Consider the following 72089-nt stretch of genomic DNA (forward strand, 5'->3'; position numbering starts at 1 on the left):
GCCAGTTAGAAAGCCAAAGCAAGAGAAGAAAGACCCCCGGTGGTAAGGGATAGCACCTTGATGTCCTGCTCACAGGACCAGTTGTTGGAATCACACCACAGAGACAGGATGGACCCTTCAACCCAAATTCGGTTTGGATGTCGAGACTGATAACACATACACCTAGAGAGTATGAAAAACCTTACTACATAAGGAGGCTTTCTGGGGAGAGCAGGGCAGGCTCTCAAGCAGGTTCAAGAATGGCTTGAGAGAGCAGAAGAAGGAGACTGGCTTGGCTTTTATGGTGGTGAGGGGATGACGCTGGAGTGTTCCCACACACAGGTCAGGTTTTGCACAGCCTGAACTTCCTCCTGGCCCACAGAAGAGAGAGTACCTGAGCTTTCTTATCCGATCTAGGGAAGCAGGGGAAGAGGCAGTGGTAGGGCTCTTTTATAGAATAATGTTGTGTAAATGCAAGGTGTTTAGCACAGTTTAGAATTCTCATAACCATTATAACCACACTTATATTGTTTTCAGTTAAACTACGTTTCACTAGATTAGTATTTCCCAAATTATGGTCCTTTAAATATTATTTAAGGTGGCTTAGAATTATCTTGGTTCATCACAGAGAAACTGTGTAGAAAGAGAAAAGACTGCTAGCCTCAGGAGGTCTGACACACTGGTCACAAAAGAGCAGACTTCATTGTACTATCTGCTGAATTATGAGGGGTTTCTAACATGTTTCCCATCCTGGGTGACTACTGTAGCACCCAAAGACTGTAATAATAATTACCGAAACTAACATTTATTGACTACTAACTCTATGTTGGAATTATGCTAAATACCCATATACATATTTAATCCTCGTCACAACCCTATTGAGATATGTGGCAAAAGAGTGGTTTCTGTCATTTCTGCCAGGACATCTCCATTCCAATTGCAGAAGCAGAAAAGAGCATATAGGAGGGCACATGGGAATATTTATGGGCCAGGCTCAAAAGGGGTATGCGTTACTCCTGCTCACATTTCCTTGGGAAAAACTCACATAGCCACATCTAACTACAAGAGAAAATGAGAAATGTAGTCTACCTGGTAGAAGAGGAGAACTTAAATGTTGGAGATAAGCTAGCAATCTCTGTCTCCACCATCTTGTTCATCACTCTCCCCAGTATTTACAGTAGAGCCTGGCACATAGTAGGTGGCCATGAATATTTCTGTTGAATGAATGGGTTTCAACGTTTTTGGTCAGTTATGGGGATCAAAAGCATATAGAACTTGGTTAAGCAATGGTTTCCTAGATATGACACAAAAAGCACAAGCAACAAAGAAAGAGTAAATTGGACTATATCAAAATTTTAAAATGTTTTCTTCTGCAAAAAAATACCATGAAGAAAGCAAAAAGGCACACCAAAGAGAGATCCTGGCAAATCATATATTTAATAAAAGTGTAGTATCCAGAATACAGAAAGAACTCTTACAACTCAACAACAAAAATACAAACAACCCAACTGAAAATCAGGTAAAGGACTTAAATAGACATTGTGCTAATGAAGATATACAAATAGCCAACAAACATATGAAAATATGCTCAATATCATTAGTCGTTAGGGAAATGCAAATCAAAACCACGATGAGATGCCACTTCAAACCCACTAGGAAGGCTATAACTTTTTTAAAAAGAAAATAACAAGTATTGACAAGGGTGTAGAGAAAGTGAAACACTCATACACGTCTGGTGGGAACATAAAATGATACAGGTTCTGTGGAAAACATTTTGGCAGTTACTCAACAAGTTAAACATAGACTTGCCATATTACCCAGTAACTCTACTCCTAGGTATATAATGAAAAGAGTTGAAAAGGAGGGAACAACAGCAACAACAACAACAAAAAAAAACAGGTGAATTGAGCAACACAAAAGCAAAGGGCAGATAAAGTTTCAAGAAGTAAAAAATGGTCAACTTTATTAAATACTTTTACAGGTAATATAGGGACAGACAAATGACGATTGAACTTGTTAGTAGAGAGGTCATTGGTACATTTGATAAGAAGGAAATTGAAAGAGTGGAAAATATTTTAATATAAACCTGGATGTGTATTAAGGAGAAAATGTGAGATCAGAAAGTGAGGGGCGGATAGACAATTTCTTTTGTGAGTTTTGGTGCTAAGGGGAGGAGAAATATGGGACTATAGCTGGAGGGGGATTTGGTATTAAGAGAGTGTATTTTTAAGAGGGTAGATTCTAGAATGCATCTAGCCAATATAAATGACTGAATGAAACTGATGACATAAAAATCCAAAGGGATAATTGCAGAAGAAAAAATATTGAGAAAGCAAGAGGGGTATTCAGAGCACTAGTAGATGGGATCGGTAGCAAATGTGGAAATCTTGGCTTTCCATGAGAATGAGTAATATTTACAGATTCTACAGTGGAGAAGGAAATGATTATGGTATGATTACAAATGCAGGTAAGATGGTAGACTTGGTGGGGAAGATATAAAAGAATTTTCTCTTGACTCTTCAGTTTTCTCAGTGAAGGATGAGCTAAGGGCATAAAATAACAAGAGTGAGGGTAGGGTTTTGAGAAATTGAGGGGAAGATAAAGTATTGGAGATTCATTTTGTATAATGGAAATGGGTGTATAATATGGAAGGATTGATCATTTAAGATATGTGGTCAAGAATTTAAGGTGAGATCAGTTAGCTTTGTCTTGTAAATTTCTACAGCATCATCCATCACTGGTATATAGGAACAAAGCAGGTAGATAGCTAAATTTAACAAGGGTTGTGGTTTTGCCAGGGAAGTACTAGGGTGGGAAAGTGAGTAGGGAGATGAAGGTTGATGAAAGTAAGTGATACTAATGATAAATTGGTAAGCAATGAGGAAATGCGAAAAGAGAAATGTGGCTGATGCTGAAAAGTAGTAGAATTCACAGATTGGAGTTCAAAATTGAAGAATTTTTAGAGTTGGGTGTGTGAAGGTGTGTATACCTGCACGTGAGGGAGGTATTTTGCTAGGAAGGATAATCAGTTGTAGCCCAAGAGATGTATGTTATAAAATCAGGATTTCAGAGTTGCTGTAATTTTTGAGAATGTCAATGTCTAGGGCATGAGCATTAGAGTGAGTGGCTTAAGTATGATGGAAGAAAAATACCGTTGGAATTGAGGGCATGAAAGTTTTGCAAAGCCAAAAATGCTGGATGAATATCCACATAGATGACAGATGTTGAAGTTGCCAAGATGGTGGCAGTACTAAAAGTGGAGAAGAAGACTCAGGAAAGTGTCTAATGAATGAAGGTAAAGAAATAGATGGCATAGCACATGATATTATCTAATAGCAAGAACTACAAATGAGCTCTGAATTTTGAAAGAGAAAGGAGCAGAAATGGTTTGAAAGTGACAGTGAGTCGACTCCTTGGGGTATGTGAGGAAAACTAACGTTTGCTCAAGAGGACTGCAGGGGAAGTGATTTCCTCAAGGCACAGCCATATTCCAGTCATAAAACAGAGATTAAGGGAACACGGAGAGAACAACTTGAAGCTACTGGGGAGTTTCTTAATGATAGACTATGAGTTACAGAGGGCAGGAAAGAAGCGCTCATGAAGTTGGGGAGAGGGTTGGGTCCAATTCCGTCAAGTGCAGAGCAATACGTGAATAAGGGTCTAGTTAATGATGGATAATCTGCAGGGTGGTGACTTAAGTAAAAGTGATAAGACAAGATGGACCTTGTGACTGCACGGCAGATTGGGAGGTGAGTAAAGCCCTCCAGACTACAGATTGCTTAATCTAGGCTGACCTAGAACTAAGAAGAATCCAGAAACACTACTGAAACCTGTTTCCTCTAAATATCATGTATCCTGTATGATGATCCAGCATTTCAAAGATAGACTAGTAAGGACATCGAGGAGGGTAGGCTTGAAAGGAAACTATTGTGTTTGCTCAAGAGTGTGAGTGTGTATGAAAAATATCAACAGCAAATTCTAATGTCAGAGGGTTGCTACTATAGGCTTATGGAGCCATGCACTATTCTTGGACAACCCAAGGTGCCTGCACAGATGTGGCCCAGATGCAAGCACCAACACTTACTGGGCACCTGCAAAGCCAAAGCTGGGGAAGATGGAAGGCCAAGTGGAAGTGGTATTTTCCCAAGACAGGAATGTATTTACTTAGGCTTCCTAAATGGCAGGTGAACAAAAAATGGAAGAAAGGAAATTAAGCTTCTTTTTGCCTAACATCTCTCCTCAGGAGGAAGTACTTGGAGTTGTATTTCCTACGTAAATTCCCCTGCTAAAACTCCAGGGAGCTCATCAGTGGGCAGATGTTCCCACCTAAGTATGGTTACCAGCAAACATTTATTCAAAATCATGGCTGCATCTGGCTCACATTAGAAGGGTTCTCTTTGTCATTGTCTTTTAAAAGAACAATTCCCCATGCTTATAAATCCAGACTCAGAACATCAATTCAACCAACCTCAGGAGCCCTGTGGCTACACCTTCCTGCTGGGAATCAGCATGGTCCCCAGACAATCAATTTCAGGAGTATTACCAAAGTGTTTTCATTTTCAGTGTTTATCCACTGGAATGTCTACGAGTGAAGAATAGACAGGGCAATACAATCCTAAGATTCAATTTCTTTCATCAAATACAAACTGTGTATATGAGCGTCAAGGCAAGAGGATGGAGGACTTTAACTGAAATTCCAATAGATATCTAAGTGCAAATCCTGGAACCATCCCATGCTAGCATTGTGAGTTAGGATAGGTACTTAACCACTCTGAGCCTGTTTTCTGATCTCTAAAAAAAAATAGAAGGATAATATCTCATACAGCTGTTGCAAAGATCAACTCAAATAAATCATGTACAGAATATAGCACAACAACCTACAGAATGGGAGAAAATATTTGTAAATCGTGTATCAGATAAGGGATTTTTATTCAGAATATATAAAGAACTCTTACATGCCTGTGATAAGAAGGTAAATAAACCAACTTTTAAAATGGGCAGAAGATCTAAATAGACATTTCTGCAAGGAAGATATACAAATGGCCAGCAAGCACATTAGAGACGCTTGACAACATTATTCATCAGGAAAACACAAATGAAAACCACAGAAAGATACCATTTCATACCCATTCGGATGGCTAGAATCCAAAAGTCAGATAATCATAACTGTTGGTGGGGATTTAGAGAAATCAAAACCATCATACACTGTTAGTGAGAATGTAAAATGGTATACCTGCTTTGGAAAAGTTTGGTAGTTTCTCAGAGGGTGAAACAGTGTTACTGTATGACCCACTTGTAGGTATATTCCCAAGATAAATGCAAATATATGTCCATACAAAAACTTGTACATAAATATTCATAGCAGCAATATTCATAATACCCAAAGATGGAAACAACCCAAAGGCCCATCAACTGACCAGTGGACAAACAAAATGAGGCAAATCCATACAACAGAATACTATTCAGACATCAAAAGGAATGAAGAACTAATATATGCTACAATATGGCTGAACCTTAAAAACATTATGCTAAGTGAAAGAAGTCAGTCACAAAAGACCACATATTATGTGATTCTATTCATATGAAATGCTCAGAACAGGCAAATCTATAGCTACAAAATAGATCAATAATTGCTTAAGGCTGAGGCAGAAGTTTTTGGGAGCATAGGGGATTCACAGCTACAAGATACGAGGGTTTCTTTTTGAGGTGTTGAAAACGTTCTAAAATAGACTGGAGGGAACTTCAAGACGTCGGAAGATTAAGACGTGGAAATCACCTTCCTCCCCACAGAAACATCAGAAATACATCTACACGTGGAACTGCTCCTATAGAACACCCACTGAACGCTGGCAGAAGACCTCAGACCTCCCAAAAGGCAAGAAACTCCCCACGTAGCTGGGTAGGGCAAAAGAAAAAAAGAAAAAGCAGAGACAAAAGAATAGGAACGGGACCTGCACCAGTGGGAGGGAGCCTGAAGGAGGAAAGCTTTCCACACACTAGAAGCCCCTTCACTGGCGGACACTACAGGTGTCGGACGGGGGCAGCTTCGGAGCCACGGAGGAGAGTGCAGCAACAGGGGTGCGGAGGGCAAAGTGGAGAGATTCCCGCACGGAGGATCGGTGCCGACTAGTACTCACCAGCCCGCGAGGCTTGTCTGCTCACCTGCCGGGACGGGTGGGGGCTGGGAGCTGAGGCTTGGGCTTCGGTCTGAGCGCAGGGAGAGGACTGGCAGTGTGAACACAGCCTGAAGGGGTTAGTACGCCACGTCTAGCCAGGAGGGAGTCCAGGAAAAGTCTGGAGCTGCCGCAAAGGCAAGAGACTTTTCCTTCCCTCTGTGTTTCCTGGTGCACGAGCAGAGGGGATTCAGAGCGCCGCCTAAAGGAGCTCCAGAGACGGGCGCGAGGCGCGGCTAGGAGCGCAGACCCCAGAGATGGGCATGAGATGCGAAGGCTGCTGCTGCCGCCACCAAGAAGCCTGTGTGCGAGCACAGGTCACTATCCACACCTCCGTTCAGGGAGCCTGTGCAGCCCGCCACTGCCAGTGTCCCGTGATCCAGGGACGACTTCCCCGGGAGAACGCACGGTGTGCCTCGGGCTGGTGCAACGTCACGCCGGCCTCTGTCACTGCAGGCTCACCCTGCCTCCGTACCCCTCCCTCCCCCCGGCCTGAGTGAGCCAGAGCCCCCAAAGCAGCGGCTCCTATAACCCCGTCCTGTCTGAGCGAAGAACAGACGCTCTCAGGAGACCTACACGCAGAGGCGGTGTCAAATCCAAAGCTGAACCCCGGGAGCTGTGCGAACAAAGAAGAGAAAGGGAAATCTCGCCCAGCAGCCTCAGGAGAAGCGGATTAAATCTCCACAATCAACTTGATGTACCCTGCATCGGTGGAACACCTGAATAGACAACGAATCATCCCAAATAGAGGAGGTGGACTTTGGGAGCAACGCTATTTATACATTTTTTCCCTTTTCCTCTTTTTGTGAGTGTGTATGCGTATGCTTCGGTGTGTGATTTTGTCTGTATAGTTTGGCAATTACCGTTTGTCCTAGGGTTCTGTCTGTCCGTATTTTTTTTTTTTTTTTAGTATAGTTTTCAGCGCTTGTTATCATTGGTGAATTTGTTTCTTCTTCTCGTTTTTCTCTTCTTTCTCGTTTTTTTAATTACTTAAAAAATTTTAATAATAAATTTTTGTCTTTATTTTAATAACTCTTTAATAATTTAATTTAATTTAATTTTACATTTTTCTTTCTTTCTTTCTTTCTTTATTTATTTATTTATTTATTTCTCCCTTTTATTCTGAGCCGTGTGCGTGACAGACTCTTGGTGCTCCAGCCAAGCATCAGGGCTGTTCCTCTGACGTGGCAGAGGCAAGTTCAGGATATTGGTCCACCAGAGACCTCCCAGCTCCACGTAATATCAAACGGTGAAAATCTCCCAGAGATCTCCATCTCAACACCAAGACCCAGCTCCACTAAATGACCAGCAAGCTACGGTGCTGGATACCTTATGCCAAACAACTACCAAGAAAGGAACACAACTCCACCCATTAGCAGAGAGGCTGCCTAAAGTCATAGTAAGGTCACAGACACCCCAAAACACACCACCAGACTTGGACCTGCCTACCAAAAAGAAAAGATCCAGCCTCATTGACCAGAACACAGGCACTAGTCCCCTCCACCAGGAAGCCTACACAACCCACTGAACCAACCTTAGCCACTGGGGACAGACACCAAAAACAACGGGAACTACGAACCTGCAGCCTGTGAAAAGGAGACCCCAAACACAGTAATATAAGCAAAATGAAAAGACAGAAAAACACACAGCAGATGAAGGAGCAAGGTAAAAACGCACCAGACCTAACAAATGAAGAGGAAATAGGCAGTCTATCTGAAAAATTATTCAGAATAATGATAGTAAAGATGATCCAAAATCTTGGCAATAGAATGGAGAAAATACAAGAAAAGTTTCACAAGGACCTAGAAGAACTAAAGAGCAAACAAACAATCATGAACAACACAATAAATGAAATTACATATCCTCTAGAAGGGATCAATAGCAGAATAAATGAGGCAGAAGAACGGATAAGTGACCTGGAAGATAAAATAGTGGGAATAACTACTGGAGAGCAGAATAAAGAAAAAAGAATGAAAAGAATTGAGGACAGTCTCAGAGACCTCTGGGACACGATTAAACGTACCAACATTCAAATTATAGGGGTTCCCAAAGAAAAAGAGAAAAAGAAAGGGACTGAGAAAATATTTGAAGAGATTATAGTTGAAAACTTCCCTAATATGGGAAAGGGAATAGTTAATCAAGTCCAGGAAGCACAGAGAGTCCCATACAGGATAAATCCAAGGAGAAACACGCCAAGACACATAGTAGTCAAACTATCAAAAAGTAAATACAAAGAAAAAATATTAAAAGCAGCAATGGAAAAACAACAAATAACATAGAAGGGAATCCCCATAAGGTTAACAACTGATCTTTGAGCAGAAATTCTGCAAACCAGAAGGGAGGGGCAGGACATATTTAACGTGATGAAAGGGAAAAACCTACAACCAAGATTACTCTACCCAGCAAGGATCTCATTCAGATTTGACAGAGAAATTAAAACCTTTACAGACAAGCAAAAGCTAAGAGAATTCAGCAGAACCAAACCAGCTTTACAGCAAATGCTAAACCAACTTCTCCAGGCAGGAAACACAAGAGAAGGAAAAGACTTACAATAACAAATGCAAAACAATTAAGAAAATGGTAATAGGAGCATACATATCGATAATTACCTTAAATGTAAATGGATTAAATGCTCCCACCAAAAGACACAGACTGGCTGAATGGATACAAAAACAAGACCCGTATATATGCTGTCAACAAGAGACCCACTTCAGACCTAGGGAAACATACAGACTGAAAGTGAGGGGATGGAAAAAGATATTCCATGCAAATGAAAATCAAAAGAAAGCTGGAGTAGCAATTCTCATATCAGACAAATTAGACTTTAAAATAATGACTTACAAGGGACAAAGCAGGACACTACATAATGATCAAGGGATCGATCCAAGAAGAAGATATAACACTTGTAAATATTTATGCACCCAACATAGGAGCACCTCAATACATAAGACAAATACTAACAGCCATAAAAGGGGAAATCGACAGTAACACAATCATAGTAGGCGACTTTAACACCCCACTTTCAACAATGGACAGATCATCCAAAATGAAAAAAAAATAAGGAAACACAAGCTTTAAATGATACATTAAACAAGATGGACTTAATTGATATTTATAGGACATTCCATCCAAAAACGTCCAGAGATAAACCCATGTACACGTGGTCACCTTATCTTGATAAAGGAGGCTAGAGTATACAATGGAGGAAAGACAGCCTCTTCAATAAGTGGTGCTGGGAAAACTGGACAGCTACATGGAAAAGAATGAAATTAGAACACTCCCTAATGCCATACACAAAAATAAACTCAAAATGGATTAAAGACCTTAATGTAAGGCCAGACACACTAAAACTCTTAGAGGAAATAAAAGAAGAACACTCTTTTGAGATAAATCACAGTAAGATCTTGTTTGACCCACCTCCTAAAGAAATGGAAACAAAACTAAAAATAAACAAATGGGACCGAGTGAAACTTAAAAGCTTTTGCACAGCAAAGGAAACCATAAACAAGATGAAAAGACAACCCTCAGAATGGGAGAAAATATTTGCAAACGAAGCAACTGACAAAGGATTAGTCTCCATAATTTACAAGCAGCTCATGCAGCTCAATATCAAAAACACAAACCATCCAATCCAAAAATGGGCAGAAGACCTAAATAGACATTTTTCCAAAGAAGATACACAGATTGCCAACAAACACATGAAAGAATGCTCAACGTCGTTAATCATTAGAGAAATGCAAATCAAAACTACAATGCGGTATCATCTCACACCGGTCAGAATGGCCATCATCAAAAAATCTACAAACAATAAATGGACAACCTGGAAGAAATGGACAAATTCTTAGAGAAGGTGTGGAGAAAAGGGAACCCTCATACACTGTTGATGGGAATGTAAATTGATACAGTCACTAAGGAGAACAGTATGGAGGTTCCCTAAAAAACTAAAAATAGAACTACCATACGACCCAGCAATCCCACTATGGGGCATATATCCTGAGAAAACCATAATTCAAAAAGAGTCATGTACCACAATGTTCATTGCAGCTCTATTTACAATAGCCAGGATTTGGAAGGAACCTAAGTGTCCATCAACAGATGAATGGATAAAGAAGATGTGACACATGTATACAATGGAATATTACTCAGCCATAAAAAGGAACGAAACTGAGTTATTTGTAGTGAGGTGGATGGACCCAGAGTCTGTCATACAGAGTGAAGTAAGTCAGAAAGAGAAAAACAAATACCGTATCCTAACACATATATATGGAATCTTTAAAAAAATATGGTCATGAGGAACCTAGGGGCAAGACGGGAAAAAAGACGCAGACCTGGGCTTCCCTGGTGCTCTACTGGTTGAGAATCCACCTGCCGATGCAGGGGACACGGGTTCGTGCCCCGGTCTGGGAGGATCCCACATGCCACGGAGAGGCTGGGCCCGTGAGCCATGGCCACTGAGCCTGCGCGTCCGGAACCTGTGCTCCAAAACTGGAGAGGCCACAACGGTGAGTGGCCCGCGTACCGAAAAAAAAAAAAAATGTCGCAGACCTACTAGAGAATGGACTTGAGGACACGGGGAGGGGGAAGGGTAAGCTGGGACAAAGTGAGAGAGTGGCATGGACATATATACACTACCAAATGTAAAACAGATAGCTAGTGGGAAGCAGCCCCATAGCACAGGGAGATCAGCTCAGTGCTTTTTGACCACCTAGAGGGGTGGGATAGGGAGGGTGGGAGGGAGGGAGATGCAAGAGGGAGGGGATATGGGTATATACGTATATGTATAGCTGATTCACTTTGTTATAGAGCAGTAACTAATACACCATTGTAAAGCAATCATACTCCAGTAAAGATGTTAAAAAAAAAAGTGTGTTTGTTCAAAATAAATAAATAAATAACTTTCCTAACTGCTTAGGAAAGTTATTTCTCCTTCCTATGAAATGAAAAATGATCTATAAGGGCACTTAGTATTGACTATAAATTCCAGTTCTGTCAGTGATGGTATCTGGCGCATGAGGGGCACCCAAGTTAGGGAGCTTTTGGTTAATTTCCCTGGGCCATATAGAGCAAAGTGTTCTCTCAAATACTCTCTGGAAATTCGGAGCCTCAAATATGTTTGCCACCTTCCCCCAAGTCATCATATTTATTAACATCCTTGTCTTATTTTTCTAGAAGCAGGAGTTTCTAGCAGATCTTTTCCCTTTGTGAAAGGATGTATTTCTTTGTGAGGTGGATCTAGGCCGCCTTAGTCTGTCCTCTAATGTTCACCTCAGTAGCACTTTACCTGGTTGATAATATCTTTGTGGCCAACTTCCTGTAATGTTTTTCTTTTTCTTTTCTTTTTTTTACCTTAGGAGCACTGTATAATAAAAACTCCATTAAAGATGCAAAACCAAAGTGAGCCATGAAGCAAGACACGATGGGGCCTATCAGCATTCCTAAGCGTGTTCAAGGCGAAAGCATTTCAGAGGGAGTTAAACAACAGTCATTATAGCTATCTTTGTTGACCTCTGACTCTATATGCCAGTCACTGTGTTTGACATACATTAATTCTCATAAAACTTCTGTCATGTTGACATTATTATTTCCCTTTTACAAATGGGGAAAGAGGTTCACATAAATTAAATGACTTTCTCAGGGCAACAGCTAGTAAGTTTCAGGGCTGGATTTGTATCCAAAATAAAGTGGGCTTTGTTTGGTTTTTTGACTCTCTTTTCTTCTTAGTAGTACTGCATACATTTATTATTTATATGTATTAAAAAGGATAATATAAGTTTGGACTCCTCTCTCACACAACATGAAGTTCTGTATGATCTAAAGATAAAAATGTTGAAGTAAAATATATATATTATGGAAAACGTATGCATAATCTAGGAGTCAAGAAAAATTTCTGTGCAAGCTGGAAAACCTAGACACTCTGGAGAAATGACTGACATATTTGAGTGCTTAAAACTTAAAATGTAATCATATGGCAAACGTAAAGGTAAATAAAACCAGAAGACAAATAATACAGGAACATATATTTGTAAGACACATGACAGATAAAGGGTTCAATATCCAACATATAAAAATTTTCCCACACATTAATAAGAAAAGACAAACACCCTAATTGAAAGTGGTTAAAAAGGGTAAAAAGGGCTGTTCAAGGAGGCAGAAAACCCCCTTGCCAATAAACAAGTGAAATTACTCAACTTTACTAGCAATCAGGCGTATTGAAATTAAATTAACAAGGAAATATCACTTTAAGACCATTAAACATGTTATCACACATTGCTGGAGTTTTGTGGAGGTTAATATGTTATCTCATACATTTGCCGAGGGAAATGTGCAGTATATTAAAGCCATTTGGAAGTCAATCTGGCAACCCCTATTAAAATTAAGAATTTACATAAACTTTAACTTAGCAATTCCATTTCCGGGGCCTTCTTCCATAGAAGATAAAAGCACGGGTATATAACAGTGAATATGAACAAGATAAATTTTACGTATATATTGAGATTAATTGCAACGTTTTTTCTAGTAGCCAAAAAACTGGAATCAACTTGAATGTCCTCAATAGAGGAATGGTTTAATAAGTTGTCTTTCACTCAAACCATTGCATTTTACATAACTAGTTTAAAAAGTGTGTTAAGTCTATACCAGACGATGTGGAAAACATTTCTCTGAAATGTTTCTAAGTGAGAAAAACTACGTGCAGTAAAGAGTAAAATAGTGCCCCTATATGTTTTTATGCATACATATGTATGTTACCTTATTTATGAACATAGACAAAGATATGCAAAGATTCACACCAGGCTTTTAACACTGCTTATCCAGTGGAGGAGTGGCTAATGAAGTGTAAAAATCCTATAGATGTACAGTCTTTCTCAATATTTATGTATATGTATGAATATATATATATATATAATTCTCAACATTTATATATAATTGCTTTATGTAAATGCACATGTAAATTACATATGTGTAAAGCCATGTACAAAGAGATAGTTGCTGAAAGTGTGCATATCATAGAGAGTGTTTTGAGTTTTTAGTGTTTAGGGTTCTTTTTTTTAACTCTCTTTCTTGTACTTTGAGTTTTTCAAAATAAAAATTTTACATGATTTTAAGTTTAACATTTTCTAAAGCAAACATTATAGAGCAGGTTAAGGAAATGACCCAGTATCTACAGAATGATTTGATTGTTCAGTCCTCCAGCAGTTCATCAAACTACATTGAGCAGCAACCGTGACATTGTGTCAGGTGTGTTAAAGTGGTTGGGATTACAGAGATGAATGAAATATGCACCTTCTCGTTGTATATTACAAAAAGACAAACATATAAATGAACCATTCTAATACAATATGGCTATTGCTTTAATATAAGAATTTGTAGGACCATAGGGGCAATGAACTCTGCAGGCATTGGTGGTAGAGAGGCTTCAGAGGGAAAGAACCATTTGAGCTTAGCCTTAAAGACTGAGGATGCTTTCATCACTCACCAGCCTTAGGTGGGGAAGGGAAAGCAATCCCTTCAAAGAGGAAGGAATCAACATCTAGTCCTATTTCATTCATCAAGTATGTGGAGGAGGAAGTAAACAGTTTATTATTTATAGTCTCAAATGATGGTAATGTATGGAAGATGGGCAAATGGAACAAGAGACTTTGGAAGAGTCCTGATCAGGAACTAATAAAATGAGAACCTGCTTTGAAACATGCAAGCAGGTTTTTCTGAGGGAAGAAGAACTCTAAGCTGCGTTTAATGAAAGGAAGCAACTGTCAAAGCAATCTGACTAAGTTCAGTACATTAGGTTTGCAGTTGGGGAAGAAATATGGGTTGCTGTTCATTTAGGACCTGTGGAAGAGGTTGGAGAAAAGGGGATAGGTATTCAAGCAATGATTCATTAGGTAGAAAGAAGAGAATGTTAGAAATCAGACACTACTGCCACTTACTGAATAAATTCATCATAAGCCATATACAGACACATTATAAAGTATCTCAAGGTACCAGAATGCTTGACCATTGAGGTAAGGTGCCCCAAAATACTGTGTCTTCAAGGAAAACACAAGGGTTCAGTACTCATGGGTTAGCAGCAGTTAACATAAGACACACTAGCTTTTGGGGAGTGGGGGAGAAAGAAGCAAGGATTATGCATGTATGTATTTATATCATAGATGATAACAACAGAAGCCATTTAATCAAATGCTTATTATTGGCCTAATATAATGTCAGGTGTTTTACATAAATTACCTCATTTAATCCCAGCATGGCTCTAAGATCTAGATACATGTTACAATCATTCCCTTTTTACAGATGAGGAAACTAAGTCTTACAGGAGTTAAAAAACGTACTCAAGGTCAAATAGCTTTTAGGTGGTGAAGCTGTAAATTGAGATCGGACTTTAAATCCTATGCTCCCAACTGCTCAACTAGACACTAAGTTATATTCCCCCTGCTAAACCTTAGTCCCAGCCATCATCATATCACACCTGTATTGTCCCAACAGCCTGTCACCCCTCTGGTCCTACACAGTTCACAACATCCAGTGAACTTTCTAAAACATACATCAGACGACATCACTTTCCTTTATCAAACCATCCAGTGGCCCTCCACTGCACGTAAGATAAAATCCAAGTTCTTACCCTGCAGGTCCCTATGTGACCACTTCTCTGCCAGCCTCTCCAGTCTCGGTCATCAATCTCCGCTCTGCCCCTCTCTGACTGCACTCCAGTCACTCACCCTTCTGCTCTTCCTCAACACACTGTTCTCGTTCTGGCCTCACGGCATTGCTACTTGCTAGTCTACCTAAAATGCTCTTCTTCAAAGTCTTCACACAGCTGACTCGACCTCATTATTCAGATCTTGATTCAAATATCAGCTCCTTAGAGAAGGTTCCCCACACCAACAACAAGAACGACCCCTTTGCCCATGAAAACAGAAGTTACTTGAGGACAGGAACTATTGATTTCATGTTCTTCACTCTAATTCCAGAACCAAGAGTAATATCTGACACCTACTAGGCACTCAGGACATATTTCTTTCCTGAAATACTGGTATCTTTTTTAAAGTGTCATACTCCTATGCCTATGAGTATATCTACATATATATATATATATATATATATATATATATATATATATATATATATATATATATATATATATATATATATATATATATATATGGATATGTGAGCTTGTTGTCACCTCACAGAAGTGGAATGTACATCCCTCACCCAAAATTTGGTTTGAATGTCAAGACTAATGATGCCACACATATACCAAGAAGGTATGAAAAGGATTATTACTCACATAATGAGTTATGCATCAAAAATTCAGTTAGACCAAAAAAAGAAAAAAGAAAAAAACTGGTAACTGTGAAGTGTTGGGTAATTAGACGGTTGTGATTCTTTCATTCTATAGATATAGGAATAGATATAGAAATAATCTAAACTTCAACTTCTACACCTTAAGTATATAAAATTTTTATTTATCCATTATACCTCAATAAAACTGAAAAAATGGGATCAGTCTCAATGACAACTTACCCATGGTGTTTGTCTGATAACTAAAACATTGCGTGGTTTATTTAATTTAATTTGGACTTGTTTATGTAAGCCATTATGGCACCTGCAGCATGAGACCAATAAGAAAGGTGAACGTTCCATTGAATATCTAGTACTATCAAGAGCTAGTACTATATATTCTGAGAAGTGAAATGAGTGCCTTAGTCTCTCTATCAATGTGCAGAACTTCAAAGAAGGTAAAGAGTGCTATGGTGAGACATTGTATTGTGGCTTTAATATGTGCAGAAGATGTGTGACCTTGATTTATATTTTGGGTATCCGTGAGGCAAGAGATTCTATGAGTTCTTTACCCCAAATGAGGCAACCTTGGAGAAGGAATTGTTTGCATTGGCCAGAACAGATGGTCAGACCGCTGGCAGTGGCCCAAAGATCTATAAAAATGTGAAGATGAGGCCAATTGTTGGCTAAGACATGGCCAAGTGCTCAGATAACTGGCTAAAGTTTGGCCAACTGAGCTGATCCTGTGTCCTGTCCTTTATCAGGAACATTCTGATGAAGAGATGAAAAGCAGCAAGAGTCAAGCAAGCTCCATTAAGTGTGACAGTGGCAATGCCATTGGTTAAGTGAATGAACCCCCTTTGGTATTCACTGTGTTGAGCCAAAGGGGCTCCCCAGGTATCCAAGTGTTCTAAAAGATGACCTCCTCTAGCACTGTGGCATCCGGCAAGGGACCCAGCACAGGGGACGTTACCCTCTCCTGAAAGTAGGGTATGCAGAGAGCCCAGCTTCAGCTCCATCCTGTAGCAAGGAGGCCTCACTAGCTGTGCTGGGCTTGCAGGGTGCTGTTTCCATGATCAAAGGCCTAACGGGCAGCTGTATACTGAGGGTCACAGGTTCAGGACCTGAGATAGTCTATATTTCCAGGAAAGTCCAGTATGTACCCACCAATTGCTACACTAATGGCATACAGCATTGGGCCAAGGAAGATAGTTCCTTGTATCAGAAGCCCATGCAACTAACGGCCATCACTGATGGTAGACGGACTCCAAGATATATGAGAGAAGGTTTCTAAAGCTCCCACAGTGAAGGAATCCCGGGGGGCCGTAATAGGAATGCCTGTTCTATGGCCATTCAGGCAGATTCTAGTATCTTTTTACAGGGGGTCTCATTCAAGTTGGGCCTATTTGCAAGTTACAGAACAAAAAAAAAGCTTTGTAAATGAGGAGTGTTGCCTCCAGAATCTAAACATGTCGAAAACATGTAGGGCTTGTTTTAACAATGTGGGTCCTAAGAAGACTAAAAGCTGTTTCTTGACACTGTCAGGACTGGAGAAAGCCCTCAACTTACTAAATTATTTTCAGGAGCTTAACTGAAGTGGTGGGGCCCTGTACTATGGGTCTCATGTGAATCTCCTCAAAGGAGGATGTCATTAGTGTGATGTCATAACTGTGTACCCGAAAAAAGTTAGAGCTGGTTAAAATATTGCCTGTGAAGACTATGTGAGATGGCAGGCGTGGAGACTGAGCCCATTGAGTACCCAGGTGAAGGTGTATTGTGTCCCTTTAAAGGTGAAGGTTAACTGCAGCTGAGAGGTTGTTGAACTAGGCACTGAATAGAACATGCTAGCCAAATACTTTGCTCTAACTGCAAAGTATTTACCAGTTACTTATTTATTATTGGGTGGAATCAGTCATTTCAATAGGTGGGGCCATGACGCCAAGGGTACGAATTCACACTGAGGCACCGGTCCTGTTTTGCCGGGTTTAAGAACAAGTAAAACTTGGCTGTTAAATGCAGCAGAAGTGGGGATAACCACACCTTCTCTAAATAGGTCTTATATACTGGGTTTCAATCTGTGAAAACCGTGCTTTCATTTAGATTGAACCTTTTCTTAAACACTGAGGTGAAAGGTATTATTTTAACTAGGGGGAAAGGTCCATAGGGTCCCATAGTTTTCAAGCTGATTATAAGGGCCAGAGACTTAACTTGATTACTTATTGGGTCAGGTTCTCCACGTGCACTAGAGGATACTTTAGGGTAATGGATGTCTTGGCTATGGAAAAGTTAGGCACGGAAATAATTTGGATGGTTCAGGTTAGGCATATCTGTTTCTATTTTATGTTCACCTACTCCCTGGCTGGGAGTGGATGAACATAAAGTGTGGCCAGATGTGGGCCAGAAGGGGAAGGGGAATTAATGAGGCTTCAAAACTGTCCATTGTCAAACATCAAAAGTGGAATCAGATTATGACACACACTGCCACCACCCATACAGCACCCCTCTCCCCATCTGGGACCTCCCAAACACACACGGAAACACCAAGTCCATTTCCTCCTCACCAGCAGGATAAAGTGTTCAGGAAGAAATCTGTCTTCAGAGCTCAGTCCTCAACCAGTCCTTACTCCCGGTGTCTGGCTAACTATGGACTGGCTGGTCTGGGCCCCAAACTGGCAGGATACTACCTCCCTCCCTTCTCACACGCCTGCCCCTTCCTGCCTTCCTTCAGTCCCCATCACCGAAGAACAGACAGAGATACACACACATCTTTCTACAACAGCTTGTACATCAATAGCTGAGGGCTTTTTTATTTGGTCTCTACACAGGTGACCATGTCTCCAGTGCTTTCTCTGGAGAGACAACAGAGACAGCAAGGTCTCAGTCACCTGATAGACCCAGGGCAGCACTTTATGAACTGCTGGAAGAGCCCTCTGGGACGTTTTCATCCTCCTCTGGCTCTTTAGTCATTGTTGTACTCCGCCAGTAATAGAATGCTAGCATCTTTGACTTTTTCTGTGTAGAACCTCTTACCGAATTCTGACGATGGACTGATTTTCTTAACTCGACCACCTCCTGAATCTGGTCGGAAAACAAAGTGATACAGAAAGATATTGATTTGGGGAAAGAGGATGGGAAGGAGAACTTTGAGAGAATGGGTGTGGATTGAGAAGGGGTTTGTGCCAGGGAAGGGCTGGGTAAGTCTTGGGTGGGGGATGAAGAGGAGGCACGTGAGTCGGGTAATCTGACCTCTTCCATCTTATAGCCCTGGAGTGGAGAATTCACCCTCTCCCTTCTGCGTTGGCCCCCCGGTGTTTGTTGCTCTGACCTCTCGGTGTTTGTCCGTGCATCACGGTTAGGCTCCTGGGGGACTGTAGTTTCCTCTGCCATGTGAGTAGCAACAGTGTGCTCTACTCCAAGGCTCCTGGCCTCTCTATATATACCCTGCCAGGACAATGAAGAGCCACACCCATCAGCTTTGATTGGTCAGCCAATGGTAGCGCTGGGTTGGCTGTGACATCACAAAGCACTACCCTTGAAGATACGTGGGGGGAGGGGAGGGGTGCAGAGGAGTCTAGGTGCTCTGGTTAGAGAAAGGGAGTGCTTCCTCAACACCCAGTAAAGAGCCTTCCCAAATTGACCTTCCACTCTTCCTCATCTTCTCTGGTTCAATCCTTGTGGTGCACATGTTAGGGAGAAGGTGTTCCCTCCAAACCATTCCACATGGCCACGCCAATTCAGTGTTTAATTCTGTTGTCTCCCAGATCTCATCACCTGGTATTGTGTGGTTTTTAAAAACTTTTTATTTTAGAACAGTTTTAGGTTTACAGAGTAATTGTGAAGATCATATTCATACACTCCACAACAAATTTCCCTTCTTAAAATTGTACATTAGTATGGTACAATTGTTCAACTTAGTGAACCAACACTGAAACAGTATTATTAACTAAAGTCTGTACTTCATCAGAATTCCTTTTTTTTTTAAATGTTGAGCCTTCTTTTAATTAATTTATTTTTATTTTTAGGCTGTGTTGGGTCTTCGTTTCTGTGTGTGGGCTTTCCCTAGTTGTGGCAAGCAGGGGCCACTCGTCATCGTGATGGGCGGGCCTCTCACTGTCTCGGCCTCTCTTGTTGCGGAGCACAGGCTCCAGATGCGCAGGCTCAGCGGCTGTGGCTCACGGGCCTAGTTGCTGTGCGGCATGTGGGATCTTCCCAGATCAGGGCTCGAACCCGTGTCCCCTGCATCATCAGGCAGATTCTCAACCTCTGTGCCACCGTGGAAGCCCCAGATTGCCTTATTTTTTACCTAATATTCTTCTTCTGTCCCAGGATCCCAACCAAGATTCTACATTCAATTTAGTCATTCCATGTTATAACTTCTTAGGCTCCTCTTGGCTGTGACAGTTTTTTAGACTTCTTGTTTTTGAAGACTTTGACAGTTTGGGGTCTTGTGTTTTGTCTTTTACATTAGGTCTGCAGATGTTATTGCTCTTATAGGTAAAAGTTTTTATAAGTTTCTTCTTCCAGAAGACCTCAAATCAAGTCAGTACCATCAGTGTTATGGACTTCCCCGTGGCAATGGTTGAACTAATCTCTTGGCTTTGTCACAGAGGTGACACAAATGTTTTTCTCTAGAGGTCTGAGGATCAGGATCATTTTTATTTATGACAGAGGCACAGGGGCAGCAGCAGAAGCATTTTGTAAGGTACTAGTGAGTCATTTACTTTTAGAAGTATGACCTCAGCATCCCACATAGTTAACGGCTCTTCCTCCACACGAGTGACCATCCAATGGACCTGTATATTGAACAGACTGTCAGTCTTTCTCCTGAGCTCTATATAGAAAGGGGGCCAACATGTGGTTGAGACACAACCAGTGTTCACATGGTAAGAGTCATTTCTTTGAGGTTAGTATCAGTCGCACCTTAGTTTGGAATTGAAACACGTGATTCAACCTGAGAATCACAAATAGATCCAGGTTGAGACACAGGATTCAGGACTGCTTTAAGGAGGGTCCCAATCCAATAATCCTTTCACTATATGCCAAGTGGCTAAACTGACTTATGTTGGTCAAAGCTTTAGCAGACACTCAGTAGGACTAACAAATGCAGCACAAAGAAGCAAGTTCAAAGCCCAAGCTAGCCAGCAGGCAGTAGCCCAAGTGCCTGTTCAACAGCATAGAGCAGAGCCAGTTAGAAAGCCAAAGCAAGAGAAGAAAGACCCCCGGTGGTAAGGGATAGCACCTTGATGTCCTGCTCACAGGACCAGTTGTTGTAATCACACCACAGAGACAGGATGGACCCTTCAACCCAAATTCGGTTTGGATGTCGAGACTGATAACACATACACCTAGAGAGTATGAAAAACCTTACTACATAAGGAGGCTTTCTGGGGAGAGCAGGGCAGGCTCTCAAGCAGGTTCAAGAATGGCTTGAGAGAGCAGAAGAAGGAGACTGGCTTGGCTTTTATGGTGGTGAGGGGATGACGCTGGAGTGTTCCCACACACAGGTCAGGTTTTGCACAGCCTGAACTTCCTCCTGGCCCACAGAAGAGAGAGTACCTGAGCTTTCTTATCCGATCTAGGGAAGCAGGGGAAGAGGCAGTGGTAGGGCTCTTTTATAGAATAATGTTGTGTAAATGCAAGGTGTTTAGCACAGTTTAGAATTCTCATAACCATTATAACCACACTTATATTGTTTTCAGTTAAACTACGTTTCACTAGATTAGTATTTCCCAAATTATGGTCCTTTAAATATTATTTAAGGTGGCTTAGAATAATCTTGGTTCATCACAGAGAAACTGTGTAGAAAGAGAAAAGACTGCTAGCCTCAGGAGGTCTGACACACTGGTCACAAAAGAGCAGACTTCATTGTACTATCTGCTGAATTATGAGGGGTTTCTAACATGTTTCCCATCCTGGGTGACTACTGTAGCACCCAAAGACTGTAATAATAATTACCGAAACTAACATTTATTGACTACTAACTCTATGTAGGAATTATGCTAAATACCCATATACATATTTAATCCTCATCACAACCCTATTGAGATAAGTGGCAAAAGAGTGGTTTCTGTCATTTCTGCCAGGACATCTCCATTCCAATTGCAGAAGCAGAAAAGAGCATATAGGAGGGCACATGGGAATATTTATGGGCCAGGCTCAAAAGGGGTATGCATTACTCCTGCTCACATTTCCTTGGGAAAAACTCACATGGCCACATCTAACTACAAGAGAAAATGAGAAATGTAGTCTACCTGGTAGAAGAGGAGAACTTAAATGTTGGAGATAAGCTAGCAATCTCTGTCTCCACCATCTTGTTCATCACTCTCCCCAGTATTTACAGTAGAGCCTGGCACATAGTAGGTGGCCATGAATATTTCTGTTGAATGAATGGGTTTCAACTTTTTTGGTCAGTTATGGGGATCAACAGCATATAGAACTTGGTTAAGCAATGGTTTCCTAGATATGACACAAAAAGCACAAGCAACAAAGAAAGAGTAAATTGGACTATATCAAAATTTTAAAATGTTTTCTTCTGCAAAAAAATACCATGAAGAAAGCAAAAAGGCACACCAAAGAGAGATCCTGGCAAATCATATATTTAATAAAAGTGTAGTATCCAGAATACAGAAAGAACTCTTACAACTCAACAACAAAAATACAAACAACCCAACTGAAAATCAGGTAAAGGACTTAAATAGACATTGTGCTAATGAAGATATACAAATAGCCAACAAACATATGAAAATATGCTCAATACCATTAGTCGTGAGGGAAATGCAAATCAAAACCACGATGAGATGCCACTTCAAACCCACTAGGAAGGCTATAATTTTTGTAAAAAGAAAATAACAAGTATTGACAAGGATGTAGAGAAAGTGAAACACTCATACACGTCTGGTGGGAACATAAAATGATACAGGTTCTGTGGAAAACATTTTGGCAGTTACTCAACAAGTTAAACATAGACTTGCCATATTACCCAGTAACTCTACTCCTAGGTATATAATGAAAAGAGTTGAAAAGGAGGGAACAACAGCAACAACAACAACAACAAAAAAAACAGGTGAATTGAGCAACACAAAAGCAAAGGGCAGATAATGTTTCAAGAAGTAAAAAATGGTCAACTTTATTAAATACTTTTACAGGTAATATAGGGACAGACAAATGACGATTGAACTTGTTAGTAGAGAGGTCATTGGTAAATTTGATAAGAAGGAAATTGAAAGAGTGGAAAATATTTTAATATAAACCTGGATGTGTATTAAGGAGAAAATGTGAGATCAGAAAGTGAGGGGCGGATAGACAATTTCTTTTGCGAGTTTTGGTGCTAAGGGGAGGAGAAATATGGGACTATAGCTGGAGGGGGATTTGGTATTAAGAGAGTGTATTTTTAAGAGGGTAGATTCTAGAATGCATCTAGCCAATATAAATGACTGAATGAAACTGACGACATAAAAATCCAAAGGGATAATTGCAGAAGAAAAAATATTGAGAAAGCAAGAGGGGTATTCAGAGCACTAGTAGATGGGATCAGTAGCAAATGTGGAAATCTTGGCTTTCCATGAGAATGAGTAATATTTATAGATTCTACAGTGGAGAAGGAAACGATTATGGTATGATTACAAATGCAGGTAAGATGGTAGATTTGGTGGGGAAATATAAAAGAATTTTCTCTTGACTCTTCAGTTTTCTCAGTGAAGGATGAGATAAGGGCATAAAATAACAAGAGTGAGGGTAGGGTTTTGAGAAATTGAGGGGAAGATAAAGTATTGGATATTCATTTTGTGTAATGGAAATGGGTGTATAATATGGAAGGATTGATCATTTAAGATATGTGGTCAAGAATTTAAGGTGTGATCAGTTAGCTTTGTCTTGTAAATTTCTACAGCAACATCCATCACTTGTATATAGGAACAAAGCAGGTAGATAGCTAAATTTAACAAGGGTTGTGGTTTTGCCAGGGAAGTACTAGGGTGGGAAAGTGAGTAGGGAGATGAAGGTTGATGAAAGTAAGTGATACTCATGATAAATTGGTAAGCAATGAGGAAATGCGAAAAGAGAAATGTGGCTGATGCTGAAAAGTAGTAGAATTCACAGATTGGAGTTCAAAATTGAAGAATTTTTAGAGTTGGGTGTGTGAAGGTGTGTATACCTGCACGTGAGGGAGGTATTTTGCTAGGAAAGATAATCAGTTGTAGCCCAAGAGATGTATGTTATAAAATCAGGATTTCAGAGTTGCTGTAATTTTTGAGAATGTCAATGTCTAGTGCATGAGCATTAGAGTGAGTGGCTTAAGTATGATGGAAGAAAAATACCATTGGTATTGAGGGCATGAAAGGTTTGCAAAGCCAAAAATGCTGGATGAATATCCACATAGATGACAGATGTTGAAGTTGCCAAGATGGTGGCAGTACTAAAAGTGGAGAAGAAGACTCAGGAAAGTGTCTAATGAATGAAGGTAAAGAAATAGATGGCGTAGCACATGATATTATCTAATAGCAAGAACTACAAATGAGCTCTGAATTTTGAAAGAGAAAGGAGCAGAAATGGTTTGAAAGTGACAGTGAGTCGACTCCTTGGGGTATGTGAGGAAAACTAACGTTTGCTCAAGAGGACTGCAGGGGAAGTGATTTCCTCAAGGCACAGCCATATTCCAGTCATAAAACAGAGATTAAGGGAACACGGAGAGAACAACTTGAAGCTACTGGGGAGTTTCTTAATGATAGACTATGAGTTACAGAGGGCAGGAAAGAAGCGCTCATGAAGTTGGGGAGAGGGTTGGGTCCAATTCCGTCAAGTGCAGAGCAATACGTGAATAAGGGTCTAGTTAATGATGGATAATCTGCAGGGTGGTGACTTAAGTAAAAGTGATAAGACAAGATGGACCTTGTGACTGCACGGCAGATTGGGAGGTGAGTAAAGTCCTCCAGACTACAGATTGCTTAATCTAGGCTGACCTAGAACTAAGAAGAATCCAGAAATCCCACTGAAACCTGTTTCCTCTAAATATCATGTATCCTGTATGATGATCCAGCATTTCAAAGATAGACTAGTAAGGACATCTAAGAGGGTAGGCTTGAAAGGAAACTAGTGTGTTTGCTCAAGAGTGTGAGTGTGTATGAAAAATATCAACAGCAAATTCTAATGTCAGAGTGTTGCTACTATAGGCTTATGGAGCCATGCACTATTCTTGGACAACACAAGGTGCCTGCACAGATGTGGCCCAGATGCAAGCACCAACACTTACTGGGCACCTGCAAAGCCAAAGCTGGGGAAGATGGAAGGCCAAGTGGAAGTGGTATTTTCCCAAGACAGGAATGTATTTACTTAGGCTTCCTAAATGGCAGGTGGACAAAAAATGGAAGAAAGGAAATTAAGCTTCTTTTTGCCTAACATCTCTCCTCAGGAGGAAGTACTTGGAGTTGTATTTCCTACATAAATTCCCCTGCTAAAACTCCAGGGAGCTCATCAGTGGGCAGATGTTCCCACCTAAGTATGGTTACCAGCAAACATTTATTCAAAATCATGGCTGCATCTGGCTCACATTAGAAGGGTTCTCTTTGTCATTGTCTTTTAAAAGAACAATTCCCCATGCTTATAAATCCAGACTCAGAACATCAATTCAACCAACCTCAGGAGCCCTGTGGCTACACCTTCCTGCTGGGAATCAGCATGGTCCCCAGAGAATCAATTTGAGGTGTATTACCAAAGTGTTTTCATTTTCAGTGTTTATCCACTGGAATGTCTACGAGTGAAGAATAGACAGGGCAATACAATCCTAAGATTCAATTTCTTTCATCAAATACAAACTGTGTATATGAGCATCAAGGCAAGAGGATGGAGGACTTTAACTGAAATTCCAATAGATATCTAAGTGCAAATCCTGGAACCATCCCATGCTAGCATTGTGAGTTAGGATAGGTACTTAACCACTCTGAGCCTGTTTTCTGATCTCTAAAAAAAAAATAGAAGGATAATATCTCATACAGCTGTTGCAAAGATCAACTCAAATAATTCATGTACAGAATATAGCACAACAACCTACAGAATGGGAGAAAATATTTGTAAATCGTGTATCTGATAAGGGATTTTTATTCAGAATATATAAAGAACTCTTACATGCCTGTGATAAGAAGGTAAATAACCCAACTTTTAAAATGGTCAGAAGATCTAAATAGACATTTCTGCAAGGAAGATATACAAATGGCCAGCAAGCACATTAGAGACGCTTGACATCATTATTCATCAGGAAAACACAAATGAAAACCACAGAAAGATACCATTTCATACCCATTCGGATGGCTAGAATCCAAAAGTCAGATAATCATAACTGTTGGTGGGGATTTAGAGAAATCAGAACCATCTTACACTGTTAGTGAGAATGTAAAATGGTATACCTGCTTTGGAAAAGTTTGGTAGTTTCTCAGAGGGTGAAACAGTGTTACTGTATGACCCACTTGTAGGTATATTCCCAAGATAAATGCAAATATATGTCCATACAAAAACTTGTACATAAATATTCATAGCAGCAATATTCATAATACCCAAAGATGGAAACAACCCAAATGCCCATCAACTGACCAGTGGACAAACAAAATGTGGCAAATCCATACAACAGAATACTATTCAGACATCAAAAGGAATGAAGAACTAATATATGCTACAATATGGCTGAACCTTAAAAACATTATGCTAAGTGAAAGAAGTCAGTCACAAAAGACCACATATTATGTGATTCTATTCATATGAAATGCTCAGAACAGGCAAATCTATAGCTACAAAATAGATCAATAATTGCTTAAGGCTGAGGCAGAAGTTGTTGGGAGCATAGGGGATTCACAGCTACAAGATACGAGGGTTTCTTTTTGAGGTGTTGAAAACGTTCTAAAATAGACTGGAGGGAACTTCAAGACGTCGGAAGAGTAAGACGTGGAGATCACCTTCCTCCCCACAGAAGCATCAGAAATACATCTACACATGGAACTGCTCCTATAGAACACCCACTGAACGCTGGCAGAAGACCTCAGACCTCCCAAAAGGCAAGAAACTCCCCAGGTAGCTGGGTAGGGCAAAAGAAATAAAGAAAATGTAGAGACAAAAGAATAGGAACGGGACCTGCACCAGTGGGAGGGAGCCTGAAGGAGGAAAGGTTTCCACACACTAGAAGCCCCTTCACTGGCGGAGACTACAGGTGGCGGACGGGGGCAGCTTCGGAGCCACGGAGGAGAGCGCAGCAACAGGGGTGCGGAGGGCAAAGCGGAGAGGGTCAAGCACGGAGCATCGGTGCCGACCAGTACTCACCAGCCCGCGAGGCTTGTCTGCTCACCTGCCGGGACGGGTGGGGGCTGGGAGCTGAGGCTTGGGCTTCGGTCTGAGCGCAGGCAGAGGACTGGCAGTGTGAACACAGCCTGAAGGGTTTAGTACGCCACGTCTAGCCAGGAGGGAGTCCAGGAAAAGTCTGGAGCTGCCGCAAAGGCAAGAGACTTTTTCTTCCCTCTGTGATTCCTGGTGCACGAGCAGAGGGGATTCAGAGCGCCGCCTAAAGGAGCTCCAGCGATGGACGCGAGGCGCAGCTAGGAGCGCAGACACCAGAGATGGGCATGAGATGCTAAGGCTGCTGCTGCCGCCACCAAGAACCCTGTGTGCGAGCACAGGTCACTATCCACACCTCCCTTCAGGGAGCCTGTGCAGCCCGCCACTGCCAGTGTCCCGTGATCCAGGGACGACTTCCCAGGGAGAACGCACGGCGTGCCTCGGGCTGGTGCAACGTCACGCCGGCCTCTGTCACTGCAGGCTCACCCTGCCTCCGTACCCCTCCCTCCTCCAGGCCTGAGCGAGCCAGAGCCCCCAAAGCAGCGGCTCCTATAACCCCATCCTGTCTGAGCGAAGAACAGACGCTCTCAGGAGACCTACACACAGAGGCGGGGTCAAATCCAAAGCTGAACCCCGGGAGCTGTGCGAACAAAGAAGAGAAAGGGAAATCTCGCCCAGCAGCCTCAGGAGCAGCGGATTAAATCTCCACAATCAACTTGATGTACCCGGCATCGGTGGAACACCTGAATAGACAACGAATCATCCCAAATGGAGGAGGTGGACTTTGGGAGCAACGCTATTTATACATTTTTTCCCTTTTTCTCTTTTTGTGAGTGTGTATGCGTATGCTTCTGTGTGTGATTTTGTCTGTATATTTTGGCACTTACCGTTTGTCCTAGGGTTCTGTCTGTCCGTTTTTTGTTTTTTTTTAGTATACTTTTCAGCGCTTGATATCATTGGTGAATTGGTTTCTTCGTCTGGTTTTTCTCTTCTTTTTCGTTTTTTTAATTACTTAAAAAATTTTAATAAAAAATTTTTGTTCTTTATTTTAATAACTCTTTAATAATTTAATTTAATTTAATTCTAAATTTTTATTTATTTATTTATTTATTTATTTCTCCCTTTTATTCTGAGCCGTGTGTGTGACAGACTCTTGGTGCTCCATCCAAGCATCAGGGCTGTTCCTCTGACGTGGCAGAGGCAAGTTCAGGATATTGGTCCACCACAGACCTCCCAGCTCCACGTAATATCAAACGGTGAAAATTTCCCAGAGATCTCCATCTCAACACCAAGACCCAGCTCCACTAAATGACCAGCAAGCTACGGTGCTGGATACCTTATGCCAAACAACTACCAAGAAAGGAACACAACTCCACCCAATAGAAGAGAGGCTGCCTAAAATCATAGTAAGGTCACAGACACCCCAAAACACACCACCAGACTTGGACCTGCCTACCAAAAAGAAAAGATCCAGCCTCAGTGACCAGAACACAGGCACTAGTCCCCTCCACTAGGAAGCCTACACAACCCACTGAACCAACCTTAGCCACTGGGGACAGACACCAAAAACAAAGGGAACTACGAACTTGCAGCCTGTGAAAAGGAGACCCCAAACACAGTAATATAAGCAAAATGAAAAGACAGAAAAACACATAGCAGATGAAGGAGCAAGGTAAAAACGCACCAGACCTAACAAATGAAGAGGAAATAGGCAGTCTACCTGAAAAAGTATTCAGAATAATGATAGTAAAGATGATCCAAAATCTTGGCAATAGAATGGAGAAAATACAAGAAAAGTTTCACAAGGACCTAGAAGAACTAAAGAGCAAACAAACAATCATGAACAACAAAATAAATGAAATTACATATCCTCTAGAAGGGATCAATAGCAGAATAAATGAGGCAGAAGAACGGATAAGTGACCTGGAAGATAAAATAGTGGGAATAACTACTGGAGAGCAGAATAAAGAAAAAAGAATGAAAAGAATTGAGGACAGTCTCAGAGACCTCTGGGACACGATTAAACGTACCAACATTCAAATTATAGGGGTTCCCAAAGAAAAAGAGAAAAAGAAAGGGACTGAGAAAATATTTGAAGAGATTATAGTTGAAAACTTCCCTAATATGGGAAAGGGAATAGTTAATCAAGTCCAGGAAGCACAGAGAGTCCAATACAGGATAAATCCAAGGAGAAACACGCCAAGACACATAGTAGTCAAACTATCAAAAAGTAAATACAAAGAAAAAATATTAAAAGCAGCAAGGGAAAAACAACAAATAACGTAGAAGGGAATCCCCATAAGGTTAACAGCTGATCTTTGAGCAGAAATTCTGCAAACCAGAAGGGAGGGGCAGGACATATTTAACGTGATGAAAGGGAAAGACCTACAACCAAGATTACTCTACCCAGCAAGGATCTCATTCAGATTTGACAGAGAAATTAAAACCTTTACAGACAAGCAAAAGCTAAGAGAATTCAGCAGAACCAAACCAGCTTTACAGCAAATGCTAAACCAACTTCTCCAGGCAGGAAACACAAGAGAAGGAAAAGACTTACAATAACAAATGCAAAACAATTAAGAAAATGGTAATAGGAGCATACATATCGATAATTACCTTAAATGTAAATGGATTAAATGCTCCCACCAAAAGACACAGACTGGCTGAATGGATACAAAAACAAGACCCGTATATATGCTGTCAACAAGAGACCCACTTCAGACCTAGGGAAACATACAGACTGAAAGTGAGAGGATGGAAAAAGATATTCCATGCAAATGAAAATCAAAAGAAAGCTGGAGTAGCAATTCTCATATCAGACAAAATAGACTTTAAAATAATGACTTACAAGGGACAAAGCAGGACACTACATAATGATCAAGGGATCGATCCAAGAAGAAGATATAACACTTGTAAATATTTATGCACCCAACATAGGAGCACCTCAATACATAAGACAAATGCTAACAGCCATAAAAGGGGAAATCGACAGTAACACAATCATAGTAGGCGACTTTAACACCCCACTTTCAACAATGGACAGATCATCCAAAATGAAAAAAAAAATAAGGAAACACAACTTTAAATGATACATTAAACAATATGGACTTAATTGATATTTATAGGACATTCCATCCAAAAACGTCCAGAGATAAACCCATGTACACATGGTCACCTTATCTTGATAAAGGAGGCTAGAGTATACAATGGAGGAAAGACAGCCTCTTCAATAAGTGGTGCTGGGAAAACTGGACAGCTACATGGAAAAGAATGAAATTAGAACACTCCCTAATGCCATACACAAAAATAAACTCAAAATGGATTAAAGACCTTAATGTAAGGCCAGACACACTAAAACTCTTAGAGGAAATAAAAGAAGAACACTCTTTTGAGATAAATCACAGTAAGATCTTGTTTGACCCACCTCCTAAAGAAATGGAAACAAAACTAAAAATAAACAAAAGGGACCGAGTGAAACTTAAAAGCTTTTGCACAGCAAAGGAAACCATAAACAAGATGAAAAGACAACCCTCAGAATGGGAGAAAATATTTGCAAACGAAGCAACTGACAAAGGATTAGTCTCCAAAATTTACAAGCAGCTCATGCAGCTCAATATCAAAAACACAAACCACCCAATCCAAAAATGGGCAGAAGACCTAAATAGACATTTTTCCAAAGAAGATACACAGATTGCCAACAAACACATGAAAGAATGCTCAACGTCGTTAATCATTAGAGAAATGCAAATCAAAACTACAATGCGGTATCATCTCACACCGGTCAGAATGGCCATCATCAAAAAATCTACAAACAATAAATGGACAACCTGGAAGAAATGGACAAATTCTTAGAGAAGGTGTGGAGAAAAGGGAACCCTCATACACTGTTGATGGGAATGTAAATTGATACAGTCACTAAGGAGAACAGTATGGAGGTTCCCTAAAAAACTAAAAATAGAACTACCATACGACCCAGCAATCCCACTATGGGGCATATATCCTGAGAAAACCATAATTCAAAAAGAGTCATGTACCACAATGTTCATTGCAGCTCTATTTACAATAGCCAGGACTTGGAAGGAACCTAAGTGTCCATCAACAGATGAATGGATAAAGAAGATGTGACACATGTATACAATGGAATATTACTCAGCCATAAAAAGGAACGAAACTGAGTTATTTGTAGTGAGGTGGATGGACACAGAGTCTGTCATACAGAGTGAAGTAAGTCAGAAAGAGAAAAACAAATACCGTATCCTAACACATATATATGGAATCTTTAAAAAAATATGGTCATGAGGAACCTAGGGGCAAGACGGGAAAAAAGACGCAGACCTGGGCTTCCCTGGTGGTGTACTGGTTGAGAATCCGCCTGCCGATGCAGGGGACACTGGTTCGTGCCCCGGTCTGGGAGGATCCCACATGCCACGGAGAGGCTGGGCCCGTGAGCCATGGCCAGTGAGCCGGCGCTTCCGGAACCTGTGCTCCACAACTGGAGAGGTCACAACAGTGAGTGGCCCGCGTACCGAAAAAAAAAAAAAATGTCGCAGACCTACTAGAGAATGGACTTGAGGACACAGGGAGGGGGAAGGGTAAGCTGGGACAAAGTGAGAGAGTGGCATGGACATATATACACTACCAAATGTAAAACAGATAGCTAGTGGGAAGCAGCCACATAGCACAGGGAAATCAGCTCAGTGCTTTTTGACCACCTAGAGGGGTGGGATAGGGAGGGTGGTAGGGAGGGAGATGCAAGAGGGAGGGGATATGGGTATATATATATATGTATAGCTGATTCACTTTGTTATAGAGCAGAAACTATTACACCATTGTAAAGCAATCATACTCCAGTAAAGATGTTAAAAAAAAGTGTGTTTGTTCAAAATAAATAAATAAATAACTTTCCTAACTGCTTAGGAAAGTTATTTCTCCTTCCTATGAAATGAAAAATGATGTATAAGGGCACTTAGTATTGACTATAAATTCCAGTTCTGTCAGTGATGGTATCTGGCGCATGAGGGGCACCCAAGTTAGGGAGCTTTTGGTTAATTTCCCTGGGCCATATAGAGCAAAGTGTTCTCTCAAATACTCTCTGGAAATTCGGAGCCTCAAATATGTTTGCCACCTTCCCCCAAGTCATCATATTTATTAACATCCTTGTCTTATTTTTCTAGAAGCAGGAGCTTCTAGCAGATCTTTTCCCTTTGTGAAAGGATGTATTTCTGTGTGAGGTGGATCAAGGCCGCCTTAGTCTGTCCTCTAATGTTCACCTCAGTAGCACTTTACCTGGTTGATAATATCTTTGAGGCCAACTTCCTGTAATGTTTTTCTTTTTCTTTTCTTTTTTTTACCTTAGGAGCACTGTATAATAAAAACTCCATTAAAGATGCAAAACCAAAGTGAGCCATGAAGCAAGACACGATGGGGCCTATCAGCATTCCTAAGCGTGTTCAAGGCGAAAGCATTTCAGAGGGAGTTAAACAACAGTCATTATAGCTATCTTTGTTGACCTCTGACTCTATATGCCAGTCACTGTGTTTGACATACATTAATTCTCATAAAACTTCTGTCATGTTGACATTATTATCTCCCTTTTACAAATGGGGAAAGAGGTTCACATAAATTAAATGACTTTCTCAGGGCAACAGCTAGTAAGTTTCAGGGCTGGATTTGTATCCAAAATAAAGTGGGCTTTGTTTGGTTTTTTGACTCTATTTTCTTCTTAGTAGTACTGCATACATTTATTATTTATATGTATTAAAAAGGATAAAATAAGTTTGGACTCCTCTCTCACACAACATGAAGTTCTGTATGATCTAAAGATAAAAATGTTGAAGTAAAATATATATATTATGGAAAACGTATGCATAATCTAGGAGTCAAGAAAAATTTCTGTGCAAGCTGGAAAACCTAGACACTCTGGAGAAATGACTGACATATTTGAGTGCTTAAAACTTAAAATGTAATCATATGGCAAACGTAAAGGTAAATAAAACCAGAAGACAAATAATACAGGAACATATATTTGTAAGACACATGACAGATAAAGGGTTCAATATCCAACATATAAAAATTTTCCCACACATTAATAAGAAAAGACAAACACCCTAATTGAAAGTGGTTAAAAAGGGTAAAAAGGGCTGTTCAAGGAGGCAGAAAACCCCCTTGCCAATAAACAAGTGAAATTACTCCACCTCACTAGCAATCAGGCGTATTGAAATTAAATTAACAAGGAAATATCACTTTAAGACCATTAAACATGTTATCACACATTGCTGGAGTTTTGTGGAGGTTAATATGTTATCTCATACATTTGCCGAGGGAAATGTGCAGTATATTAAAGCCATTTGGAAGTCAATCTGGCAACCCCTATTAAAATTAAGAATTTACATAAACTTTAACTTAGCAATTCCATTTCCGGGGCCCCCTTCCATAGAAGATAAAAGCACGGGTATATAACAGTGAATATGAACAAGATAAATTTTACGTATATATTGAGATTAATTGCAACGTTTTTTCTAGTAGCCAAAAAACTGGAATCAACTTGAATGTCCTCAATAGAGGAATGGTTTAATAAGTTGTCTTTCACTCAAACCATTGCATTTTACATAACTAGTTTAAAAAGTGTGTTAAGTCTATACCAGACGATGTGGAAAACATTTCTCTGAAATGTTTCTAAGTGAGAAAAACTACGTGCAGTAAAGAGTAAAATAGTGCCCCTATATGTTTTTATGCATACATATGTATGTTACCTTATTTATGAACATAGACAAAGATATGCAAAGATTCACACCAGGCTTTTAACACTGCTTATCCAGTGGAGGAGTGGCTAATGAAGTGTAAAAATCCTATAGATGTACAGGCTTTCTCAATATTTATGTATATGTATGAATATATATATATATAATTCTCAACATTTATATATAATTGCTTTATGTAAATGCACATGTAAATTACATATGTGTAAAGCCATGTACAAAGAGATAGTTGCTGAAAGTGTGCATATCATAGAGAGTGTTTTGAGTTTTTAGTGTTTAGGGTTCTTTTCTTTTAACTTTCTTTCTTGTACTTTGAGTTTTTCAAAATAAAAATTTTACATGATTTTAAGTTTAACATTTTCTAAAGCAAACATTATAGAGCAGGTTAAGGAAATGACCCAGTATCTACAGAATGATTTGTTTGTTCATTCCTCCAGCAGTTCATCAAACTACATTGAGCAGCAACCGTGACATTGTGTCAGGTGTGTTAAAGTGGTTGGGATTACAGAGATGAATGAAATATGCTCCTTCTTGTTGTATATTACAACAAGACAAACATATAAATGAACCATTCTAATACAATATGGCTATTGCTTTAATATAAGAATTTGTAGGACCATAGGGGCAATGAACTCTGCAGGCATTGGTGGTAGAGAGGCTTCAGAGGGAAAGAACCATTTGAGCTTAGCCTTAAAGACTGAGGATGCTTTCATCACTCACCAGCCTTAGGTGGGGAAGGGAAAGCAATCCCTTCAAAGAGGAAGGAATCAACATCTAGTCCTATTTCATTCATCAAGAATGTGGAGGAGGAAGTAAACAGTTTATTATTTATAGTCTCAAATGATGGTAATGTGTGGAAGATGGGCAAATGGAACAAGAGACTTTGGAAGAGTCCTGATCAGGAACTAATAAAATGAGAGCCTGCTTTGAAACATGCAAGCAGGTTTTTCTGAGGGAAGAAGAACTCTAAGCTGCATTTAATGAAAGGAAGCAACTGTCAAAGCAATCTGACTAAGTTCAGTACATTAGGTTTGCAGTTGGGGAAGAAATATGGGTTGCTGTTCATTTAGGACCTGTGGAAGAGGTTGGAGAAAAGGGGATAGGTATTCAAGCAATGATTCATTAGGTAGAAAGAAGAGAATGTTAGAAATCAGACACTACTGCCACTTACTGAATAAATTCATCATAAGCCATATACAGACACATTATAAAGTATCTCAAGGTACCAGAATGCTTGACCATTGAGGTAAGGTGCCCCAAAATACTGTGTCTTCAAGGAAAACACAAGGGTTCAGTACTCATGGGTTAGCAGCAGTTAACATAAGACACACTAGCTTTTGGGGAGTGGGGGAGAAAGAAGCAAGGATTATGCATGTATGTATTTATATCATAGATGATAACAACAGAAGCCATTTAATCAAATGCTTATTATTGGCCTAATATAATGTCAGGTGTTTTACATAAATTACCTCATTTAATCCCAGCATGGCTCTAAGATCTAGATACATGTTACTATCATTCCCTTTTTACAGATGAGGAAACTAAGTCTTACAGGAGTTAAAAAACGTACTCAAGGTCAAATAGCTTTTAGGTGGTGAAGCTGTACATTGAGATCGGACTTTAAATCCTATGCTCCCAACTGCTCAACTAGACACTAAGTTATATTTCCCCTGCTAAACCCTATTCCCAGCCATCATCATATCACACCTGTATTGTCCCAACAGCCTGTCACCCCTCTGGTCCTACACAGTTCACAACATCCAGTGAACTTTCTAAAACATACATCAGACGACATCACTTTCCTTTATCAAACCATCCAGTGGCCCTCCACTGCACGTAAGATAAAATCCAAGTTCTTACGCTGCAGGTCCCTATGTGACCACTTCTCTGCCAGCCTCTCCAGTCTCGGTCATCAATCTCCGCTCTGCCCCTCTCTGACTGCACTCCAGTCACTCACCCTTCTGCTCTTCCTCAACACACTCTTCTCGTTCTGGCCTCACGGCATTGCTACTTGCTAGTCTACCTAAAATGCTCTTCTTCAAAGTCTTCACACAGCTGTCTCGACCTCATTATTCATATCTTGATTCAAATATCAGCTTCTTAGAGAAGGTTCCCCACACCAACAACAAGAACGACCCCTTTGCCCATGAAAACAGAAGATACTTGATTCAAATAGCAGCTTCTTAGAGAAGGTTCCCCACACCAACAACAAGAACGACCCCTTTGCCCATGAAAACAGAAGTTACTTGAGGACAGGAGCTATTGATTTCATGTTCTTCACTCTAATTCCAGAACCGAGAGTAATATCTGACACCTACTGGGCACTCAGGACATATTTCTTTCCTGAAATACTGGTATCTTTTTTAAAGTGTCATACTCATATGCCTATGAGTATATCTACATATATATATATATATATATATATATATATATATATATATGGATATGTGAGCTTGTTGTCACCTCACAGAAGTGGAATGTACATCCCTCACCCAAAATTTGGTTTGAATGTCAAGACTAATGATGCCACACATATACCAAGATGGTATGAAAAGGATTATTACTCACATAATGAGTTATGCATCAAAAATGCAGTTAGACCAAAAAAAGAAAAAAGAAAAAACTGGTAACTGTGAAGTGTTGGATAATTAGATGGTTGTGAGTCTTTCATTCTATAGATATAGGAATAGATATAGAAATAATCAAAACATCAAGTTCTACACCTTAAGTATATACAATTTTTATTTATCCATTATACCTCAATAAAACTGAAAAAATGGGATCAGTCTCAATGACAAGTTACCATGGTGTTTGTCTCATAACTAAAACATTGCGTGGTTTATTTAATTTAATTTGGACTTGTTTATGTAATCCATTATGGCACCTGCAGCATGAGACCAATAAGAAAGGTGAACGTTCCATTGAATATCTAGTACTATCAAGAGCTAGTACTATATATTCTGAGAAGTGAAATGAGTGCCTTAGTCTCTCTATCAATGTGCAGTACTTCAAAGAAGGTAAAGAGTGCTATGGTGAGACATTGTATTGTGGCTTTAATATGTGCAGAAGATGTGTGACCTTGATTTATATTTTGGGTATCTGTGAGGCAAGAGATTCTATGAGTTCTTTACCCCAAATGAGGCAACCTTGGAGAAGGAATTGTTTTCATTGGCCCGAACAGACGGTCAGACCGCTGGCAGTGGCCCAAAGATCTATAAAAATGTGAAGATGAGGCCAATTGTTGGCTAAGACATGGCCAAGTGGTAAGATAACTTGCTAAAGTTTGGCCAACTGAGCTGATCCTGTGTCCTGTCCTTTATCAGGAACATTCTGATTAAGAGATGAAAAGAAGCAAGAGTCAAGCAAGCTCCATTAAGTGTGACAGTGGCAATGCCATTGGTTAAGTGAATGAACCCCCTTTGGTATTCACTGTGTTGAGCCTAAGGGGCTCCCCAGGTATCCAAGTGTTCTAAGAGATGACCTCCTCTAGCACTGTGGCATCCGGCAAGGGACCCAGCACAGGGGACGTTACCCTCTCCTGAAAGTAGGGTATGCAGAGAGCCCAGGTTCAGCTCCATCCTGTAGCAAGGAGGCCTCACTAGCTCTGCTGGGCTTGCAGGGTGCTGTTTCCATGATCAAAGGCCTAACGGGCAGCTGTATACTGAGGGTCACAGGTTCAGGACCTGAGATAGTCTATATTTCCAGGAAAGTACAGTGTGTACCCACCAATTGCTACACTAATGGCATACAGCATTGGGCCAAGGAAGGTAGTTCCTTGTATCAGAAGCCCATGCAACTAACGGCCATCACTGATGGTAGAGGGACTCCAAGATATATGAGAGAAGGTTGCTAAAGCTCCCACAGTGAAGGAATCCCGGGGGCCCGTAACAGGAATGCCTGTTCTATGGCCATTCAGGCAGATTCTAGTATCTTTTTACAGGGGGTCTCATTCAAGTTGGGCCTATTTGCAAGTTACAGAACAAAAAAAATGCTTTGTAAATGAGGAGTGTTGCCTCCAGAATCTAAACATGTCGAAAACATGTTGGGCTTGTTTTAACAATGTGGTTCCTAAGAAGACTAAAAGCTGTTTCTTGACACTGTCAGGACTGGAGCAGCCCTCAACTTACTAAATAATTTTCAGGAGCTTAACTGAAGTTGTGGGGCCCTGTACTATGTGTCTCATGTGAATCTCCTCAAAGGAGGATGTCATTAGTGTGATGTCATAACTGTGTACCCGAAAAAAGTTAGAGCTGGTTAAAATATTGCCTGTGAAGACTATGTGAGATGGCAGGCGTGGAGACTGAGCCCATTGAGTACCCAGGTGAAGGTGTATTGTGTCCCTTTAAAGGTGAAGGTTAACTGCAGCTGAGAGGTTGTTGAACTAGGCACTGAATAGAACATGCTAGCCAAATACTTTGCTCTAACTGCAAAGTATTTACCAGTTACTTATTTATTATTGGGTAGAATCAGTCATTTCAATAGGTGGGGCCATGACGCCAAGGGTACGAATTCACACTGAGGCACCGGTCCTGTTTTGCCGGGTTTAAGAACAAGTAAAACTTGGCTGTTAAATGCAGCAGAAGTGGGGATAACCACTCCTTCGCTAAATAGGTCTTATATAATGGGTTTCAATCTGTGAAAACCGTGCTTTCATTTAGATTGAACCTTTTCTTAAACACTGAGGTGAAAGGTATTATTTTAACTAGGGGGAAAGGTCCATAGGGTCCCATAGTTTTCAAGCTGATTATAAGGGCCAGAGACTTAACTTGATTACTTATTGGGTCAGGTTCTCCACGTGCACTAGAGGATATTTTAGGGTAATGGATGTCTTGGCTATGGAAAAGTTAGGCACGGAAATAATTCGGATGGTTCAGGTTAGGCATATCTGTTTCTATTTTATGTTCACCTACTCCCTGGCTGGGAGTGGATGAACATAAAGTGTGGCCAGATGTGGGCCAGAAGGGGAAGGGGAATTAATGAGGCTTCAAAACTGTCCATTGTCAAACATCAAAAGTGGAATCAGATTATGACACACACTGCCACCACCCATACAGCACCCCTCTCCCCATCTGGGACCTCCCAAACACACACGGAAACACCAAGTCCATTTCCTCCTCACCAGCAGGATAAAGTGTTCAGGAAGAAATCTGTCTTCAGAGCTCAGTCCTCACCCAGTCCTTATTCCCGGTGTCTGGCTAACTATGGACTGGCTGGTCTGGGCCCCAAACTGGCAGGATACTACCTCCCTCCCTTCTCACACGCCTGCCCCTTCCTGCCTTCCTTCAGTCCCCATCATCGAAGAACAGACAGAGATGCACACACATCTTCCTACAACAGCTTGTACATCAATAGCTGAGGGCTTTTTTATTTGGTCTCTACACAGGTGACCATGTCTCCAGTGCTTTCGCTGGAGAGACAACAGAGACAGCAAGGTCTCAGTCACCTGATAGACCCAGGGCAGCACTTTATGAACTGCTGGAGGAGCCCTCTGGGACGTTTTCATCCTCCTCTGGCTCTTTAGTCATTGTTGTACTCCGCCAGTAATAGAATGCTAGCATCTTTGACTTCTTCTGTGTAGAACCTCTTCCCGAATTCTGACGACGGACTGATTTTCTTAACTCGACCACCTCCTGAATCTGGTCGGAAAACAAAGTGATACAGAAAGACATTGATTTGGGGAAAGAGGATGGGAAGGAGAACTTTGAGAGAATGGGTGTGGATTGAGAAGGGGTTTGTGCCAGGGAAGGGCTGGGTAAGTCTTGTGTGGGGCATGAAGAGGAGGCACGTGAGTCGGGTAATCTGACCTCCTCCGTCTTAGAGCCCTGGAGTGGAGAATTCATCCTCTCCCTTCTGCGTTGGCCCCCCGGTGTTTGTTGCTCTGACCTCTCGGTGTTTGTCCGTGCATCACGGTTAGGCTCCTGGGGGACTGTAGTTTCCTCTGCCATGTCAGTAGCAACAGTGTGCTCTACTCCAAGGCTCCTGGCCTCTCTATATATACCCTGCCAGGACAATGAAGAGCCACACCCATCAGCTTTGATTGGTCAGCCAATGGTAGCGCTGGGGTGGCTGTGACATCACAAAGCACTACCCTTGAAGATACGTGGGGGGAGGGGAGGGGTGCAGAGGAGTCTAGGTGCTCTGGTTAGAGAAAGGGAGTGCTTCCTCAACACCCAGTAAAGAGCCTTCCCAAATTGACCTTCCACTCTTCCTCATCTTCTCTGGTTCAATCCTTGTGGTGCACATGTTAGGGAGAAGGTGTTCCCTCCAAACCATTCCACATGGCCACCCCCATTCAGTGTTTAATTCTGTTGTCTCCCAGATCTCATCACCTGGTATTGTGTGGTTTTTAAAAACTTTTTATTTTAGAACAGTTTTAGGTTTACAGAGTAATTGTGAAGATCATATTCATACACTCCACAACAAATTTCCCTTCTTAACATTGCACATTAGTATGGTACAATTGTTCAACTTAGTGAACCAACACTGAAACAGCATTATTAACTAAAGTCTGTACTTCATCAGATTTCCTTTTTTTTTAAATGTTGAGCCTTCATTTAATTAATTTATTTTTATTTTTGGCTGTGTTGGGTCTTCGTTTCTGTGCGTGGGCTTTCCCTAGTTGTGGCAAGCAGAGGCCACTCTTCATCGTGATGGGCGGGCCTCTCACTGTCGCGGCCTCTCTTGTTGCGGAGCACAGGCTCCAGTTGCGCAGGCTCAGCGGCGGTGGCTCACGGGCCTAGTTGCTCTGCGGCATGTGGGATCTTCCCAGATCAGGGCTCGAACCCGTGTCCCCTGCATCAGCAGGTAGATTCTCAACCACTGTGCCACCGTGGAAGCCCCAGATTGCCTTATTTTTTACCTAATATTCTTCTTCTGTCCCAGGATCCCAACCAAGATTCTACATTCAATTTAGTCATTCCTTGTTATAACTTCTTAGGCTCCTCTTGGCTGTGACAGTTTTTTAGACTTCTTGTTTTTGAAGACTTTGACAGTTTGGGGTCTTGTGTTTTGTCTTTTACATTAGGTCTGCAGATGTTATTGCTCTTATAGGTAAAAGTTTTTATAAGTTTCTTCTTCCAGAGAACCTCAAATCAAGTCAGTACCATCAGTGTTATGGACTTCCCCGTGGCAATGGTTGAACTAATCTCTTGGCTTTGTCACAGAGGTGACACAAATGTTTTTCTCTAGAGGTCTGAGGATCAGGATCATTTTTATTTATGACAGAGGCACAGGGGAAGCAGCAGAAGCATTTTGTAAGGTACTAGTGAGTCATTTACTTTTAGAAGTATGACCTCAGCATCCCACATAGTTAACGGCTCTTCCTCCACACGAGTGACCATCCAATGGACCTGTATATTGAACAGACTGTCAGTCTTTCTCCTGAGCTCTATATAGAAAGGGGGCCAACATGTGGTTGAGACACAACCAGTGTTCACAAGGTAAGAGTCATTTCTTTGAGGTTAGTATCAGTCGCACCTTAGTTTGGAATTGAAACACGTGATTCAACCTGAGAATCACAAATAGGTCCAGGTTGAGACACAGGATTCAGGACTGCTTTAAGGAAGGTCCCAATCCAAGAATCCTTTCACTATATGCCAAGTGGCTCAACTGACTTATGTTGGTCAAAGCTTTAGCAGACACTCAGTAGGACTAACAAATGCAGCACAAAGAAGCAAGTTCAAAGCACAATCTAGCCAGCAGGCAGTAGCCCAAGTGCCTGTTCACCAGCATAGAGCAGAGCCAGTTAGAAAGCCAAAGCAAGAGAAGAAAGACCCCCGGTGGTAAGGGATAGCACCTTGATGTCCTGCTCACAGGACCAGTTGTTGTAATCACACCACAGAGACAGGATGGACCCTTCAACCCAAATTCGGTTTGGATGTCGAGACTGATAACACATACACCTAGAGAGTATGAAAAACCTTACTACATAAGGAGGCTTTCTGGGGAGAGCAGGGCAGGCTCTCAAGCAGGTTCAAGAATGGCTTGAGAGAGCAGAAGAAGGAGACTGGCTTGGCTTTTATGGTGGTGAGGGGATGACGCTGGAGTGTTCCCACACACAGGTCAGGTTTTGCACAGCCTGAACTTCCTCCTGGCCCACAGAAGAGAGAGTACCTGAGCTTTCTTATCCGATCTAGGGAAGCAGGGGAAGAGGCAGTGGTAGGGCTCTTTTATAGAATAATGTTGTGTAAATGCAAGGTGTTTAGCACAGTTTAGAATTCTCATAACCATTATAACCACACTTATATTGTTTTCAGTTAAACTACGTTTCACTAGATTAGTATTTCCCAAATTATGGTCCTTTAAATATTATTTAAGGTGGCTTAGAATTATCTTGGTTCATCACAGAGAAACTGTGTAGAAAGAGAAAAGACTGCTAGCCTCAGGAGGTCTGACACACTGGTCACAAAAGAGCAGACTTCATTGTACTATCTGCTGAATTATGAGGGGTTTCTAACATGTTTCCCATCCTGGGTGACTACTGTAGCACCCAAAGACTGTAATAATAATTACCGAAACTAACATTTATTGACTACTAACTCTATGTAGGAATTATGCTAAATACCCATATACATATTTAATCCTCGTCACAACCCTATTGAGATAAGTGGCAAAAGAGTGGTTTCTGTCATTTCTGCCAGGACATCTCCATTCCAATTGCAGAAGCAGAAAAGAGCATATAGGAGGGCACATGGGAATATTTATGGGCCAGGCTCAAAAGGGGTATGCATTACTCCTGCTCACATTTCCTTGGGAAAAACTCACATAGCCACATCTAACTACAAGAGAAAATGAGAAATGTAGTCTAGCTGGTAGAAGAGGAGAACTTAAATGTTGGAGATAAGCTAGCAATCTCTGTCTCCACCATCTTGTTCATCACTCTCCCCAGTATTTACAGTAGAGCCTGGCACATAGTAGGTGGCCATGAATATTTCTGTTGAATGAATGGGTTTCAACATTTTTGGTCAGTTATGGGGATCAAAAGCATATAGAACTTGGTTAAGCAATGGTTTCCTAGATATGACACAAAAAGCACAAGCAACAAAGAAAGAGTAAATTGGACTATATCAAAATTTTAAAATGTTTTCTTCTGCAAAAAAATACCATGAAGAAAGCAAAAAGGCACACCAAAGAGAGATCCTGGCAAATCATATATTTAATAAAAGTGTAGTATCCAGAATACAGAAAGAACTCTTACAACTCAACAACAAAAATACAAACAACCCAACTGAAAATCAGGTAAAGGACTTAAATAGACATTGTGCTAATGAAGATATACAAATAGCCAACAAACATATGAAAATATGCTCAATACCATTAGTCGTGAGGGAAATGCAAATCAAAACCACGATGAGATGCCACTTCAAACCCACTAGGAAGGCTATAACTTTTTTAAAAAGAAAATAACAAGTTTTGACAAGGGTGTAGAGAAAGTGAAACACTCATACACGTCTGGTGGGAACATAAAATGATACAGGTTCTGTGGAAAACATTTTGGCAGTTACTCAACAAGTTAAACATAGACTTGCCATATTACCCAGTAACTCTACTCCTAGGTATATAATGAAAAGAGTTGAAAAGGAGGGAACAACAGCAACAACAACAACAAAAAAAAACAGGTGAATTGAGCAACACAAAAGCAAAGGGCAGATAATGTTTCAAGAAGTAAAAAATGGTCCACTTTATTAAATACTTTTACAGGTAATATAGGGACAGACAAATGACGATTGAACTTGTTAGTAGAGAGGTCATTGGTACATTTGATAAGAAGGAAATTGAAAGAGTGGAAAATATTTTACTATAAACCTGGATGTGTATTAAGGAGAAAATGTGAGATCAGAAAGTGAGGGGCGGATAGACAATTTCTTTTGCGAGTTTTGGTGCTAAGGGGAGGAGAAATATGGGACTATAGCTGGAGGGGGATTTGGTATTAAGAGAGTGTATTTTTAAGAGGGTAGATTCTAGAATGCATCTAGCCAATATAAATGACTGAATGAAACTGACGACATAAAAATCCAAAGGGATAATTGCAGAAGAAAAAATATTGAGAAAGCAAGAGGGGTATTCAGAGCACTAGTAGATGGGATCGGTAGCAAATGTGGAAATCTTGGCTTTCCATGAGAATGAGTAATATTTACAGATTCTACAGTGGAGAAGGAAATGATTATGGTATGATTACAAATGCAGGTAAGATGGTAGATTTGGTGGGGAAGATATAAAATAATTTTCTCTTGACTCTTCAGTTTTCTCAGTGAAGGATGAGATAAGGGCATAAAATAACAAGAGTGAGGGTAGGGTTTTGAGAAATTGAGGGCAAGATAAAGTATTGGATATTCATTTTGTATAATGGAAATGGGTGTATAATATGGAAGGATTGATCATTTAAGATATGTGGTCAAGAATTTAAGGTGAGATCAGTTAGCTTTGTCTTGTAAATTTCTACAGCAACATCCATCACTTGTATATAGGAACAAAGCAGGTAGATAGCTAAATTTAACAGGGGTTGTGGTTTTGCCAGGGAAGTACTAGGGTGGGAAAGTGAGTAGGGAGATGAAGGTTGATGAAAGTAAGTGATACTGATGATAAATTGGTAAGCAATGAGGAAATGCGAAAAGAGAAATGTGGCTGATGCTGAAAAGTAGTAGAATTCACAGATTGGAGTTCAAAATTGAAGAATTTTTTGAGTTGGGTGTGTGAAGGTGTGTATACCTGCACGTGAGGGAGGTATTTTGCTAGGAAGGATAATCAGTTGTAGCCCAAGAGATGTATGTTATAAAATCAGGATTTCAGAGTTGCTGTAATTTTTGAGAATGTCAATGTCTAGTGCATGAGCATTAGAGTGAGTGGCTTAAGTATGATGGAAGAAAAATACCATTGGAATTGAGGGCATGAAAGGTTTGCAAAGCCAAAAGTGCTGGATGAATATCCACATAGATGACAGATGTTGAAGTTGCCAAGATGGTGGCAGTACTAAAAGTGGAGAAGAAGACTCAGGAAAGTGTCTAATGAATGAAGGTAAAGAAATAGATGGCGTAGCACATGATATTATCTAATAGCAAGAACTACAAATGAGCTCTGAATTTTGAAAGAGAAAGGAGCAGAAATGGTTTGAAAGTGACAGTGAGTCGACTCCTTGGGGTATGTGAGGAAAACTAACGTTTGCTCAAGAGGACTGCAGGGGAAGTGATTTCCTCAAGGCACAGCCATATTCCAGTCATAAAACAGAGATTAAGGGAACACGGAGAGAACAACTTGAAGCTACTGGGGAGTTTCTTAATGATAGACTATGAGTTACAGAGGGCAGGAAAGAAGCGCTCATGAAGTTGGGGAGAGGGTTGGGTCCAATTCCGTCAAGTGCAGAGCAATACGTGAATAAGGGTGTAGTTAATGATGGATAATCTGCAGGGTGGTGACTTAAGTTAAAGTGATAAGACAAGATGGACCTTGTGACTGCACGGCAGATTGGGAGGTGAGTAAAGCCCTCCAGACTACAGATTGCTTAATCTAGGCTGACCTAGAACTAAGAAGAATCCAGAAACACCACTGAAACCTGTTTCCTCTAAATATCATGTATCCTGTATGATGATCCAGCATTTCAAAGATAGACTAGTAAGGACATCGAAGAGGGTAGGCTTGAAAGGAAACTAGTGTGTTTGCTCAAGAGTGTGAGTGTGTATGAAAAATATCAACAGCAAATTCTAATGTCAGAGGGTTGCTACTATAGGCTTATGGAGCCATGCACTATTCTTGGACAACCCAAGGTGCCTGCAGAGATGTGGCCCAGATGCAAGCACCAACACTTACTGGGCACCTGCAAAGCCAAAGCTGGGGAAGATGGAAGGCCAAGTGGAAGTGGTATTTTCCCAAGAGAGGAATGTATTTACTTAGGCTTCCTAAATGGCAGGTGGACAAAAAATGGAAGAAAGGAAATTAAGCTTCTTTTTGCCTAACATCTCTCCTCAGGAGGAAGTACTTGGAGTTGTATTTCCTACGTAAATTCCCCGCTAAAACTCCAGGGAGCTCATCAGTGGGCAGATGTTCCCACCTAAGTATGGTTACCAGCAAACATTTATTCAAAATCATGGCTGCATCTGGCTCACATTAGAAGGGTTGTCTTTGTCATTGTCTTTTAAAAGAACAATTCCCCATGCTTATAAATCCAGACTCAGAACATCAATTCAACCAACCTCAGGAGCCCTGTGGCTACACCTTCCTGCTGGGAATCAGCATGGTCCCCAGACAATCAATTTCAGGAGTATTACCAAAGTGTTTTCATTTTCAGTGTTTATCCACTGGAATGTCTACGAGTGAAGAATAGACAGGGCAATACAATCCTAAGATTCAATTTCTTTCATCAAATACAAACTGTGTATATGAGCATCAAGGCAAGAGGATGGAGGACTTTAACTGAAATTCCAATAGATATCTAAGTGCAAATCCTGGAACCATCCCATGCTAGCATTGTGAGTTAGGATAGGTACTTAACCACTCTGAGCCTGTTTTCTGATCTCTAAAAAAAAATAGAAGGATAATATCTCATACAGCTGTTGCAAAGATCAACTCAAATAATTCATGTACAGACTATAGCACAACAACCTACAGAATGGGAGAAAATATTTGTAAATCGTGTATCTGATAAGGGATTTTTATTCAGAATATATAAAGAACTCTTACATGCCTGTGATAAGAAGGTAAATAACCCAACTTTTAAAATGGGCAGAGATCTAAATAGACATTTCTGCAAGGAAGATATACAAATGGCCAGCAAGCACATTAGAGACGCTTGACATCATTATTCATCAGGAAAACACAAATGAAAACCACAGAAAGATACCATTTCATACCCATTCGGATGGCTAGAATCCAAAAGTCAGATAATCATAACTGTTGGTGGGGATTTAGAGAAATCAGAACCATCATACACTGTTAATGAGAATGTAAAATGGCATACCTGCTTTGGAAAAGTTTGGTAGTTTCTCAGAGGGTGAAACAGTGTTACTGTATGACCCACTTGTAGGTATATTCCCAAGATAAATGCAAATATATGTCCATACAAAGACTTGTACATAAATATTCATAGCAGCAATATTCATAATACCCAAAGATGGAAACAACCCAAATGCCCATCAACTGACCAGTGGACAAACAAAATGTGGCAAATCCATACAACAGAATACTATTCAGACACCAAAAGGAATGAAGAACTAATATATGCTACAATATGGCTGAACCATAAAAACATTATGCTAAGTGAAAGAAGTCAGTCACAAAAGACCACATATTATGTGATTCTATTCCTATGAAATGCTCAGAACAGGCAAATCTATAGATACAAAATAGATCAATAATTGCTTAAGGCTGAGGCAGAATTTGTTGGGAGCATAGGGGATTAACAGCTAGAAGATACGAGGGTTTCTTTTTGAGGTGTTGAAAACGTTCTAAAATAGACTGGAGGAAACTTCAAGACGTCGGAAGAGTAAGATGTGGAGATCACCGTCCTCCCCACAGAAACATCAGAAATACATCTACACGTGGAACTGCTCCTATAGAACACCCACTGAACGCTGGCAGAAGACCTCAGACCTCCCAAAAGGCAAGAAACTCCCCACGTAGCTGGGCAGGTCAAAAGAAAAAAAGAAAAAGCAGAGACAAAAGAATAGGAACGGGACATGCACCAGTGGGAGGGAGCCTGAAGGAGGAAAGGTTTCCACACACTAGAAGCCCCTTCACTGGCGGAGACTACAGGTGGCGGACGGGGGCAGCTTCGGAGCCACGGAGGAGAGTGCAGCAACAGGGGTGAGGAGGGCAAAGTGGAGAGATTCCCGCACGGAGGATCGGTGCCGACCAGTAGTCACCAACCCACGAGGCTTGTCTGCTCACCTGCCGGGACGGGTGGGGGCTGGGAGCTGAGGCTTCGGCTTCGGTCTGAGTGCAGGGAGAGGACTGGCAGTGTGAACACAGCCTGAAGGGGTTAGTACGCCACGTCTAGCCAGGAGGGAGTCCAGGAAAAGTCTGGAGATGCCGCAAAGGCAAGAGACTTTTTCTTCCCTCTGTGTTTCCTGGTGCACGAGCAGAGGGGATTCAGAGCGCCGCCTAAAGGAGCTCCAGAGACGGGCGCGAGGCGCGGCTAGGAGCGCAGACCCCAGAGATGGGCATGAGATGCTAAGGCTGCTGCTGCCGCCACCAAGAAGCCTGTGTGCGAGCACAGGTCACTATCCACACCTCCCTTCAGGGAGCCTGTGCAGCCCGACACTGCCAGTGTCCCATGATCCAGGGACGACTTCCCCGGGAGAACGCACGGTGTGCCTCGGGCTGGTGCAACGTCAAGCCGGCCTCTGTCACTGCAGGCTCACCCTGCCTCCGTACCCCTCCCTCCCCCCGGCCTGAGTGAGCCAGAGCCCCCAAAGCAGCGGCTCCTATAACCCCATCCTCTCTGAGCGAATAACTGACGCTCTCAGGAGACCTACACGCAGAGGCGGGGTCAAATCCAAAGCTGAACCCCGGGAGCTGTGCGAACAAAGAAGAGAAAGGGAAATCTCGCCCAGCAGCCTCAGGAGCAGCGGATTAAATCTCCACAATCAACTTGATGTACCCGGCATCGGTGGAACACCTGAGTAGACAACGAATCATCCCAAATGGAGGAGGTGGACTTTGGGAGCAACGCTATTTATACATTTTTTCCCTTTTTCTCTTTTTGTGAGTGTGTATGCGTATGCTTCGGTGTGTGATTTTGTCTGTATAGTTTGGCACTTACCGTTTGTCCTAGGGTTCTGTCTGTCCGTTTTTTGTTTGTTTTTTTAGTATAGTTTTCAGCGCTTGTTATCATTGGTGAATTTGTTTCTTCGTCTCGTTTTTCTCCTTTCTCGTTTTTTTAATTACTTAAAAAATTTTAATAATAAATTTTTGTTCTTTATTTTAATAACTCTTTAATAATTTAATTTAATTTAATTTTACAATTTTCTTTCTTTCTTTCTTTCTTTCTTTCTTTCTTTCTTTCTTTTTTTCTTTATTTATTTCTCCCTTTTATTCTGAGCCGTGTGCGTGACAGACTCTTGGTGCTCCAGCCAAGCATCAGGGCTGTTCCTCTGACGTGGCAGAGGCAAGTTCAGGATATTGGTCCACCACAGACCTCCCAGCTCCACGTAATATCAAACGGTGAAAATCTCCCAGAGATCTCCATCTCAACACCAAGACCCAGCTCCACTAAATGACCAGCAAGCTACGGTGCTGGATACCTTATGCCAAACAACTACCAAGAAAGGAACACAACTCCACCCATTAGCAGAGAGGCTGCCTAAAATCATAGTAAGGTCACAGACACCCCAAAACACACCACCAGACATGGACCTGCCTACCAAAAAGAAAAGATCCAGCCTCATTGACCAGAACACAGGCACTAGTCCCCTCCACCAGGAAGCCTACACAACCCACTGAACCAACCTTAGCCACTGGGGACAGACACCAAAAACAACGGGAACTACGAACCTGCAGCCTGTGAAAAGGAGACCCCAAACACAGTAAGATAAGCAAAATGAAAAGACAGAAAAACACACAGCAGATGAAGGAGCAAGGTAAAAACACAACAGACCTAACAAGTGAAGAGGAAATAGGCAGTCTACCTGAAAAAGAATTCAGAATAATGATAGTAAAGATGATCCAAAATCTTGGAAATAGAATGGAGAAAATACAAGAAAAGTTTCACAAGGACCTAGAAGAACTAAAGAGCAAACAAACAATCATGAACAACACAATAAATGAAATTACATATCCTCTAGAAGGGATCAATAGCAGAATAAATGAGGCAGAAGAACGGATAAGTGACCTGGAAGATAAAATAGTGGGAATAACTACTGGAGAGCAGAATAAAGAAAAAAGAATGAAAAGAATTGAGGACAGTCTCAGAGACCTCTGGGACACGATTAAACGTACCAACATTCAAATTATAGGGGTTCCCAAAGAAAAAGAGAAAAAGAAAGGGACTGAGAAAATATTTGAAGAGATTATAGTTGAAAACTTCCCTAATATGGGAAAGGGAATAGTTAATCAAGTCCAGGAAGCACAGAGAGTCCCATACAGGATAAATCCAAGGAGAAACACGCCAAGACACATAGTAGTCAAACTATCAAAAAGTAAATACAAAGAAAAAATATTAAAAGCAGCAATGGAAAAACAACAAATAACATAGAAGGGAATCCCCATAAGGATAACAACTGATCTTTGAGCAGAAATTCTGCAAACCAGTAGGGAGGGGCAGGACATATTTAAGGTGATGAAAGGGAAAAACCTACAACCAAGATTACTCTACCCAGCAAGGATCTCATTCAGATTTGACAGAGAAATTAAAACCTTTACAGACAAGCAAAAGCTAAGAGAATTCAGCAGAACCAAACCAGCTTTACAGCAAATGCTAAACCAACTTCTCCAGGCAGGAAACACAAGAGAAGGAAAAGACTTACAATAACAAATGCAAAACAATTAAGGAAATGGTAATAGGAGCATACATATCGATAATTACCTTAAATGTAAATGGATTAAATGCTCCCACCAAAAGACACAGACTGGCTGAATGGATACAAAAACAAGACCCGTATATATGCTGTCAACAAGAGACCCACTTCAGACCTAGGGAAACATACAGACTGAAAGTGAGGTGATGGAAAAAGATGTTCCATGCAAATGAAAATCAAAAGAAAGCTGGAGTAGCAATTCTCATATCAGACAAAATAGACTTTAAAATAATGACTTACAAGGGACAAAGCAGGACACTACATAATGATCAAGGGATCGATCCAAGAAGAAGATATAACACTTGTAAATATTTATGCACCCAACATAGGAGCACCTCAATACATAAGACAAATACTAACAGCCATAAAAGGGGAAATCGACAGTAACACAATCATAGTAGGCGACTTTAACACCCCAATTTCACCAATGGACAGATCATCCAAAATGAAAAATAATAAGGAAACACAAGCTTTAAATGATACATTAAACAAGATGGACTTAATTGATATTTATAGGACATTCCATCCAAAAACGTCCAGAGATAAACCCATGTACACATGGTCACCTTATCTTGATAAAGGAGGCTAGAGTATACAATGGAGGAAAGACAGCCTCTTCAATAAGTGGTACTGGGAAAACAGGACAGCTACATGGAAAAGAATGAAATTAGAACACTCCCTAATGCCATACACAAAAATAAACTCAAAATGGATTAAAGACCTTAATGTAAGGCCAGACACACTAAAACTCTTAGAGGAAATAAAAGAAGAACACTCTTTTGAGATAAATCACAGTAAGATCTTGTTTGACCCACCTCCTAAAGAAATGGAAACAAAACTATAAATAAAGAAATGGGACCGAATGAAACTTAAAAGCTTTTGCACAGCAAAGGAAACCATAAACAAGATGAAAAGACAACCCTCAGAATGGGAGAAAATATTTGCAAACGAAGCAACTGACAAAGGATTAGTCTCCAAAATTTACAAGCAGCTCATGCAGCTCAATATCAAAAACACAAACCACCCAATCCAAAAATGGGCAGAAGACCTAAATAGACATTTTTCCAAAGAAGATACACAGATTGCCAACAAACACATGAAAGAATGCTCAACGTCGTTAATCATTAGAGAAATGCAAATCAAAACTACAATGCGGTATCATCTCACACCGGTCAGAATGGCCATCATCAAAAAATCTACAAACAATAAATGGACAACCTGGAAGAAATGGACAAATTCTTAGAGAAGGTGTGCAGAAAAGGGAACCCTCATACACTGTTGGTGGGAATGTAAATTGATACATTCACTAAGGAGAACAGTATGGAGGTTCCCTAAAAAACTACAAATAGAACTACCATATGACCCAGCAATCCCACTATGGGGCATATATCCTGAGAAAACCATAATTCAAAAAGAGTCATGTACCACAATGTTCATTGCAGCTCTATTTACAATAGCCAGGACTTGGAAGGAACCTAAGTGTCCATCAACAGATGAATGGATAAAGAAGATGTGGCACATGGATACAATGGAATATTACTCAGCCATAAAAAGGAACGAAACTGAGTTATTTGTAGTGAGGTGGATGGACCCAGAGTCTGTCATACAGAGTGAAGTAAGTCAGAAAGAGAAAAACAAATACCGTATGCTAACACATATATATGGAATCTTTAAAAAAAAATGGTCATGAGGAACCTAGGGGCAAGACGGGAAAAAAGACGCAGACCTGGGATTCCCTGGTGGCGTACTGGTTGAGAATCCGCCTGCCGATGCAGGGGACACGGGTTCGTGCCCCGGTCTGGGAGGATCCCACATGCCGCAGAGCGGCTGGGCCCTTGAGCCATGGCCACTGAGCCTGCGCGTCCGGAACCTGTGCTCCACAACGGGAGAGGCCACAACAGTGAGAGGCCCGCGTCCCGAAAAAAAAAAAAAAAAAGTCGCAGACCTACTAGAGAATGGACTTGAGGAAACAGGGAGGGGGAAGGGTAAGCTGGGACAAAGTGAGAGAGTGGCATGGACATATATACACTACCAAATGTAAAACAGATAGCTAGTGGGAAGCAGCCACATAGCACAGGGAGATCAGCTCAGTGCTTTTTGACCACCTAGAGGGGTGGGATAGGGAGGGTGGGAGGGAGGGAGACGCAAGAGGGAGGGGATATGGGTATATACGTATATATATAGCTGATTCACTTTGTTATAGAGCAGAAACTAATACACCATTGTAAAGCAATCATACTCCATTAAAGATGTTAAAAAAAAAAAGGGTGTTTGTTCAAAATAAATAAATAAATAACTTTCCTAACTGCTTAGGAAAGATATTTCTCCTTCCTATGAAATGAAAAATGATCTATAAGGGCACTTAGTATTGACTATAAATTCCAGTTTTGTCAGTGATGGTATCTGGCGCATGAGGGGCACCCAAGTTAGGGAGCTTTTGGTTAATTTCCCTGGGCCATATAGAGCAAAGTGTTCTCTCAAATACTCTCTGGAAATTCGGAGCCTCAAATATGTTTGCCAACTTCCCCCAAGTCATCACATTTATTAACATCCTTGTCTTATTTTTCTAGAAGCAGGAGCTTCTAGCAGATCTTTTCCCTTTGTGAAAGGATGTATTTCTGTGTGAGGTGGATCTAGGCCACCTTAGTCTGTCCTCTAATGTTCACCTCAGTAGCACTCTACCTGGTTGATAATATCTTTGAGGCCAACTTCCTGTAATGTTTTTCTTTTTCTTTTCTTTTTTTTTACCTTAGGAGCACTGTATAATAAAAACTCCATTAAAGATGCAAAATCAAAGTGAGCCATGAAGCAAGACACGATGGGGCCTATCTGGATTCCTAAGCGTGTTCAAGGCGAAAGCATTTCAGAGGGAGTTAAACAACACTCATTATAGCTATCTTTGTTGACCTCTGACTCTATATGCCAGTCACTGTGTTTGACATACATTAATTCTCATAAAACTTCTGTCATGTTGACATTATTATCTCCCTTTTACAAATGGGGAAAGAGGTTCACATAAATTAAATGACTTTCTCAGGGCAACAGCTAGTAAGTTTCAGGGCTGGATTTGTATCCAAAATAAAGTGGGCTTTGTTTGGTTTTTTGACTCTATTTTCTTCTTAGTAGTACTGCATACATTTATTATTTATATGTATTAAAAAGGATAAAATAAGTTTGGACTCCTCTCTCACACAACATGAAGTTCTGTATGATCTAAAGATAAAAATGTTGAAGTAAAATATATATATTATGGAAAACGTATGTATAATCTAGGAGTCAAGAAAAATTTCTGTGCAAGCTGGAAAACCTAGACACTCTGGAGAAATGACTGACATATTTGAGTGCTTAAAACTTAAAATGTAATCATATAGCAAACGTAAAGGTAAATAAAACCAGAAGACATATAATAGAGGAACATATATTTGTAAGACACACGACAGATAAAGGGTTCAATATCCAACATATAAAAATTTCCTACACATTAATAAGAAAAGACAAACACCCTAATTGAAAGTGGTTAAAAAGGGTAAAAAGGGCTGTTCAAGGAGGCAGAAAACCCCCTTGCCAATAAACAAGTGAAATTACTCAACTTTACTAGCAATCAGGCATATTGAAATTAAATTAACAAGGAAATATCACTTTAAGACCATTAAACATGTTATCACACATTGCTGGAGTGTTGTGGAGGTTAATATGTTATCTCATACATTTGCCGAGGGAAATGTGCAGTATATTAAAGCCATTTGGAAGTCAATCTGGCAACCCCTATTAAAATTAAGAATTTACATAAACTTTAACTTAGCAATTCCATTTCCGGGGCCTTCTTCCATAGAAGATAAAAGCACGGGTATATAACAGTGAATATGAACAAGATACATTTTACGTATATATTCAGATTAATTGCAACGTTTTTTCTAGTAGCCAAAAAACTGGAATCAACTTGAATGTCCTCAATAGAGGAATGGTTTAATAAGTTGTCTTTCACTCAAACCATTGCATTTTACATAACTAGTTTAAAAAGTGTGTTAAGTCTATACCAGACGATGTGGAAAACATTTCTCTGAAATGTTTCTAAGTGAGAAAAACTACGTGCAGTAAAGAGTAAAATAGTGCCCCTATATGTTTTTATGCATACATATGTATGTTACCTTATTTATGAACATAGACAAAGATATGCAAAGATTCACACCAGGCTTTTAACACTGCTTATCCAGTGGAGGAGTGGCTAATGAAGTGTAAAAATCCTATAGATGTACAGGCTTTCTTAATATTTATGTATATGTATGAATATATATATATATATAATTCTCAACATTTATATATAATTGCTTTATGTAAATGCACATGTAAATTACATATGTGTAAAGCCATGTGCAAAGAGATAGTTGCTGAAAGTGTGCATATCATAGAGAGTGTTTTGAGTTTTTAGTGTTTAGTGTTCTTTTTTTTAACTTTCTTTCTTGTACTTTGAGTTTTTCAAAATAAAAATTTTACATGATTTTAAGTTTAACATTTTCTAAAGCCAACATTATAGAGCAGGTTAAGGAAATGATCCAGTATCTACAGAATGATTTGATTGTTCAGTCCTCCAGCAGTTCATCAAACTACATTGAGCAGCAACCGTGACATTGTGTCAGGTGTGTTGAAGTGGTTGGGATTACAGAGATGAATGAACTATGCTCCTTCTTGTTGTATGTTAGAACAAGACAAACATATAAATGAACGATTCTAATACAATATGGCTATTGCTTTAATATAAGAATTTGTAGGACCATAGGGGCAATGAACTCTGCAGGCATTGGTGGTAGAGAGGCTTCAGAGGGAAAGAACCATTTGAGCTTAGCCTTAAAGACTGAGGATGCTTTCATCACTCACCAGACTTAGGTGGGGAAGGGCAAGCAATCCCTTCAAAGAGGAAGGAATCAACATCTAGTCCTATTTCATTCATCAAGAATGTGGAGGAGGAAGTAAACAGTTTATTATTTATAGTCTCAAATGATGATAATGTGTGGAAGATGGGCAAATGTAACAAGAGACTTTGGAAGAGTCCTGATCAGGAACTAATAAAATGAGAACCAGCTTTGAAACATGCAAGCAGGTTTTTCTGAGGGAAGAAGAACTCTAAGCTGCGTTTAATGAAAGGAAGCAACTGTCAAAGCAATCTGACTAAGTTCAGTACATTAGGTTTGCAGTTGGGGAAGAAATATGGGTTGCTGTTCATTTAGGACCTGTGGAAGAGGTTGGAGAAAAGGGGATAGGTATTCAAGCAATGATTCATTAGGTAGAAAGAAGAGAATGTTAGAAATCAGACACTACTGCCACTTACTGAATAAATTCATCATAAGCCATATACAGACACATTATAAAGTATCTCAAGGTACCAGAATGCTTGACCATTGAGGTAAGGTGCCCCAAAATACTGTGTCTTCAAGGAAAACACAAGGGTTCAGTACTCATGGGTTAGCAGCAGTTAACATAAGACACACTAGCTTTTGGGGAGTGGGGGAGAAAGAAGCAAGGATTATGCATGTATGTATTTATATCATAGATGATAACAACAGAAGCCATTTAATCAAATGCTTATTATTGGCCTAATATAATGTCAGGTGTTTTACATAAATTACCTCATGTAATCCCAGCATGGCTCTAAGATCTAGATACATGTTACTATCATTCCCTGTTTTTACAGATGAGGAAACTAAGTCTTACAGGAGTTAAAAAACGTACTCAAGGTCAAATAGCTTTTAGGTGGTGAAGCTGTAAATTGAGATCGGACTTTAAATCCTATGCTCCCAACTGCTCAACTAGACACTAAGTTATATTCCCCCTGCTAAACCCTAGTCCCAGCCATCATCATATCACACCTGTATTGTCCCAACAGCCTGTCACCCCTCTGGTCCTACACAGTTCACAACATCCAGTGAAATTTCTAAAACATACATCAGATGACATCACTTTCCTTTATCAAACCATCCAGTGGCCCTCCACTGCACGTAAGATAAAATCCAAGTTCTTACCCTGCAGGTCCCTATGTGACCACTTCTCTGCCAGCCTCTCCAGTCTCGGTCATCAATCTCCGCTCTGCCCCTCTCTGACTGCACTCCAGTCACTCACCCTTCTGCTCTTCCTCAACACACTCTTCTCGTTCTGGCCTCACGGCATTGCTACTTGCTAGTCTACCTAAAATGCTCTTCTTCAAAGTCTTCACACAGCTGACTCGACCTCATTATTCAGATCTTGATTCAAATATCAGCTCCTTAGAGAAGGTTCCCCACACCAAAAACAAGAACGACCCCTTTGCCCATGAAAACAGAAGTTACTTGAGGACAGAAACTATTGATTTCATGTTCTTCACTCTAATTCCAGAACCAAGAGTAATATCTGACACCTACTAGGCACTCAGGACATATTTCTTTCCTGAAATACTGGTATCTTTTTTAAAGTGTCATACTCATGTGCCTATGAGTATATCTACATATATATATATATATTTATGGATATGTGAGCTTGTTGTCACCTCACAGAAGTGGAATGTACATCCCTCACCCAAAATTTGGTTTGAATGTCAAGACTAATGATGCCACACATATACCAAGAAGTTATGAAAAGGATTATTACTCACATAATGAGTTATGCATCAAAAATACAGTTAGACCAAAAAAAAGAAAAAAGAAAAAACTGGTAACTGTGAAGTGATGGGTAATTCGATGGATGTGGTTCTTTCATTCTATAGATATAGGTATAGATATAGAAATAATCGAAACATCAAGTTCTACACCTTAGGTATATACAATTTTTATTTATCCATTATACCTCAATAAAACTGAAAAAAATGGGATCAGTCTCAATGACAACTTACCCATGGTGTTTGTCTGATAACTAACACATTGTGTGGTTTATTTAATTTAATTTGGACTTGTTTATGTAAGCCATTATGGCACCTGCAGCATGAGACCAATAAGAAAGGTGAACGTTCCATTGAATATCTAGTACTATCAAGAGCTAGTACTATATATTCTGAGAGGTGAAATGAGTGCCTTAGTCTCTCTATCAATGTGCAGAACTTCAAAGAAGGTAAAGAGTGATATGGTGAGACATTGTATTGTGGCTTTAATATGTGCAGAAGATGTGTGACCTTGATTTATATTTTGGGTATCCGTGAGGCAAGAGATTCTATGAGTTCTTTACCCCAAATGAGGCAACCTTGGAGAAGGAATTGTTTTCATTGGCCAGAACAGATGGTCAGACCGCTGGCAGTGGCCCAAAGATCTATAAAAATGTGAAGATGAGGCCAATTGTTGGCTAAGACATGGCCAAGTGCTAAGATAACTGGCTACAGTTTGGCCAACTGAGCTGATCCTGTGTCCTGTCCTTTATCAGGAACATTCTGATGAAGAGATGAAAAGCAGCAAGAGTCAAGCAAGCTCCATTAAGTGTGACAGTGGCAATGCCATTCGTTAAGTGAATGAACCCCCTTTGGTATTCACTGTGTTGAGCCTAAGGGGCTCCCCAGGTATCCAAGTGTTCTAAGAGATGACCTCCTCTAGCACTGTGGCATCCGGCAAGGGACCCAGCACAGGGGACGTTACCCTCTCCTGAAAGTAGGGTATGCAGAGAGCCCAGGTTCAGCTCCATCCTGTAGCAAGGAGGCCTCACTAGCTGTGCTGGGCTTGCAGGGTGCTGTTTCCATGATCAAAGGCCTAACGGGCAGCTGTATACTGAGGGTCACAGGTTCAGGACCTGAGATAGTCTATATTTCCAGGAAAGTCCAGTATGTACCCACCAATTGCTACACTAATGGCATACAGCATTGGGCCAAGGAAGGTAGTTCCTTGTATCAGAAGCCCATGCAACTAACGGCCATCACTGATGGTAGAGGGACTCCAAGATATATGAGAGAAGGTTGCTAAAGCTCCCACAGTGAAGGAATCCCGGGGGGCCGTAACAGGAATGCCTGTTCTATGGCCATTCAGGCAGATTCTAGTATCTTTTTACAGGGGGTCTCATTCAAGTTGGGCCTATTTGCAAGTTACAGAACAAAAAAAAAGCTTTGTAAATGAGGAGTGTTGCCTCCAGAATCTAAACATGTCGAAAACATGTTGGGCTTGTTTTAACAATGTGGGTCCTAAGAAGACTAAAAGCTGTTTCTTGACACTGTCAGGACTGGAGCAGCCCTCAACTTACTAAATAATTTTCAGGAGCTTAACTGAAGTGGTGGGGCCCTGTACTATGTGTCTCATGTGAATCTCCTCAAAGGAGGATGTCATTAGTGTGATGTCATAACTGTGTACCCGAAAAAAGTTAGAGCTGGTTAAAATATTGCCTGTGAAGACTATGTGAGATGGCAGGCGTGGAGACTGAGCCCATTGAGTACCCAGGTGAAGGTGTATTGTGTCCCTTTAAAGGTGAAGGTTAACTGCAGCTGAGAGGTTGTTGAACTAGGCACTGAATAGAACATGCTAGCCAAATACTTTGCTCTAACTGCAAAGTATTTACCAGTTACTTATTTATTATTGGGTGGAATCAGTCATTTCAATAGGTGGGGCCATGACGCCCAGGGTACGAATTCACACTGAGGCACCGGTCCTGTTTTGCCGGGTTTAAGAACAAGTAAAACTTGGCTGTTAAATGCAGCAGAAGTGGGGATAACCACACCTTCTCTAAATAGGTCTTATATAATGGGTTTCAATCTGTGAAAACCGTGCTTTCATTTAGATTGAACCTTTTCTTAAACACTGAGGTGAAAGGTATTATTTTAACTAGGGGGAAAGGTCCATAGGGTCCCATAGTTTTCAAGCTGATTATAAGGGCCAGAGACTTAACTTGATTACTTATTGGATCAGTTTCTCCACGTGCACTAGAGAATATTTTAGGGTAATGGATGTCTTGGCTATGGAAAAGTTAGGCACGGAAATAATTCGGATGGTTCGGGTTAGGCATATCTTTTCTATTTTATGTTCACCTACTCCCTGGCTGGGAGTGGATGAACATAAAGTGTGGCCAGATGTGGGCCAGAAGGGGAAGGGGAATTAATGAGGCTTCAAAACTGTCCATTGTCAAACATCAAAAGTGGAATCAGATTATGACACACACTGCCACCACCCATACAGCACCCCTCTCCCCATCTGGGACCTCCCAAACACACACGGAAACACCAAGTCCATTTCCTCCTCAGCAGCAGGATAAAGTGTTCAGGAAGAAATCTGTCTTCAGAGCTCAGTCCTCACCCAGTCCTTATTCCCGGTGTCTGGCTAACTATGGACTGGCTGGTCTGGGCCCCAAACTGGCAGGATACTACCTCCCTCCCTTCTCACACGCCTGCCCCTTCCTGCCTTCCTTCAGTCCCCATCACCGAAGAACAGACAGAGATACACACACATCTTTCTACAACAGCTTGTACATCAATAGCTGAGGGCTTTTTTATTTGGTCTCTACACAGGTGACCATGTCTCCAGTGCTTTCTCTGGAGAGACAACAGAGACAGCAAGGTCTCAGTCACCTGATAGACCCAGGGCAGCACTTTATGAACTGCTGGAAGAGCCCTCTGGGACGTTTTCATCCTCCTCTGGCTCTTTAGTCATTGTTGTACTCCGCCAGTAATAGAATGCTAGCATCTTTGACTTCTTCTTTGTAGAACCTCTTCCCGAATTCTGACGACGGACTGATTTTCTTAACTCGACCACCTCCTGAATCTGGTCGGAAAACAAAGTGATACAGAATGATATTGATTTGGGGAAAGAGGATGGGATGGAGAACTTTGAGAGAATGGGTGTGGATTGAGAAGGGGTTTGTGCCAGGGAAGGGCTGGGTAAGTCTTGGGTGGGGGATGAAGAGGAGGCACGTGAGTCGGGTAATCTGACCTCCTCCATCTTAGAGCCCTGGAGTGGAGAATTCATCCTCTCCCTTCTGCGTTGGCCCCCCGGTGTTTGTTGCTCTGACCTCTCGGTGTTTGTCCGTGCATCACGGTTAGGCTCCTGGGGGACTGTAGTTTCCTCTGCCATGTCAGTAGCAACAGTGTGCTCTACTCCAAGGCTCCTGGCCTCTCTATATATACCCTGCCAGGACAATGAAGAGCCACACCCATCAGCTTTGATTGGTCAGCCAATGGTAGCGCTGGGGTGGCTGTGACATCACAAAGCACTACCCTTGAAGATACGTGGGGGGAGGGGAGGGGTGCAGAAGAGTCTAGGTGCTCTGGTTAGAGAAAGGGAGTGCTTCCTCAACACCCAGTAAAGAGCCTTCCCAAATTGACCTTCCACTCTTCCTCATCTTCTCTGGTTCAATCCTTGTGGTGCACATGTTAGGGAGAAGGTGTTCCCTCCAAACCATTCCACATGGCCACCCCCATTCAGTGTTTAATTCTGTTGTCTCCCAGATCTCATCACCTGGTATTGTGTGGTTTTTAAAAACTTTTTATTTTAGAACAGTTTTAGGTTTACAGAGTAATTGTGAAGATCATATTCATACACTCCACAACAAATTTCCCTTCTTAACATTGCACATTAGTATGGTACAATTGTTCAACTTAGTGAACCAACACTGAAACAGTATTATTAACTAAAGTCTGTACTACATCAGATTTCCTTTTTTTTTAAATGTTGAGCCTTCATTTAATTAATTTATTTTTATTTTTGGCTGTGTTGGGTCTTCGTTTCTGTGCGTGGGCTTTCCCTAGTTGTGGCAAGCAGAGGCCACTCTTCATCGTGATGGGCGGGCCTCTCACTGTCGCGGCCTCTCTTGTTGCGGAGCACAGGCTCCAGTTGCGCAGGCTCAGCAGCTGTGGCTCACGGGCCTAGTTGCTCTGCGGCATGTTGGATCTTCCCAGATCAGGGCTCGAACACGTGTCCCCTGCATCAGCAGGTAGATTCTCAACCACTGTGCCACCGTGGAAGCCCCAGATTGCCTTATTTTTTACCTAAAGTTCTTCTGTCCCAGGATCCCAACCAAGATTCTACATTCAATTTAGTCATTCCATGTTATAACATCTTAGGCTCCTCTTGGCTGTGACAGTTTTATCGACTTCTTGTTTTTGAAGACTTTGACAGTTTGGGGTCTTGTGTTTTGTCTTTTACATTAGGTCTGCAGATGTTATTGCTCTTATAGGTAAAAGTTTTTATAAGTTTCTTCTTCCAGAGAACCTCAAATCAAGTGAGTACCATCAGTGTTATGGACTTCCCCGTGGCAGTGGTTGAACTAATCTCTGGGCTTTGTCACAGATGTGACACAAATGTTTTTCTCTAGAGGTCTGAGGATCAGGATCATTTTTATTTATGACAGAGGCACAGGGGCAGCAGCAGAAGCATTTTGTAAGGTACTAGTGAGTCATTTAATTTTAGAAGTATGACCTCAGCATCCCACATAGTTAACGGCCCTTCAGCCACACGAGTGACCATCCAATGGACCTGTATATTGAACAGACTGTCAGTCTTTCTCCTGAGCTCTATATAGAAAGGGGGCCAACATGTGGTTGAGACACAACCAGTGTTCACAAGGTAAGAGTCATTTCTTTGAGGTTAGTATCAGTCGCACCTTAGTTTGGAATTGAAACACATGATTCAACCTGAGAATCACAAATAGGTCCAGGTTGAGACACAGGATTCAGGACTGCTTTAAGGAAGGTCCCAATCCAAGAATCCTTTCACTATATGCCAAGTGGCTAAACTGACTTATGTTGGTCAAAGCTTTAGCAGACACTCAGTAGGACTAACAAATGCAGCACAAAGAAGCAAGTTCAAAGCACAAGCTAGCCAGCAGGCAGTAGCCCAAGTGCCTGTTCACCAGCATAGAGCAGAGCCAGTTAGAAAGCCAAAGCAAGAGAAGAAAGACCCCCGGTGGTAATGGATAGCACCTTGATGTCCTGCTCACAGGACCAGTTGCTGTAATCACACCACAGAGACAGGATGGACCCTTCAACCCAAATTCGGTTTGGATGTCGAGACTGATAACACATACACCTAGAGAGTATGAAAAACCTTACTACATAAGGAGGCTTTCTGGGGAGAGCAGGGCAGGCTCTCAAGCAGGTTCAAGAATGGCTTGAGAGAGCAGAAGAAGGAGACTGGTTTGGCTTTTATGGTGGTGAGGGGATGACGCTGGAGTGTTCCCACACACAGGTCAGGTTTTGCACAGCCTGAACTTCCTCCTGGCCCACAGAAGAGAGAGTACCTGAGCTTCCTTATCCGATCTAGGGAAGCAGGGGAAGAGGCAGTGGTAGGGCTCTTTTATAGAATAATGTTGTGTAAATGCAAGGTGTTTAGCACAGTTTAGAATTCTCATAACCATTATATCCACACTTATATTGTTTTCAGTTAAACTACGTTTCACTAGGTTAGTATTTCCCAAATTATGGTCCTTTAAATATTATTTAAGGTGGCTTAGAATTATCTTGGTTCATCACAGAGAAACTGTGTAGAAAGAGAAAAGACTGCTAGCCTCAGGAGGTCTGACACACTGGTCACAAAAGAGCAGACTTCATTGTACTATCTGCTGAATTATGAGGGGTTTCTAACATGTTTCCCATCCTGGGTGACTACTGTAGCACCCAAAGACTGTAATAATAATTACAGAAACTAACATTTATTGACTACTAACTCTATGTAGGAATTACGCTAAATACCCATATACATATTTAATCCTCGTCACAACCCTATTGAGATAAGTGGCAAAAGAGTGGTTTATGTCATTTCTGCCAGGACATCTCCATTCCAATTGCAGAAGCAGAAAAGAGCATATAGGAGGGCACATGGGAATATTTATGGGCCAGGCTCAAAAGGGGTATGCATTACTCCTGTTCACATTTCCTTGAGAAAAACTCACATAGCCACATCTAACTACAAGAGAAAATGAGAAATGTAGTCTACCTGGTAGAAGAGGAGAACTTAAATGTTGGAGATAAGCTAGCAATCTCTGTCTCCACCATCTTGTTCATCACTCTCCCCAGTATTTACAGTAGAGCCTGGCACCTAGTAGGTGGCCATGAATATTTCTGTTGAATGAATATGTTTCAACATTTTTTGTGAGTTATGGGGATCAAAAGCATATAGAACTTGTTTAAGGAATGGTTTCCTAGATATGACACAATAAGCACAAGCAACAAAGAAAGAGTAAATTGGACTATATCAAAATTTTAAAATGTTTTCTTCTGCAAAAAAATACCATGAAGAAAGCAAAAAGGCACACCAAAGAGAGATCCTGGCAAATCATATATTTAATAAAAGTGTAGTTCCCAGAATACAGAAAGAACTCTTACAACTCAACAACAAAAATACAAACAACCCAACTGAAAATCAGGTAAAGGACTTAAATAGACATTGTGCTAATGAAGATATACAAATAGCCAACAAACATATGAAAATATGCTCAATACCATTAGTCGTGAGGGAAATGCAAATCAAAACCACGATGAGATGCCACTTCAAACCCACTAGGAAGGCTATAACTTTTTTAAAAAGAAAATAACAAGTATTGACAAGGATGTAGAGAAAGTGAAACACTCATACACGTCTGGTGGGAAGATAAAATGATACAGGTTCTGTGGAAAACATTTTGGCAGTTACTCAACAAGTTAAACATAGACTTGCCATATTACCCAGTAACTCTACTCCTAGGTATATAATGAAAAGATTTGAAAAGGAGGGAACAACAGCAACAACAACAACAAAAAGAAACAGGTGAATTGAGCAACACAAAAGCAAAGGGCAGATAATGTTTCAAGAAGTAAAAAATGGTCAACTTTATTAAATACTTTTACAGGGAATATAGGGACAGACAAATGACGATTGAACTTGTTAGTAGAGAGGTCATTGGTAAGTTTGATAAGAAGGAAATTGAAAGAGTGGAAAATATTTTAATATAAACCTGGATGTGTATTAAGGAGTAAATGTGAGATCAGAAATTGAGGGGCGGATAGACAATTTCTTTTGCGAGTTTTGGTGCTAAGGGGAGGAGAAATATGGGACTATAGCTGGAGGGGGATTTGGTATTAAGAGAGTGTATTTTTAAGAGGGTAGATTCTAGAATGCATCTAGCCAATATAAATGACTGAATGAAACTGACGACATAAAAATCCAAAGGGATAATTGCAGAAGAAAAAATATTGAGAAAGCAAGAGGGGTATTCAGAGCACTAGTAGATGGGATCGGTAGCAAATGTGGAAATCTTGGCTTTCCATGAGAATGAGTAATATTTATAGATTCTACAGTGGACAAGTAAACGATTATGTTATGATTACAAATGCAGGTAAGATGGTAGATTTGGTGGGGAAGATATAAAAGAATTTTCTCTTGACTCTTCAGTTTTCTCAGTGAAGGATGAGATAAGGGCATAAAATAACAAGAGTGAGGGTAGGGTTTTGAGAAATTGAGGGGAAGATAAAGTATTGGATATTCATTTTGTATAATGGAAATGGGTGTATAATATGGAAGGATTGATCATTTAAGATATGTGGTCAAGAATTTAAGGTGAGATCAGTTAGCTTTGTCTTGTAAATATCTACAGCAACATCCATCACTCGTATATAGGAACAAAGCAGGTAGATAGCTTAATTTAACAAGGGTTGTGGTTTTGCCAGGGAAGTACTAGGTTGGGAAAATGAGTAGGGAGATGAAGGTTGATGAAAGTAAGTGATACTAATGATAAATTGGTAAGCAATGAGGAAATGCGAAAAGAGAAATGTGGCTGATGCTGAAAAGTAGTAGAATTCACAGATTGGAGTTCAAAATTGAAGAATTTTTAGAGTTGGGTGTGTGTAGGTGTGTATACCTGCACGTGAGGGAGGTATTTTGCTAGGAAGGATAATCAGTTGTAGCCCAAGAAATGTATGTTATAAAATCAGGATTTCAGAGTTGCTGTAATTTTTGAGAATGTCAATGTCTAGAGCATGAGCATTAGAGTGAGTGGCTTAAGTATGATGGAAGAAAAATACCATTGGAATTGAGGGCATGAGAGGTTTGCAAAGCCAAAAATGCTGGATGAATATCCACATAGATGACAGGTGTTGAAGTTGCCAAGATGTGGCAGTACTAAAAGTGGAGAAGAAGACTCAGGAAAGTGTCTAATGAATGAAGGTAAAGAAATAGATGGCGTAGCACATGATATTATCTAATAGCAAGAACTACAAATGAGCTCTGAATTTTGAAAGAGAAAGGAGCAGAAATGGTTTGAAAGTGACAGTGAGTCGACTCCTTGGGGTATGTGAGGAAAACTAATGTTTGCTCAAGAGGACTGCAGGGGAAGTGATTTCCTCAAGGCACAGCCATATTCCAGTCATAAAACAGAGATTAAGGGAACACGGAGAGAACAACTTGAAGCTACTGGGGAGTTTCTTAATGATAGACTATGAGTTACAGAAGGCAGGAAAGAAGCGCTCATGAAGTTGGGGAGAGGGTTGGGTCCAATTCCGTCAAGTGCAGAGCAATACGTGAATAAGGGTCTAGTTAATGATGGATAATCTGCAGGGTGGTGACTTAAGTAAAAGTGATAAGACAAGATGGACCTTGTGACTGCACGGCAGATTGGGAGGTGAGTAAAGCCCTCCAGACTACAGATTGCTTAATCTAGGCTGACCTAGAACTAAGAAGAATCCAGAAACACCACTGAAACCTGTTTCCTCTAAATATCATGTATCCTGTATGATGATCCAGCATTGCAAAGATAGACTAGTAAGGACATCTAAGAGGGTAGGCTTGAAAGGAAACTAGTGTGTTTGCTCAAGAATATGAGTGTGTATGTAAAATATCAACAGCAAATTCTAATGTCAGAGGGTTGCTACTATAGGCTTATGGAGCCATGCACTATTCTTGGACAACCCAAGGTGCCTGCACAGATGTGGCCCAGATGCAAGCACCAACACTTACTGGGCACCTGCAAAGCCAAAGCTGGGGAAGATGGAAGGCTAAGTGGAAGTGGTATTTTCCCAGGACAGGAATGTATTTCTTAGGCTTCCTAAATGGCAGGTGGACAAAATATGGAAGAAAGGAAATTAAGCTTCTTTTTGCCTAACATCTCTCCTCAGGAGGAAGCACTTGAAGTTGTATTTCCTACGTAAATTCACCTGCTAATACTCCAGGGAGTTCATCAGTGGGCACATGTTCCCACCTAAGTATGGTTACGAGCAAACATTTATTCAAAATCATGGCTGCATCTGGCTCACATTAGAAGGGTTCTCTTTTTCATTGTCTTTTAAAAGAACAATTCCCCATGCTTATAAATCCAGACTCAGAACATCAATTCAACCAACCTCATGAGCCCTGTGGCTACACCTTCCTGCTGGGAATCAGCATGGTCCCCAGAGAATCAATTTGAGGAGTATTACCAAAGTGTTTTCATTTTCAGTGTTTATCCACTGGAATGTCTACGAGTGAAGAATAGACAGGGCAATACAATGATAAGATTCAATTTATTTCATCAAATACAAACTGTGTATATGAGCATCAAGGCAAGAGGATGGAGGACTTTAACTGAAATTCCAATAGATATCTAAGTGCAAATCCTGGAACCATCCCATGCTAGCATTGTGAGTTAGGATAGGTACTTAACCACTCTGAGCCTGTTTTCTGATCTCTAAAAAAAAAATAGAAGGATAATATCTCATACAGCTGTTGCAAAGATCAACTCAAATAATTCATGTACAGAATATAGCACTACAACCTACAGAATGGGAGAAAATATTTGTAAACCGTGTATCTGATAAGGGATTTTTATTCAGAATATATAAAGAACTCTTACATGCCTGTGATAAGAAGGTAAATAACCCAACTTTTAAAATGGGCAGAAGATCTAAATAGACATTTCTGCAAGGAAGATATACAAATGGCCAGCAAGCACATTAGAGACGCTTGACATCATTATTCATCAGGAAAACACAAATGAAAACCACAGAAAGATACCATTTCATACCCATTCGGATGGCTAGAATCCAAAAGTCAGATAATCATAACTGTTGGTGGGGATTTAGAGAAATCAGAACCATCATACACTGTTAGTGAGAATGTAAAATGGTATACCTGCTTTGGAAAAGTTTGGTAGGTTCTCAGAGGGTGAAACAGTGTTACTGTATGACCCACTTGTAGGTATATTCCCAAGATAAATGCAAATATATGTCCATACAAAAACTTGTACATAAATATTCATAGCAGCAATATTCATAATACCCGAAGATGGAAACAACCCAAATGCCCATCAACTGACCAGTGGACAAACAAAATGAGGCAAATCCATACAACAGAATACTATTCAGACATCAAAAGGAATGAAGAACTAATATATGCTACAATATGGCTGAACCTTAAAAACATTATGCTAAGTGAAAGAAGTCAGTCACAAAAGACCACATATTATGTGATTCTATTCATATGAAATGCTCAGAACAGGCAAATCTATAGATACAAAATAGATCAATAATTGCTTAAGGCTGAGGCAGAAGTTGTTGGGAGCATAGGGCATTCACAGCTACAAGATACGAGGGTTTCTTTTTGAGGTGTTGAAAACGTTCTAAAATAGACTGGAGGGAACTTCAAGACGTCGGAAGAGTAAGACGTGGAGATCACCTTCATCCCCACAGAAACATCAGAAATACATCTACACGTGGAACTGCTCCTATAGAACACCCACTGAACGCTGGCAGAAGACCTCACACCTCCCAAAAGGCAAGAAACTCCCCACGTAGCTGGGTAGGGCAAAAGAAAAAAAGAAAAAGCAGAGACAAAAGAATAGGAACGGGACCTGCACCAGTGGGAGGGAGCCTGAAGGAGGAAAGCTTTCCACACACTAGAAGCCCCTTCACTGGCGGAGACTACAGGTGGCGGACGGGGGCAGCTTTGGAGCCACGGATTAGAGCGCAGCAACAGGGGTGCGGAGGGCAAAGTGGAGAGATTCCCGCACGGAGGATCGGTGCCGACCAGTACTCACCAGCCCGCGAGGCTTGTTTGCTCACCTGCCAGGACGGGTGGGGGCTGGGAGCTGAGGCTTGGGCTTCGGTCTGAGCGCAGGGAGAGGACTGGCAGTGTGAACACAGCCTGAAGGGGTTAGTACGCCACGTCTAGCCAGGAGGGAGTCCAGGAAAAGTCTGGAGCTGCCGCAAAGGCAAGAGACTTTTTCTTCCCTCTGTGTTTCCTGGTGCACGAGCAGAGGGGATTCAGAGCGCCGCCTAATGGAGCTCCAGAGACGGGCGCGAGGCGCGGCCAGGAGCGCAGACCCCAGAGATGGGCATGAGATGCTAAGGCTGCTGCTGCCACCACCAAGAAGCCTGTGTGCGAGCACAGGTCACTATCCACACCTCCCTTCAGGGAGCCTGTGCAGCCCGCCACTGCCAGTGTCCCGTGATCCAGGGACGACTTCCCCGGGAGAACGCACGGTGTGCCTCGGGCTGGTGCAACGTCACGCCGGCCTCTGTCACTGCAGGCTCACCCTGCCTCCGTACCCCTCCCTCCCCCCTGCCTGAGTGAGCCAGAGCCCCCAAAGCAGCGGCTCCTATAACCCCGTCCTGTCTGAGCGAAGAACAGATGCTCTCAGGAGACCTACACGCAGAGGCGGGGTCAAATCCAAAGCTGAACCCCGGGAGCTGTGCGAACAAAGAAGAGAAAGGGAAATCTCGCCCAGCAGCCTCAGGAGCAGCAGACTAAATCTCCACAATCAACTTGATGTACCCTGCATCGGTGGAACACCTGAATAGACAACGAATCATCCCAAATGGAGGAGGTGGACTTTGGGAGCAACGCTATTTATACATTTTTTCCCTTTTTCTCTTTTTGTGAGTGTGTATGCGTATGCTTCGGTGTGTGATTTTGTCTGTATAGTTTGGCACTTACCGTTTGTCCTAGGGTTCTGTCTGTCCGTTTTTTGGTTTTTTTTTTAGTATAGTTTTCAGCGCTTGTTATCATTGGTGAATTTGTTTCTTCTTCTCGTTTTTCTCTTCTTTCTCATTTTTTTAATTACTTAAAAAATTTTAATAATAAATTTTTGTTCTTTATTTTAATAACTCTTAAATAATTTAATTTAATTTAATTTTACATTTTTCTTTCTTTCTTTCTTTCTTTCTTTCTTTCTTTATTTATTTATTTATTTATTTATTTCTCCCTTTTATTCTGAGCCGTGTGCGTGACAGACTCTTGGTGCTCCAGCCAAGCATCAGGGCTGTTCCTCTGACGTGGCAGAGGCAAGTTCAGGATATTGGTCCACCACAGTCCTCCCTGCTCCACGTAATATCAAACGGTGAAAATCTCCCAGAGATCTCCATCTCAACACCAAGACCCAGCTCCACTAAATGACCAGCAAGCTACGGAGCTGGATACCTTATGCCAAACAACTACCAAGAAAGGAACACAACTCCACCCATTAGCAGAGTGGCTGCCTAAAATCATACTAAGGTCACAGACACCCCAAAACACACCACCAGACATGGACCTGCCTACCAAAAAGAAAAGATCCAGCCTCATTGACCAGAACACAGGCACTACTCCCCTCCACCAGGAAGCCTACACAACCCACTGAACCAACCTTAGCCACTGGGGACCGACACCAAAAACAACGGGAACTACGAATCTGCAGCCTGTGAAAAGGAGACCCCAAACACAGTAAGATAAGCAAAATGAAAAGACAGAAAAACACACAGCAGATGAAGGAGCAAGGTAAAAACGCACCAGACCTAACAAATGAAGAGGAAATAGGCAGTCTACCTGAAAAAGTATTCAGAATAATGATAGTAAAGATGATCCAAAATCTTGGAAATAGAATGGAGAAAATACAAGAAAAGTTTCACCAGGACCTAGAAGAACTAAAGAGCCAACAAACAAACATGAACAACACAATAAATGAAATTACATATCCTCTAGAAGGGATCAAGAGCAGAATAAATGAGGCAGAAGAACGGATAAGTGACCTGGAAGATAAAATAGTGGGAATAACTACTGGAGAGTAGAATAAAGAAAAAAGAATGAAAAGAATTGAGGACAGTCTCAGAGACCTCTGGGACACGATTAAACGTACCAACATTCAAATTATAGGGGTTCCCAAAGAAAAAGAGAAAAAGAAAGGGACTGAGAAAATATTTGAAGAGATTATAGTTGAAAACTTCCCTAATATGGGAAAGGGAATAGTTAATCAAGTCCAGGAAGCACAGAGAGTCCCATACAGGATAAATCCAAGGAGAAACACGCAAAGACACATAGTAGTCAAACTATCAAAAAGTAAATACAAAGAAAAAATATTAAAAGCAGCAATGGAAAAACAACAAATAACATAGAAGGGAATCCCCATAAGGTTAACAGCTGATCTTTGAGCAGAAATTCTGCAAACCAGAAGGGAGGGGCAGGACATATTTAACGTGATGAAAGGGAAAGACCTACAACCAAGATTACTCTACCCAGCAAGGATCTCATTCAGATTTGACAGAGAAATTAAAACCTTTACAGACAAGCAAAAGCAAAGAGAATTCAGCAGAACCAAACCAGCTTTACTGCAAAAGCTAAACCAACTTCTCCAGGCAGGAAACACAAGAGAAGGAAAAGACTTACAATAACAAATGGAAAACAATTAAGAAAATGGTAATAGGAGCATACATATCGATAATTACCTTAAATGGAAATGGATTAAATGCTCCCACCAAAAGACACAGACTGGCTGAATGGATACAAAAACAAGACCCGTATATATGCTGTCAACAAGAGACCCACTTCAGACCTAGGGAAACATACAGACTGAAAGTGAGGGGATGGAAAAAGATATTCCATGCAAATGAAAATCAAAAGAAAGCTGGAGTAGCAATTCTCATATCAGACAAAATAGACTTTAAAATAATGACTTACAAGGGACAAAGCAGGACACTACATAATGATCAAGGGATCGATCCAAGAAGAAGATATAACACTTGTAAATATTTATGCACCCAACATAGGAGCACCTCAATACATAAGACAAATACTAACAGCCATAAAAGGGGAAATCGACAGTAACACAATCATAGTAGGCGACTTTAACACCCCACTTTCAACAATGGACATATCATCCAAAATGAAAAAAAAATAAGGAAACACAAGCTTTAAATGATACATTAAACAAGATGGACTTAATTGATATTTATAGGACATTCCATCCAAAAACGTCCAGAGATAAACCCATGTACACATGGTCACCTTATCTTGATAAAGGAGGCTAGAGTATACAATGGAGGAAAGACAGCCTCTTCAATAAGTGGTGCTGGGAAAAGTGGACAGCTACATGGAAAAGAATGAAATTAGAACACTCCCTAATGCCATACACAAAAATAAACTCAAAATGGATTAAAGACCTTAATGTAAGGCCAGACACACTAAAACTCTTAGAGGAAATAAAAGAAGAACACTCTTTTGAGATAAATCACAGTAAGATCTTGTTTGACCCACCTCCTAAAGAAATGGAAACAAAACTAAAAATAAACAAATGGGACCGAGTGAAACTTAAAAGCTTTTGCACAGCAAAGGAAACCATAAACAAGATGAAAAGACAACCCTCAGAACGGGAGAAAATATTTGCAAACGAAGCAACTGACAGAGGGTTAGACTCCAAAATTTACAAGCAGCTCATGCAGCTCAATATCAAAAACTCAAACCACCCAATCCAAAAATGGGCAGAAGACCTAAATAGACATTTTTCCAAAGAAGATACACAGATTGCCAACAAACACATGAAAGAATGCTCAATGTCGTTAATCATTAGAGAAATGCAAATCAAAACTACAATGCGGTATCATCTCACACCGGTCAGAATGGCCATCATCAAAAAATCTACAAACAATAAATGGACAACCTGGAAGAAATGGACAAATTCTTAGAGAAGGTGTGGAGAAAAGGGAACCCTCATACACTGTTGGTGGGAATGTAAATTGATACATTCACTAAGGAGAACTGTTTGGAGGTTCCCTAAAAAACTAAAAATAGAACTACCATATGACCCAACAATCCCACTATGGGGCATATATCCTGAGAAAACCATAATTCAAAAAGAGTCATGTACCACAATGTTCATTGCAGCTCTATTTACAATAGCCAGGACTTGGAAGGAACCTAAGTGTCCATCAACAGATGAATGGATAAAGAAGATGTGGCACATGT

The sequence above is a fragment of the Mesoplodon bidens genome (genome assembly GCF_964165515.1).
Source record: "Mesoplodon bidens genome assembly, chromosome: X".
In the NCBI taxonomy this organism is placed as follows: Eukaryota; Metazoa; Chordata; class Mammalia; order Artiodactyla; family Ziphiidae; genus Mesoplodon; species Mesoplodon bidens.